The sequence below is a fragment of the Melanostigma gelatinosum genome (genome assembly GCF_949748355.1).
Source record: "Melanostigma gelatinosum genome assembly, chromosome: 4".
In the NCBI taxonomy this organism is placed as follows: Eukaryota; Metazoa; Chordata; class Actinopteri; order Perciformes; family Zoarcidae; genus Melanostigma; species Melanostigma gelatinosum.
In genome coordinates, this window is record NC_136637.1 from 15,810,589 (window position 1) to 15,882,677 (window position 72,089).

General features: G+C 42.0%; 2 protein-coding genes across 2 annotated transcripts; both read left to right on the forward strand.

Annotated features, from left to right (window-relative positions):
• Positions 1 to 26,540: 26,540 nt before the first annotated feature.
• LOC306776075 (transmembrane 4 L6 family member 1-like) lies at positions 26,541 to 29,413 on the forward strand (the record flags this gene model as incomplete). The annotated part of the gene is made up of 4 exons (XM_079266660.1): positions 26,541 to 26,582; positions 26,857 to 26,925; positions 27,525 to 27,667; positions 28,094 to 29,413. The coding sequence occupies 4 exons, from the start codon at positions 26,541 to 26,543 to the stop codon at positions 28,284 to 28,286; spliced, it is 447 nt and encodes a 148-aa protein (XP_079122786.1). The 3' UTR covers positions 28,287 to 29,413.
• A 1,238-nt stretch (positions 29,414 to 30,651) lies between these two features.
• Positions 30,652 to 42,127, forward strand: LOC306776076 (ceruloplasmin-like; the record flags this gene model as incomplete). Its single annotated transcript, XM_079266661.1, has 24 exons — positions 30,652 to 30,812; positions 31,645 to 31,871; positions 31,946 to 32,158; positions 32,628 to 32,801; positions 32,881 to 32,972; positions 34,571 to 34,733; positions 34,853 to 34,991; positions 35,150 to 35,289; positions 35,875 to 36,015; positions 36,133 to 36,177; positions 36,268 to 36,482; positions 36,746 to 36,902; positions 37,031 to 37,243; positions 37,717 to 37,921; positions 39,079 to 39,218; positions 39,357 to 39,485; positions 39,700 to 39,806; positions 39,986 to 40,041; positions 40,203 to 40,274; positions 40,732 to 40,823; positions 40,960 to 41,099; positions 41,200 to 41,256; positions 41,810 to 41,915; positions 42,017 to 42,127. The coding sequence occupies 24 exons, from the start codon at positions 30,652 to 30,654 to the stop codon at positions 42,040 to 42,042; spliced, it is 3,210 nt and encodes a 1,069-aa protein (XP_079122787.1). The 3' UTR covers positions 42,043 to 42,127.
• Between the last annotated feature and the right edge of the window lie 29,962 nt (positions 42,128 to 72,089).

Consider the following 72,089-nt stretch of genomic DNA (forward strand, 5'->3'; position numbering starts at 1 on the left):
GCAGTTGTGATGAGACGGCTAACCTAAGAACGAATACAGGGTATTATACAACATCCACATGACACCAGTATTGCAATGAACACTCCCGCTGACACTGCTATTGACAAGATCAGGTGCTTCCATTTTCCAAACATGTTTTCCATCCAATCTCCAACTGGATTGTTTACACCTGATGCTTCCTGCATTTCTTTTGACAGTGCCCTCAGACTATTCAGTGCTTTTATGACTGAACCGTCCGGCGCAGTGTTGTTGGGGATGACAGTGCAACACAGATCTCCAAACATTGAGCAAACACCCCCTTTTTCAGCAAGCAACATGTCTACAGCATTCTGTTCTGCATAGAAATCAAAGAAGTTGGGGCCAGCTGCTCAGCCAGGCCCTCTATTGCATCCCTAGTATGATTAGCCAAGCGAAGAACATTGTAATGCACATTATTAATACGATCAACATTTTTATTTACTGTTATCCATGGAATGATACATACGATACTCTCAAAACCTGCTGGTCTACCAATTTGTATTCATTAGGCACTCCTCTGGGCACTCCGATTTCATCTATGTAGGTTGGACCTTTGTCCAGACTGAACTCAGTTCCAGCTGCTCTTTTTGCTAAGATATGTCTGCGTCTGCATTGGGTCAGGCTTTGTAAGCTTTGAAATATCCTACTGCAGTTGCGTTATCAATTGGTGGAAATATGGATGCCAGAGTCATGCAATTTGATGGAGTAGCCATTTTAGTCATATTTGTCATGCATGCGTATCCTGTTGGGTCAGATTCAGGATATAGTGGTGCTGGTTCGGTGAACCTAGCTGGTCTAGCTGCAGCACAAGCTATACAGCCACTCATTTTGTTTTTTATAGCATTTTGAACAATTCAATTTAACCAAACATTGTCGTTTCCATGTCCTGTAGCTAATTGGATCACCTGTTGGTGGTTGCTGAAAAGTCAAATTACAAATTACAAAACAAATTATGCATTTTGCGTCAGATTACCTCGGACCTCTGCTAGGGGTCTGGACGGCTCAGGTGCTGGGGCACAATGTGACAGGTGGTGCCAAGGTGCTCCTGATTTACCTATGACCTGGACCGAGTGTGAAGTAACCTCCTTCACTTCGTACGGCCCTATCCACCTGGGGTCAGTCCACTTTCTCTTATGAACTTTGACCCTGACCCAGTCACCCACTCGGATGAGATTTTTACCTCTTCCTGGTCAGCTGCACTGGTTCGCTGGACCTGTTTGGAGAGAGCCTCCGTGAGAATGATTAATGCAGTCATATACACCTTCATGTCTACCTGCTGCACCTCTAGGGCAGGAATATGACTATTAACTCATGTGGTGAAAGACGCGTCTCATTTCCTTGTGCCACTGAAAATTGCCATTAGAGCTAGTGGTAAAGCTTCAACCCCTGTCAGCTTTGATGCTGCACATGTTTTTGCTATTTTTCGATTTTAGCGTCTGATTTGCCCTCTCTACCAGTCCTTGTGACTGTGGATGATACACTGATCCATACCTATGTCTGATTCCTAGTCTGGCTTCCACTTCCTGCAAATCATGATATCATTCAACATATTGTAAAAAAGGCTGAACCACTTGGTAAGTGTAAATCAACCAGATTGTTTCACAAGGCTTTGTGAAATACACCAGGGCTTTTGGGTGGCAAAAGTCTGTCCTCTCTGGGGATTAATAAAGTTGTCCTAATCTAATCTAATCTAAATAACCCTAAGGACACCTGGGTCCATTATTATATAGCCTTCAATAAAAACTCAAAAACAGGTGTAATACTTTCAATAGCCTCTCATTTGAGACAGCTCAGCCATGTTGACGGATGTGTGTGTGTGTTTTATCAAACATAAGTTGAATGACTCTTTTTACTGATAAAATTGATTTGTGTAAGTCACCTTTGTTTCTGTACATTACCAGGATCCTCTATATTGCTGAAGTCAGTGAATTGAGTCTGACTTGCTGCCAGTCAGACATGTCCTTCACACCAGTCCTGGTGTACCATGTGGAAACATGTGGAAACATGTGGAATCCTCCCCCTTTACAAACTCAGATTGTGTGGGACACAGAGAAACAGACAGCAGCAGTACTTTTTTGTCCAACAAACTGTTATTATACCATTATATAATTTCCACCTCTCTAAATCATACTTCCTCTAACCTTGCATCTCGTTCACGTAACCCATGTGCTGTGCAGTGAAGTGAATCAGCCTGCATGTGACAGTCTAAACATTTTCTCTTTTTAGTTAACGTGACTTGCTGTGACTTTCTAAATCCTTCAATCTCATTCGAATACATATGTGGGTGTGAGTGGTGTTTGTCTAGTTCCTAATGTGTGTATTAAATATACAAGTTTGTCATCTAAAGAATCTGAAGTTAACTCACCCTCGGTGTTGTATTTGTGTGCGCGTCGTTGGTCCAGCTCTGGTCTCACTCCGGTCCCTGCTGCACCCCCCCCTTTGATGGCTGATTGTCGAGCCCTCCCACCACTCCTTGTTCATGGAGCGTGAGCATCTGTTCCTCAATGTTCAAGCTGCCACATTTATGGCACACAAAGTCTTCAGTTGGTGTGTGTCAAAGTCTCAAAGTGTCTTTCAGCTTCCTCTCATGCCCTGATACATTATCAGCTGGGCATGCTTGCATCTGTGCTGACGAAACTTCTCTGTTGTCCGTTGTTGAACTGATCCTCATGTTCAGCATGCTGCATGTCACACAACTCTCTTGTGTGATGTTCTCCAGGCTTATGGATGGCGGAAAGCTTTCTTACAAAGTTCAGTCAGAGCTGTCACCGCATGTTTATACGGCCAGTTTTCACCATCCTCGTATGCAACTCACTGCAGGTTTGAATGCCGCAGATATTTTCTGTAGCATTGACATGGTACCTGTAGATTTTGACGAGTCTCATTCGTCTTCTTCATCCTCAACGTGTTGAGTGGTGGGTGTCGTTGTTTGTGGCTGGGGAGCATACAGCAGGAAGCGGAATCCCCAGATCAGGACCAAGGACTAAAAATCAACAAAACAAACAAAACAAAACAGCTGCCAAAAGTTCAGCAGCAAATGTTAGACATGTAGAGATACAATTCTTAGATCCCTGTGTTTCTGTGTGTGCGTGCCTCTGTGTGTGTGTGTGTGTGTGTCTCACCCCTGCATTCCTCTCTCTCTCTCTGCTCACATGCCTCTCTGTCTATTTTAAACAGTTACACCTATTTTCGTTTCCTCTTGGACATCAACTTATTTGTATCTGCTTCACCCTTTTCTCTGCTCCCAGCACGTTCTGAGTTAATCAAATTTTAATCATAGGCTAAAACTGCCTCTTTCAGGGAATCCCAATTTTGTTTACTTTTTACTTTTACTTCACTACATTTTGCAAAGAAAACTGATACTTTTACTCCGATACATTTCCCCTGAAACCTTCGTTACTCGCTACAAAATCAAATCTATCTTTAGAAACAAAATGAATCATGAGACCAGCGTCGGGGACTGTGGTGGAACACAGACTGCCAGCTTATCTCCAACCTTGGCCTTGCTATGTTTTCGCTCCTAACTTTGTTTAGTCTCCCAGTAAACTGAAGTATTAACCCTTAGCACACATACCAAATTAAAACCATTAAAACCATTAAAACCAACCCCTCTGAAATATGCACAAATCACGTATCGATCTATTCTAATGTTTTATGTTTGTGTTTGATAGCAACGGGTGTGTCTCATATGCGTTTCCACTGTCCCTCAAACTTTGAAAGTCACACACACACATTTGCAGCTCAGCTCAGCAGCTCAGCAGCTCTCTTTCTGTCATATGCACGCTCAAAATAATCACATTCATTTAACCAAAATTAAAACCAAGCATACTGCCGTCTTTGGAATGCGCACAAATCACAAATACGGTCACAAATACGGCCGAAAGAAATGGATACTTTTACAAATACATTCAAATAATAAACACAAAATTAAAATCATCCACTCGGTCTGTTCTTTTAACCACTCAACAGTCAATTCACTTCCTCACCCTCAGCAAACAGACTGGCGCATCGATGACCTCTTGATCACGATACAAATGACAAACTGCTTTTTCAGCAAACAAAATACAGTCAAATCATAAAAATTCTTTCCCTAACCAACACACAAAACAAACAACGTTACTTTGCATCACAGCGGCCGCTGCGTATCATAAAACACAAGTACAATATCTGCTTCGGCTGGGGTTCGAACACGGCCCTACCGCGTGGAAGGCCGCAATGCTAACCCCTATGCTACTGGCCCTGTGTATCCACAACACAATTTAGCACACTTAAATAGCGACGGCCTCTGCTCCGGCCTGTCTCCTGTCGACTTTTCTTTTACACTTCGTCCGTTATCAACAATACATCGGTTATCTTGAATTTTGTGCTCTCACCCAGAAACTCCGTCGAGGATACTCTAAGATATCATGGTTTTCCACTAAGCGCCACACACAAATTCAGTGTCCTGAGACTCGATGCCTCGATAAGGTAATTTTCTCTTCGCCCGCTATCAACGACTCATCGGTTATCTTAAAACCTGTGCTCCCGTGCAGAAACTATTTAAAGGTTACTCTACGCAGAGTTAACTTGGTTTTACACCACACGCAACACACGTCCGGAGACGGACACTAAATGTCTTGATACGGTAATACTTCACGGTCTATTTTCTCAATGACTTTTTACATATATCCCCGTCATGTTATGCCGTTTCTTCGTAGTCCAAAACGTTTTATAAATTACGTTAAAGATTACGCTATTTGTGGCATGAATTCGAGCGCTTCATGTGGCGCGCGTGACCGCGACAGAAGAGGCGCGCGACCGCGTCTCACACTACTTCACTCTACGCTGCCACAAAAACGTCATTTTTCGCCTTTTATTCTACGTTTTCTGATGGACTCATTCACTCATGTGTACAATGACTGTATAACAACTCTGTTGCTCGGTCGATTATTCTTTACAAGTACTCTATAACTATGCAATACTTACAGCTCGGTCAGTCTGATAAAATCTGGATCAGCCTATAAATACAATATTGCAGAATTCAGTTAAATAGGTTTCTGCGCTCACCTTCGTTTGTACCGGTACAATCAGACTGTCGAGCTGCTCGCACGGCACTGGTGGCAATTACCAGCAATCCCAGCCTCAGAGGGAAAAAACAACGCCTTTTTGGTTCTGAACAGATAAAGAGAGGTCCATTATTTCTCTAATCCGAAGCTCTGTATCGTATCTATCACGTCGGGGTCACCATCTGTTGTGAAAAATAAAGTTATCTCCCACACTCAGAGCGGATTTAAGAGGATAATGAAAGCTCTCACGAGGCGTTATAGTTATATTAAAAGCAATAGGTTTATTTATCAACAGAGTTATTCAGCCCTGCAGTAATACGTGCACGGGTCACTAATAGCTTCGCTCGCAGAGCTCCACCATTTAGACACGCTTCAACATAGCAGCGTAATCATTTATATAGGGTCCCTCCTCTAGAGGCCCATTGGTTCAAGTCAAAGTTGCAGGCTGAGCATGTTTTTACATGTATTCAACCTGGTTGGGACCTGAGCATATCCGCCCACACTGGCCCGTCCCAGAAGGTGTAGTCATCTGTCAGTGCGTATGAGATGTTGTCGGCTGTGGGGGCAAGGAGAATGGGCACTGCTAGGGCGCTGTCTCTTTCCTGTCTCACTCCTCTATTATTCTACCTTATCTAAAAATGGCAGCCTATCCCTTTGTGACGCAGTTAAAGTTATCAATCTCCCACTGGCTTCTCCCTTGCCCTAGCGTGTACTGTGTGTATTGCGTGAGTGATTATTAAATCTGCATAAACTAATGATTATTAAATCTGCATAAACTAATGATTATTAAATCTGCATAACCTAGTGGCTATCAAAACTGCAAATAAGCTAATTTTCTCAACATGATCCTTGGTTTTTTTAGGGACAGGGATGATGGTGGAGACCTTGAAGCAGGCTGGTACGTGGCATGTCTCCAGGGAGGTGTTGAAAATGTCTGTAAACACCGGAGACAGCTGATCAGCACAATGCTTTAGGGTGGAGGGGGAGACAGAGTCCGGGCCGGCTGCTTTGCGGGGGTTCTGTTTTTTAAAAAGCCTGTTTACCAGGCTTGATGAGGAGCATCTTCCTCTCGCTCTGTACCGGTCTTAAAGATATAAAGTACAATCATTTGTCTTGACAAGCATCCTCCTAGAATTGCCCTTGAGTCAAACATTGATTCCCTTCCAGTCATGGGATGTTAATGTGTATCTTATGACTTGGACTGGCTATATGTAAGAAAAACATCTACTCAGGATAAGAAGCATAATGCTGGGATGAATAAGTATTAAAGATCAATATTGTAATCACACACACTTTGTCTCAGCCAGGTTTTCTATTGAGCTTTTTAAAATCTTAGTGGGACGAAGATTAATTAAATAAAGGATTAAATGTGCTATGTGTAAGATCTTGCCACATGCTCCAAACAAATATGGGTCAGTTTCACCTTTACCACTGTCTGTTAGTGCTGCCCACGGGGAGTTGGGGCAGTCGGCCGGGATCAGACCCCAAAAGCCAGGTGACTTTGCCTGGAAGAGAGTGGAGACAGCTCTGGCGGGGCAGCTCTACTTTTTCGTCCTCTCATGTTGGACTGAGGGCAGACCGGATGCTCAAGAGACTGAATGCTCATTTTAGTCGATTTCTGCAACGTAATACATAGACGTCTTCACTGTTACTTCTTCACATAGTTGATAATGTTTGTCAATAACAATAACAATGATCCATAGAAACTTGTGAGCAACATTTTACACAGTTTGTGAATTATTTTACAACTGTATGATTATAAATACTATATTTCAAAATATCCCTCCTCTATGCAAAGCTCTCTAAGTTTTACTGTACTTGACCCTCAGTAAATAATCAATGCTAACAATTTGATATTCAAGGAGGGATTTGGTAATCCTTAAATTATTATAGTGGCATCAAACATACTAAGCCAAATTCCGAAAAGTGCTAACGGACAAAATCTATTCTGAATCCAAAGTTACAGGTCAGATATGCTGCTGGTTCACACAACAGGAGTTTGGTGAGAGTATATTACCACAGCAGCCGACATCGGACACACCGGAAGCCTGAAGTGAGCTCTGAGGCAGACTGGCACACAGGCTTCCTGCCCCCTGGTAGCATTGAAGACTGGCCGACCATCTTTACACTCTGCTGACGGCAGCCACTCAAGCTCCAGAGGAACAAGTCCTCCGGGCCGCGCTGGCTTGCCCCACAAAGAGACACCTATCACCATGCAGGGCTTAAGAGCACGACTGAGTCTTCCCCATAGTCCAAACGCCCACCGTCAGCATTGGCTCCGAGAAGCCAGGGCTACTACCTGGGTAACTCCGTAGTCTTCCCAGAATGCAGTTCTTAAGACAGGGGTGTCAAACTCAAAGCCCACGGGCCGGAGCCCGCGGGCCTCGAGTACCCCTGTCTTATCATCAGCGCCATGCTTTGTCGTCGGACGCAGCATGCTGACTGTGCAGATGCTATGACCAGTGGTTTTTCCGCGGCCTGCCTCAGAGCTTTCCAGGTGTCTTCTGTGGAGTTGTTGAAGACAGTAGGGGCAGGCTGAAGATCGAGATGATGGCATGTGGAGTGGGACTGCCCTCAGTGGAAGAAACCTTGAGCACCGATGTGATGATGAATGGGGAGGAGGGTCACATCGGTTTCTACTGAAATGACAGCTGACTGCACAGAAGAGAACAGGTCTTTAAAGTTTGACAGGAAATATATGATTGGCTGAGGGAGGCCGTGGCGAAATCGCCCACTGTCAGCTGATAGAGTAGGAGCCAGAGAGCGAGAGCCAGAGAGATGAGTGAGTGAATGAGAGCATAACAAGACTGTCCTAATGTAGGAAGTTAGAGTAAATCCTCAAACTTTACATACCGGTAGTGATAGTATTTATAATCATACAGTTGTAAATTAATTCTTTCAAAATATCACTCCTCTGAGCAAAGCTCTAAGTTTTACTGTACTTGACCCTCAGTAAAAAATCAATGCTAACAATTTGATATTCAAGGAGGGATTTGGTAATCCTTAAATGATTATAGTGGCACCAAACATACTAAGCCAAATTAAGAAAAGTGCGAATGGACAAAATCTATTCTGAATCCAAAGTTACAGGTCAGATATGCTGCTGGTTCACACGACAGGAGTTTGGTGAGAGTATATTACCCCATCATCGTACATCGGACACCGGAAGTACCCAAACGCATGTTGGCACATGATTTGAAGACTGGCCATCCCCTTGTTTGATACTACTGAAACAGCAGCCCAACACAGTGACATGTCACCGTTCAGGACTCTCACTCAGGAGATACGTGACTGCCTCTCCCCGACAGTACACGCTCACTGTCACGATCAGGGCAACCAGGGAAGTTACTCTTGCATGTGTCACAACTACGTTAGAGGCAAGACCAGTGTCCAGATATAACAATGATCCATAGAAACTTGTGAGCAACATTTTACACAGTTTGTGAATTATTTTACAACTGTATGATTATAAATACTATATTTCAAAATATCCCTCCTCTATGCAAAGCTCTCTAAGTTTTACTGTACTTGACCCTCAGTAAATAATCAATGCTAACAATTTGATATTCAAGGAGGGATTTGGTAATCCTTAAATTATTATAGTGGCATCAAACATACTAAGCCAAATTCCGAAAAGTGCTAACGGACAAAATCTATTCTGAATCCAAAGTTACAGGTCAGATATGCTGCTGGTTCACACAACAGGAGTTTGGTGAGAGTATATTACCACAGCAGCCGACATCGGACACACCGGAAGCCTGAAGTGAGCTCTGAGGCAGACTGGCACACAGGCTTCCTGCCCCCTGGTAGCATTGAAGACTGGCCGACCATCTTTACACTCTGCTGACGCCAGCCACTCAAGCTCCAGAGGAACAAGTCCTCCGGGCCGCGCTGGCTTGCCCCACAAAGAGACACCTATCACCATGCAGGGCTTAAGAGCACGACTGAGTCTTCCCCATAGTCCAAACGCCCACCGTCAGCATTGGCTCCGAGAAGCCAGGGCTACTACCTGGGTAACTCCGTAGTCTTCCCAGAATGCAGTTCTTAAGACAGGGGTGTCAAACTCAAAGCCCACGGGCCGGAGCCCGCGGGCCTCGAGTACCCCTGTCTTATCATCAGCGCCATGCTTTGTCGTCGGACGCAGCATGCTGACTGTGCAGATGCTATGACCAGTGGTTTTTCCGCGGCCTGCCTCAGAGCTTTCCAGGTGTCTTCTGTGGAGTTGTTGAAGACAGTAGGGGCAGGCTGAAGATCGAGATGATGGCATGTGGAGTGGGACTGCCCTCAGTGGAAGAAACCTTGAGCACCGATGTGATGATGAATGGGGAGGAGGGTCACATCGGTTTCTACTGAAATGACAGCTGACTGCACAGAAGAGAACAGGTCTTTAAAGTTTGACAGGAAATATATGATTGGCTGAGGGAGGCCGTGGCGAAATCGCCCACTGTCAGCTGATAGAGTAGGAGCCAGAGAGCGAGAGCCAGAGAGATGAGTGAGTGAATGAGAGCATAACAAGACTGTCCTAATGTAGGAAGTTAGAGTAAATCCTCAAACTTTACATACCGGTAGTGATAGTATTTATAATCATACAGTTGTAAATTAATTCTTTCAAAATATCACTCCTCTGAGCAAAGCTCTAAGTTTTACTGTACTTGACCCTCAGTAAAAAATCAATGCTAACAATTTGATATTCAAGGAGGGATTTGGTAATCCTTAAATGATTATAGTGGCACCAAACATACTAAGCCAAATTAAGAAAAGTGCGAATGGACAAAATCTATTCTGAATCCAAAGTTACAGGTCAGATATTCTGCTGGTTCACACGACAGGAGTTTGGTGAGAGTATATTACCCCATCATCGTACATCGGACACCGGAAGTACCCAAACGCATGTTGGCACATGATTTGAAGACTGGCCATCCCCTTGTTTGATACTACTGAAACAGCAGCCCAACACAGTGACATGTCACCGTTCAGGACTCTCACTCAGGAGATACGTGACTGCCTCTCCCCGACAGTACACGCTCACTGTCACGATCAGGGCAACCAGGGAAGTTACTCTTGCATGTGTCACAACTACGTTAGAGGCAAGACCAGTGTCCAGATATAACAATGATCCATAGAAACTTGTGAGCAACATTTTACACAGTTTGTGAATTATTTTACAACTGTATGATTATAAATACTATATTTCAAAATATCCCTCCTCTATGCAAAGCTCTCTAAGTTTTACTGTACTTGACCCTCAGTAAATAATCAATGCTAACAATTTGATATTCAAGGAGGGATTTGGTAATCCTTAAATTATTATAGTGGCATCAAACATACTAAGCCAAATTCCGAAAAGTGCTAACGGACAAAATCTATTCTGAATCCAAAGTTACAGGTCAGATATGCTGCTGGTTCACACAACAGGAGTTTGGTGAGAGTATATTACCACAGCAGCCGACATCGGACACACCGGAAGCCTGAAGTGAGCTCTGAGGCAGACTGGCACACAGGCTTCCTGCCCCCTGGTAGCATTGAAGACTGGCCGACCATCTTTACACTCTGCTGACGGCAGCCACTCAAGCTCCAGAGGAACAAGTCCTCCGGGCCGCGCTGGCTTGCCCCACAAAGAGACACCTATCACCATGCAGGGCTTAAGAGCACGACTGAGTCTTCCCCATAGTCCAAACGCCCACCGTCAGCATTGGCTCCGAGAAGCCAGGGCTACTACCTGGGTAACTCCGTAGTCTTCCCAGAATGCAGTTCTTAAGACAGGGGTGTCAAACTCAAAGCCCACGGGCCGGAGCCCGCGGGCCTCGAGTACCCCTGTCTTATCATCAGCGCCATGCTTTGTCGTCGGACGCAGCATGCTGACTGTGCAGATGCTATGACCAGTGGTTTTTCCGCGGCCTGCCTCAGAGCTTTCCAGGTGTCTTCTGTGGAGTTGTTGAAGACAGTAGGGGCAGGCTGAAGATCGAGATGATGGCATGTGGAGTGGGACTGCCCTCAGTGGAAGAAACCTTGAGCACCGATGTGATGATGAATGGGGAGGAGGGTCACATCGGTTTCTACTGAAATGACAGCTGACTGCACAGAAGAGAACAGGTCTTTAAAGTTTGACAGGAAATATATGATTGGCTGAGGGAGGCCGTGGCGAAATCGCCCACTGTCAGCTGATAGAGTAGGAGCCAGAGAGCGAGAGCCAGAGAGATGAGTGAGTGAATGAGAGCATAACAAGACTGTCCTAATGTAGGAAGTTAGAGTAAATCCTCAAACTTTACATACCGGTAGTGATAGTATTTATAATCATACAGTTGTAAATTAATTCTTTCAAAATATCACTCCTCTGAGCAAAGCTCTAAGTTTTACTGTACTTGACCCTCAGTAAAAAATCAATGCTAACAATTTGATATTCAAGGAGGGATTTGGTAATCCTTAAATGATTATAGTGGCACCAAACATACTAAGCCAAATTAAGAAAAGTGCGAATGGACAAAATCTATTCTGAATCCAAAGTTACAGGTCAGATATGCTGCTGGTTCACACGACAGGAGTTTGGTGAGAGTATATTACCCCATCATCGTACATCGGACACCGGAAGTACCCAAACGCATGTTGGCACATGATTTGAAGACTGGCCATCCCCTTGTTTGATACTACTGAAACAGCAGCCCAACACAGTGACATGTCACCGTTCAGGACTCTCACTCAGGAGATACGTGACTGCCTCTCCCCGACAGTACACGCTCACTGTCACGATCAGGGCAACCAGGGAAGTTACTCTTGCATGTGTCACAACTACGTTAGAGGCAAGACCAGTGTCCAGATATAACAATGATCCATAGAAACTTGTGAGCAACATTTTACACAGTTTGTGAATTATTTTACAACTGTATGATTATAAATACTATATTTCAAAATATCCCTCCTCTATGCAAAGCTCTCTAAGTTTTACTGTACTTGACCCTCAGTAAATAATCAATGCTAACAATTTGATATTCAAGGAGGGATTTGGTAATCCTTAAATTATTATAGTGGCATCAAACATACTAAGCCAAATTCCGAAAAGTGCTAACGGACAAAATCTATTCTGAATCCAAAGTTACAGGTCAGATATGCTGCTGGTTCACACAACAGGAGTTTGGTGAGAGTATATTACCACAGCAGCCGACATCGGACACACCGGAAGCCTGAAGTGAGCTCTGAGGCAGACTGGCACACAGGCTTCCTGCCCCCTGGTAGCATTGAAGACTGGCCGACCATCTTTACACTCTGCTGACGGCAGCCACTCAAGCTCCAGAGGAACAAGTCCTCCGGGCCGCGCTGGCTTGCCCCACAAAGAGACACCTATCACCATGCAGGGCTTAAGAGCACGACTGAGTCTTCCCCATAGTCCAAACGCCCACCGTCAGCATTGGCTCCGAGAAGCCAGGGCTACTACCTGGGTAACTCCGTAGTCTTCCCAGAATGCAGTTCTTAAGACAGGGGTGTCAAACTCAAAGCCCACGGGCCGGAGCCCGCGGGCCTCGAGTACCCCTGTCTTATCATCAGCGCCATGCTTTGTCGTCGGACGCAGCATGCTGACTGTGCAGATGCTATGACCAGTGGTTTTTCCGCGGCCTGCCTCAGAGCTTTCCAGGTGTCTTCTGTGGAGTTGTTGAAGACAGTAGGGGCAGGCTGAAGATCGAGATGATGGCATGTGGAGTGGGACTGCCCTCAGTGGAAGAAACCTTGAGCACCGATGTGATGATGAATGGGGAGGAGGGTCACATCGGTTTCTACTGAAATGACAGCTGACTGCACAGAAGAGAACAGGTCTTTAAAGTTTGACAGGAAATATATGATTGGCTGAGGGAGGCCGTGGCGAAATCGCCCACTGTCAGCTGATAGAGTAGGAGCCAGAGAGCGAGAGCCAGAGAGATGAGTGAGTGAATGAGAGCATAACAAGACTGTCCTAATGTAGGAAGTTAGAGTAAATCCTCAAACTTTACATACCGGTAGTGATAGTATTTATAATCATACAGTTGTAAATTAATTCTTTCAAAATATCACTCCTCTGAGCAAAGCTCTAAGTTTTACTGTACTTGACCCTCAGTAAAAAATCAATGCTAACAATTTGATATTCAAGGAGGGATTTGGTAATCCTTAAATGATTATAGTGGCACCAAACATACTAAGCCAAATTAAGAAAAGTGCGAATGGACAAAATCTATTCTGAATCCAAAGTTACAGGTCAGATATGCTGCTGGTTCACACGACAGGAGTTTGGTGAGAGTATATTACCCCATCATCGTACATCGGACACCGGAAGTACCCAAACGCATGTTGGCACATGATTTGAAGACTGGCCATCCCCTTGTTTGATACTACTGAAACAGCAGCCCAACACAGTGACATGTCACCGTTCAGGACTCTCACTCAGGAGATACGTGACTGCCTCTCCCCGACAGTACACGCTCACTGTCACGATCAGGGCAACCAGGGAAGTTACTCTTGCATGTGTCACAACTACGTTAGAGGCAAGACCAGTGTCCAGATATAACAATGATCCATATAAACTTGTGAGCAACATTTTACACAGTTTGTGAATTATTTTACAACTGTATGATTATAAATACTATATTTCAAAATATCCCTCCTCTATGCAAAGCTCTCTAAGTTTTACTGTACTTGACCCTCAGTAAATAATCAATGCTAACAATTTGATATTCAAGGAGGGATTTGGTAATCCTTAAATTATTATAGTGGCATCAAACATACTAAGCCAAATTCCGAAAAGTGCTAACGGACAAAATCTATTCTGAATCCAAAGTTACAGGTCAGATATGCTGCTGGTTCACACAACAGGAGTTTGGTGAGAGTATATTACCACAGCAGCCGACATCGGACACACCGGAAGCCTGAAGTGAGCTCTGAGGCAGACTGGCACACAGGCTTCCTGCCCCCTGGTAGCATTGAAGACTGGCCGACCATCTTTACACTCTGCTGACGCCAGCCACTCAAGCTCCAGAGGAACAAGTCCTCCGGGCCGCGCTGGCTTGCCCCACAAAGAGACACCTATCACCATGCAGGGCTTAAGAGCACGACTGAGTCTTCCCCATAGTCCAAACGCCCACCGTCAGCATTGGCTCCGAGAAGCCAGGGCTACTACCTGGGTAACTCCGTAGTCTTCCCAGAATGCAGTTCTTAAGACAGGGGTGTCAAACTCAAAGCCCACGGGCCGGAGCCCGCGGGCCTCGAGTACCCCTGTCTTATCATCAGCGCCATGCTTTGTCGTCGGACGCAGCATGCTGACTGTGCAGATGCTATGACCAGTGGTTTTTCCGCGGCCTGCCTCAGAGCTTTCCAGGTGTCTTCTGTGGAGTTGTTGAAGACAGTAGGGGCAGGCTGAAGATCGAGATGATGGCATGTGGAGTGGGACTGCCCTCAGTGGAAGAAACCTTGAGCACCGATGTGATGATGAATGGGGAGGAGGGTCACATCGGTTTCTACTGAAATGACAGCTGACTGCACAGAAGAGAACAGGTCTTTAAAGTTTGACAGGAAATATATGATTGGCTGAGGGAGGCCGTGGCGAAATCGCCCACTGTCAGCTGATAGAGTAGGAGCCAGAGAGCGAGAGCCAGAGAGATGAGTGAGTGAATGAGAGCATAACAAGACTGTCCTAATGTAGGAAGTTAGAGTAAATCCTCAAACTTTACATACCGGTAGTGATAGTATTTATAATCATACAGTTGTAAATTAATTCTTTCAAAATATCACTCCTCTGAGCAAAGCTCTAAGTTTTACTGTACTTGACCCTCAGTAAAAAATCAATGCTAACAATTTGATATTCAAGGAGGGATTTGGTAATCCTTAAATGATTATAGTGGCACCAAACATACTAAGCCAAATTAAGAAAAGTGCGAATGGACAAAATCTATTCTGAATCCAAAGTTACAGGTCAGATATGCTGCTGGTTCACACGACAGGAGTTTGGTGAGAGTATATTACCCCATCATCGTACATCGGACACCGGAAGTACCCAAACGCATGTTGGCACATGATTTGAAGACTGGCCATCCCCTTGTTTGATACTACTGAAACAGCAGCCCAACACAGTGACATGTCACCGTTCAGGACTCTCACTCAGGAGATACGTGACTGCCTCTCCCCGACAGTACACGCTCACTGTCACGATCAGGGCAACCAGGGAAGTTACTCTTGCATGTGTCACAACTACGTTAGAGGCAAGACCAGTGTCCAGATATAACAATGATCCATAGAAACTTGTGAGCAACATTTTACACAGTTTGTGAATTATTTTACAACTGTATGATTATAAATACTATATTTCAAAATATCCCTCCTCTATGCAAAGCTCTCTAAGTTTTACTGTACTTGACCCTCAGTAAATAATCAATGCTAACAATTTGATATTCAAGGAGGGATTTGGTAATCCTTAAATTATTATAGTGGCATCAAACATACTAAGCCAAATTCCGAAAAGTGCTAACGGACAAAATCTATTCTGAATCCAAAGTTACAGGTCAGATATGCTGCTGGTTCACACAACAGGAGTTTGGTGAGAGTATATTACCACAGCAGCCGACATCGGACACACCGGAAGCCTGAAGTGAGCTCTGAGGCAGACTGGCACACAGGCTTCCTGCCCCCTGGTAGCATTGAAGACTGGCCGACCATCTTTACACTCTGCTGACGGCAGCCACTCAAGCTCCAGAGGAACAAGTCCTCCGGGCCGCGCTGGCTTGCCCCACAAAGAGACACCTATCACCATGCAGGGCTTAAGAGCACGACTGAGTCTTCCCCATAGTCCAAACGCCCACCGTCAGCATTGGCTCCGAGAAGCCAGGGCTACTACCTGGGTAACTCCGTAGTCTTCCCAGAATGCAGTTCTTAAGACAGGGGTGTCAAACTCAAAGCCCACGGGCCGGAGCCCGCGGGCCTCGAGTACCCCTGTCTTATCATCAGCGCCATGCTTTGTCGTCGGACGCAGCATGCTGACTGTGCAGATGCTATGACCAGTGGTTTTTCCGCGGCCTGCCTCAGAGCTTTCCAGGTGTCTTCTGTGGAGTTGTTGAAGACAGTAGGGGCAGGCTGAAGATCGAGATGATGGCATGTGGAGTGGGACTGCCCTCAGTGGAAGAAACCTTGAGCACCGATGTGATGATGAATGGGGAGGAGGGTCACATCGGTTTCTACTGAAATGACAGCTGACTGCACAGAAGAGAACAGGTCTTTAAAGTTTGACAGGAAATATATGATTGGCTGAGGGAGGCCGTGGCGAAATCGCCCACTGTCAGCTGATAGAGTAGGAGCCAGAGAGCGAGAGCCAGAGAGATGAGTGAGTGAATGAGAGCATAACAAGACTGTCCTAATGTAGGAAGTTAGAGTAAATCCTCAAACTTTACATACCGGTAGTGATAGTATTTATAATCATACAGTTGTAAATTAATTCTTTCAAAATATCACTCCTCTGAGCAAAGCTCTAAGTTTTACTGTACTTGACCCTCAGTAAATAATCAATGCTAACAATTTGATATTCAAGGAGGGATTTGGTAATCCTTAAATTATTATAGTGGCACCAAACATACTAAGCCAAATTAAGAAAAGTGCGAATGGACAAAATCTATTCTGAATCCAAAGTTACAGGTCAGATATGCTGCTGGTTCACACGACAGGAGTTTGGTGAGAGTATATTACCCCATCATCGTACATCGGACACCGGAAGTACCCAAACGCATGTTGGCACATGATTTGAAGACTGGCCATCCCCTTGTTTGATACTACTGAAACAGCAGCCCAACACAGTGACATGTCACCGTTCAGGACTCTCACTCAGGAGATACGTGACTGCCTCTCCCCGACAGTACACGCTCACTGTCACGATCAGGGCAACCAGGGAAGTTACTCTTGCATGTGTCACAACTACGTTAGAGGCAAGACCAGTGTCCAGATATAACAATGATCCATAGAAACGTGTGAGGAGAGAAAGCACAGAGAGTGAGTGAATGACAGCATGAAAACACTGTCCTAATGTAGGAGGTTAGAGTAAATCCCAACATTTTACACAGTTAGTTCATTATTTTACAACTGTATGATTATAAATACTATATTTCAAAATATCACTCCTCTAAGCAAAGCTCTCTAAGTTTTACTGTACTTTACGCTCAGTAAATAATCAATGCTATCAATTTGATATTCAAGGAGGGATTTGGTAATCCTTAAATTATTATGGTGGCACCAAACATACCAAGCTAAATTACGAAAAGTGCAAACGGACAAAATCTATTCTGAATCCAAAGTGACAGGTCAGACATGCTACTGGTTCACACGACAGGAGTTTGGTGAGGGTATATTACCCCATCACACTACATCGGACACGGGGAGAACACTCACGCTGACTAGCACATGTGCCACAACAGCGGCAGGTCCAGCAATCCGGTGCCAGATAATAGATATGATCCAAACAAACCTGCGCGTGAATGATAGCATAAAGACTCTGTCCTAATGTAGGAGGTGAGAGGAAATCCCAACATTTTACACAGTTAGTTCATTATTTTACAACTGTATGATTGTAAATACTATATTTCAATATATCCCTCCTATAAGCAAAGCTCTCTACGTTGTACTGTACTTAACTCTCAGTGAAGAATCAATGCTAACAATTTGATATTCAAGGAGGGATTTGGTAATCCATAAATTATTATGGTGGCACCAAACATACCAAGCTAAATTACGAAAAGTGCAAACGGACAAAATCTATTCTGAATCCAAAGTGACAGGTCAGACATGCTACTGGTTCACACGACAGGAGTTTGGTGAGGGTATATTACCCCATCACACTACATCGGACACGGGGAGAACACTCACGCTGACTAGCACATGTGCCACAACAGCGGCAGGTCCAGCAATCCGGTGCCAGATAATAGATATGATCCAAACAAACCTGCGCGTGAATGATAGCATAAAGACTCTGTCCTAATGTAGGAGGTGAGAGGAAATCCCAACATTTTACACAGTTAGTTCATTATTTTACAACTGTATGATTGTAAATACTATATTTCAATATATCCCTCCTATAAGCAAAGCTCTCTACGTTGTACTGTACTTAACTCTCAGTGAAGAATCAATGCTAACAATTTGATATTCAAGGAGGGATTTGGTAATCCATAAATTATTATGGTGGCACCAAACATACCAAGCTAAATTACGAAAAGTGCAAACGGACAAAATCTATTCTGAATCCAAAGTGACAGGTCAGACATGCTACTGGTTCACACGACAGGAGTTTGGTGAGGGTATATTACCCCATCACACTACATCGGACACGGGGAGAACACTCACGCTGACTAGCACATGTGCCACAACAGCGGCAGGTCCAGCAATCCGGTGCCAGATAATAGATATGATCCAAACAAACCTGCGCGTGAATGATAGCATAAAGACTCTGTCCTAATGTAGGAGGTGAGAGGAAATCCCAACATTTTACACAGTTAGTTCATTATTTTACAACTGTATGATTGTAAATACTATATTTCAATATATCCCTCCTATAAGCAAAGCTCTCTACGTTGTACTGTACTTAACTCTCAGTGAAGAATCAATGCTAAAAATTTGATATTCAAGGAGGGATTTGGTAATCCATAAATTATTATGGTGGCACCAAACATACCAAGCTAAATTACGAAAAGTGCAAACGGACAAAATCTATTCTGAATCCAAAGTGACAGGTCAGACATGCTACTGGTTCACACGACAGGAGTTTGGTGAGGGTATATTACCCCATCACACTACATCGGACACGGGGAGAACACTCACGCTGACTAGCACATGTGCCACAACAGCGGCAGGTCCAGCAATCCGGTGCCAGATAATAGATATGATCCAAACAAACCTGCGCGTGAATGATAGCATAAAGACTCTGTCCTAATGTAGGAGGTTAGAGGAAATCCCAACATTTTACACAGTTAGTTCATTATTTTACAACTGTATGATTGTAAATACTATATTTCAATATATCCCTCCTATAAGCAAAGCTCTCTACGTTGTACTGTACTTAACTCTCAGTGAAGAATCAATGCTAACAATTTGATATTCAAGGAGGGATTTGGTAATCCTTAAATTATTATGGTGGCACCAAACATACCAAGCTAAATTACGAAAAGTGCAAACGGACAAAATCTATTCTGAATCCAAAGTGACAGGTCAGACATGCTACTGGTTCACACGACAGGAGTTTGGTGAGGGTATATTACCCCATCACACTACATCGGACACGGGGAGAACACTCACGCTGACTAGCACATGTGCCACAACAGCGGCAGGTCCAGCAATCCGGTGCCAGATAATAGATATGATCCAAACAAACCTGCGCGTGAATGATAGCATAAAGACTCTGTCCTAATGTAGGAGGTTAGAGGAAATCCCAACATTTTACACAGTTAGTTCATTATTTTACAACTGTATGATTGTAAATACTATATTTCAATATATCCCTCCTAGTGGCACCAAACATCGTGAGCCAAATTTTGAAAAGTGGTAGCAGTCAAAGTCTATTCTGAATCCAAAGTTACAGGTCAGATATGCTGCTGGTTCACACAACAGGAGTTTGGTGAGAGTATATTACCACAGCAGCCGACATCGGACACCGGAAGCCTGAAGTGAGGTTGAAAAGCTTGCAAGTTCATCTGCCAATTTGTCAGATGACAGACCTTCACAAGATGACACCTCAACATTCTCTGCTGTGTTCCAGTTTCATCCAGCATTCTCTCACCGACGTCACGATCTCCTTAGTTACGACTCCCGCCAGTCCGCCCCTGCCCCGCCCCTTAGTTACGACTCGTAACTAAGGGGCGGGCCCCGCCCCTTAGTTTGGGTCGGTCTCTGACATCGCCGGCCCCGACTATATTATATGCTTCACAGAACACGTTCAATTGACTCTAATACCGAAAGTCAATAATCAGTGAAAACTGTATCAACAGTATAGACTGACATTATACTACTCCTCGCGATCTGAGACGCCATAGCACGGCTGGACACTACGGTGCTTTTAAAAACTTTTCTCCATAACCGCGGTCTGCGCCGTGCGCTCGTGCCGGGCGACGGTCGGGGCGGGGCCGCGGAGGTGCGAATGGCCGCTGTAGACCGGCGAAATACAGGGGCGGCTCGACTGTCACGGCGTCCATGAATCGAGAAGGACTTCTTACTGGAACTGAAACGATGTACTGGGATTAAATTCTTTGTCAACAAAGAATTTGGTAAGTGACAAACTGCGTTTGTTTTTTTACATCTGCAGTAACGTTTTTATGAATAATATTTGATGGCTCGTGCTCTTGTGTGTGGTGGAATGCGTGGATCCGCTGCAGGTCTGCTGGATTGATGTGCTTTGTTGTCATATGAATATATGTGACTGGTTCTTATGACTTTGTGGCTGTCATTGTGTTAATTACGTTGATTTGACCATGCGTTGTCAGTTATTGACGTAGCGTCCCGTCACGGATTCATGTATCTGCAGCTTGCGTCACTCGCTCAGAGACAAGCCGTTTTGAGTGCGAGCTAGCAGCATGGCACCGGTACCAAAACGTAAATCCTTTAAAGGTGGAGCTGAAAAGCTCAGGGAGAAAAAGAAGAGATATCTGGAGGAAGGTGCATCAAAATATTTAAAAATCTCTGACTTATTTGGGAAACCACCGACTGGTGACAGTGTTATGATGGTAAGTTGTGGCATTGACTTGGCCAATGTTAGCTTGCTTTTCACAGATGAGGTGTTCGGCTACAAGCTAGCCTAGCTAACGTTAGCTAGATAAATGATAAATGTCCAAAATTGAGACCGTTATGATCTGGTCAAATAAGCAAGCTGGCGCTGTTCGCATCATCGAGATTATTTAATTTAACATGTTAGCCGTAGTTACTTGCTTACAATCGATGAGCAAGCTATCCATGGTGGTAGTTGTAAAGAGGGCAATCTTATCATTTCTAATAATTTATGTCAAATAATGTTTAAGTTAACCAGCTCTCAACAGCACCTGGAGGCTTTTATGTTGATGGCTACTCAGACAGATGTTTTGCAGATGCTGGACAGTGAGAAAATCATAGACGGTGTTGCAGAAAAGAGTGAGCTGCTACTCGTGTAGTGAGGTAATAATAACACATGAGTATACTGATATTGTTTTTTATTACTATGTGACTATAATGCACCTGGGCTGGCAGAGTTAGTTTAGGTTCTGTTACTTGACTTATTGTTTTGTTATGCACCTTCAACACCCCTACACACACACACACACACACAATCACACACCCAGCATGCAACACTACTGATACCACTGATGTTCACACCCCATCGTATGTTCTGTTCATTTCAATATAGTTCAAACTAATTCTACCCTCTGATTCCAGTTTCTTTATTGTGTGGTCTTTCTCTGCTGACATTCATTCCTTAAGGCTCTGTAGTTATACGTATAACCATCTGATACTAGCCCAAAGTTCAGCATATTCATCGAGCAAACTACTACCTTGGAGTATTATTATAAAAAAAACATATATGATGTAATTTCTTTGTAATCATCGAAAATAATGTTAAGTGTATGGGTATTTTTCCAAGTAGGCCACTGACATCGATACGTGCGATGCATTGAGTGGGCCGGTCTGACAGAAAACTCCCGGGCCACTTTTTTCCCCCAGTCCGCCCCTGGTTACGAGGTCGGTCGGCCATGTTGGAGTACATACAGATCCTACATGGCGGCGCGTAAACAAGGAAGTGCGGCGAAAATACCATACTTTGAATCACTGGATAGTGCATCAAAGGTTCGCTACCTGGCCAAATTGAAGGTTATTGGTAACTTGGATCCCTATACGATGAGTGCAGATCATTTCAGTGCCGATCCTACTTATCTCCATCGGTAAACTACGCCAACATCTACGCATATCTCGTGAACACCCCCAGTCCTTACACAAAAGATGAGCTGGAGTGCTACAAAGGGCTCGACGCTTATAATCAGTTTGTCAGTGGACGGGTCCGAGACGTCAAAGCAACGGTCATCGACAATTCTCATCTCGTCATTGGAAGAATAAATATATACAGATCTGGTCAGATATTTAGCAATATTCAATGTTTACTCAGCGCAAACAGACACGTGTGTTTGTTTACATTGTACGTGCATGTCATTGTGTGCGTGTGTGTAGGAATTCACTTTCAACTAACTCCTAACTTCATCCCCCCCCCCCACACATATATATATATATATATATGATCTGACGTTAAACTCATATCAAGCAATGCTGAGGCTGCATCTCTGTGTTTCGCCTGTTGTACACGCTCGACACGTCTCTGGCACCGACTGCTGTCACGGGCCGATGAAGCTTCGGTAACCTTCTCATGTCCAAGTTTAATTTATATTTCCTTTATTAAATACTGTTCACAAACGAATTTGTAAATAAAATCACTGACCACTTATAAAGTGATCCGCACATACTCTAGTGTACGCCAAATTCCATTCCTTTATATCTCGAGAGATGCGTGACAGCCATTTCTCGCGACGTCGCTTGGATAGCTCCTTCGTGTCATTTCCTTGATGTGTAATGACCGCTGGCAAACGAAAGAATGATTTCTTGTCTATCAGCTCTGCTGCCACAACCAAAGACAGCACAAAAGTTCACCATGATCGATAGGTTATGCGACTCAGCCGTGCATGCCAGTGGCTTTGTGTGTACTCCAACATGGCCGACAGCTAAACTGTGACGTCACACGAGACCACTCCATTCTGTTCTATTCTATGAATTCACTATTTGCTGGTCCAGTGTTCAGCATGTTTTCACAAAACTCCACACATTATGACCCATTAGCAGTAATGATACAACACTGTATATTAAAAAAAATAATTTAGTCTATTGCTTTGCAGATATTTTAAATCATACATGCAACCAGTGGTGTATAGTAACGAAGTAGAAATACTTAGTTACTGTACTTAAGTAGTTTTTTTGGGTATCTGTACTTTACTTTACTACTTATATTTATGTTGACTTTTACTTTTACTTCACTACATTTTGCAAAGAAAACTGATACTTTTACTCCGATACATTTCCCCTGAAACCTTCGTTACTCGCTACAAAATCAAATCTATCTTTAGAAACAAAATGAATGATGAGAGCAGCGTCGGGGACTGTGGTGGAACACAGACTGCAAGCAAGCAGGTTTGGTGAATCAGTGGTCCTAGCAGCAAGTTAAATCATTGGTTAATCACGTTAATGCACAATTGCAAACAAGTGCTCTCAAAGCTGCGGCGTTTTGATTCCCAGTGATGCCAGGATGCTACATGCTATAAGCTAGCGGGCGACTACATGAGTATAATTCCACTCTACGATGACTGATTTCATGATGGAAGCAGAAATGGAAGCACCTGCTACTCCCGCAACAAACTACGGTGGTGACGAAGACCAACATCAGTGGATCGCTAGCGAGTTAGTGAGCTGAGGAAGTGTTGACAGTTGTGACGGGAGCCGAGAGAGCGCAGCGTTAGCATTAGCGTTAGCATTAGCATTAGCGTTAGCATTAGGGAAATCCTTCGCAGCTGTGCGCAAGCTGTCTGTGACGCTGAACACACCTCTACCTGCCTCAGCGGCCTGTGAAAGACTATTTAGCATAGCAGGACTAGTCTTCAGCCCAAGAAGAGCGAGACTGAATTCTCGCAATTTTAAAAACCAACTTCTTTTGAAGATGAACAGGACATTTTTCAGTTTCAAGTAATGACTGTGTTGCTGCTTTAGTATTGATCATGTTTTGATATTTGAGTCATGTTGTGGATGATCAGATGGAGTTATGATGGTAGCAGTCGCCCAATTGCAGATTCAGCTTGAGCAAAACCTTTGTATTCAAATCAGACCCATAGGAGTTTACAAGGCAGGTGTCCTTTCTCTAAACACTGACCTGATGCATCAAGTGGATATGTTTTGCTGAACATAATATTATGCATTTGTCCTCTACATCCTCTAGTCTAATGAGCAGACTTATAAACGCACTGTTACAACTCCTTCATAGTGTCATATTGCTTTTCAGAGAATTATGATGATAAGTTCATAGTAGATGCAAAAGTATACTTATGTACAATATATTATGTTGAACATTGTTGCTCCTGAATGGATCACAGCCAACCCAATTATGTTCAACACAGCTCCATGTCCTTGGTCATGGTGCCACAGCGCTTAAAAGAATAAACTTGATAATTCTCAAAATTCTGACCCTTTGCTTTTTTATTAACAGCATTTACTTGTACTTTTACTTTCAATGAACAGGTTATGATGTTCATTTAATGTTCAGGTTATGATGTACATTTAATATCAGAAAATTACTTTTGTACTTAAGTACTTTTGTACTTAAGTACAATAAATATCAGATACTTTAAGACTTTTACTCAAGTAGTATTCTAATAGGTGACTTTTTACTTTTACTGGAGTCGTTTTCCAGTAAGGTATCTTTACTTTTACTCAAGTATGGCTTTTGGGTACTTTATACACCACTGCATGCAACAAGTCACAACAAAAGTTTAAGCTGTTGCAAGTAACTCCACAAATGATCCTTTTAACATTGTTAAGCTGTCTCTGTTTGCAAATTCATATTCAAACGCTAATATGTTGCATCCTGTGTTCTGACAATGACACCCGAAGTCTGTTCCTGATGTCCACTCGACTCCGCCATTTTGTTTTGATTGCTGTCACTGCAGAACATCCCGCTTCACAAAGAGGAGGTTGGAAATGAAAGCAGGGTTTTCAGTGCTCTAGTGGCGATCTCAGGATATTCAGCCTCGAGTTTAATCCAAAACACCAGCAGAGTTGTGACCGAGACAAAGCGTCTTGACATGTCAAGAGGCACAGGTGGATGAAATTGCGAGAGAATTCGGTCATCTTTCAAAATAAAACTTCCTTCAGACTCTGATAATCAATAAAACGGAAATAATATAATATTTATTCTTCCTGTGCGGCCGGTACCGGTGGTTGGGGACCACTGCTCTAAACTAAAGCTAACCTCAGTTACTATAAACAATGATTCAATTATCAGTGAGGTTATGTCGGCCATATGATTAACATGCAGTAGATTCAGACTAAATCATCATGATGGGCCTTAATGTTGCCACCTGTCCTGTAAAATGCATCTATCAGCTGTTTTTGATTTTTATTACGTTCTGCTGTCCCATTGGCCAGAACCATATACTTTTTCCTTTCTATAAGTTCACTTGAGACTGTTGTATTCATTTTGCTTTTAAGTTCTGAACAAAAAAAGAGAAAACACTCAGTACTTTTCATTTATTGAAGTCACAGGAGTATACAAAAATATACTTGACCATGTGGTCATTTCATAATAAGGTTATTTATGTCTCAAAATGACGTAAAAAATACAGATGAAAATACAGAAATTTAAAAAAATACAGAAATACACTGCATTATAACTTTACAGTAATATGCTGTTAAGTCATTTCACGGTATGAATACTGTAGAATTACAGGACATTGCTGGCAGCACTTTACTGTTATTTAACAGAGAAATTGTAGTGTAGGAATGTTTCTTTTATATTTATATTGAATGAGAGGACTACAGATGTTTGTTCCTCATAGTGAGAATTAAGCCTCCAGAGAGGCAGATACAAAGATTCATCACTTTACTTTGCAGCTCTGCAGAACGTTTAAGCCTCTTTAAGCTCATTGTTTTGGTTTAGGACACATTCACGGTTTGGTTCGGTGTCCCCACTCTCGTCAACAAGCAGCTGTTTTGAGCTGACACACCAATACAAATCCACTGAGCGCTGCCTGCTCGGCACCAAATAACGGACAGAAAGTGGAGCGGTCAGTGTCTAAAGCAGGATTCTCAAACTCGCCCGCAAAGGGCCGGTTGTAAATGTAACTACTCGTAACATATTGTTAAATAACTGTCTGCATTCACAGTTTAAAGTAGTCTTCAATGTGCTCACAATACATATCCATGTCAAATGTACAGTAACCAGTCAAAGAGCTGATTCTAACTGTTTAAGTGTCTCATAATTTTGACTTTCTATTTCATCATTTTGACTGTCAATCTCATAATTTTGACTTTCTATCTCAGAATTATGACTTTCTATCATAGTTATGACTTTCTATCTAATAACTTCGACTTTATATCTCATAATTTCGACTATGGGGATATTTTTATTATTATTAGTCTAACTTAAAAATTAAAAAATTAAAAGAAATAAAAAATGATTTTTTTTTTAAACTTTTTTTTTGCTGGCGGATTCGCGGGCCACATAAAATGATTAGGGCCGGGAGTTTGAGACCCCTGTCTTAAGACCGTTGAGAGTTGAGCCAAATTCTGACAAGTTGAACCCGACTGAGTCTTAAATGGCCTGCAAACATTCGATTAGTGTGAAATAAGCAACACAGCCTCATGTTGCACATTTGTTTACGTCCCAGGCGATTTGTCTTTTAGGTGACGTCCATATGTACAATACTGCTTTCAACAAGGATGGTGATTGACAGGTGGGACAAAACATGTGTCGAGGCCAAGGTGCTGTATGTTTACTGTATGTATGTGCTGTATAAAACAATAATACAGTATGGGTGGTGATAATGATATGCTAGCTGCTAGCAAAGAGAAGCAGGATCAATAATCTTTTCTTGTAGTAGAATATGATTATTAGCCTAGCTTACGTAGCTTTAGCATCTATATATACTGTATATATAGGCCTACTACTATAACGATTTAATGTGTATCACTTCCTGCCATTTCAAATGATGAAAAAAAAATGCTGCTGTTCAGAAATGTAACTCTGTGTTTCCAGATGCTGGTTCCAGCTGTGGTCTTCATCACTCTGGGGAAATGTAACTGTTGTTGGAATGAGAGCTTAATGGTAAGGGACTTATTAAACCATCACACTCAAAATCCACAGGAGGTATATGCTAAGCTAAGTCTGCATCAAACACTCCAGGAGTAATGACACTGATGCTCAGCTGATGCTTAGCAGCATCCTCATTTCCCATGCTGCTCTCTAAACATATAAAAATACTTATACATTTCTGTTTGCTGCACACAGATCAAAATCACATCTTTCACGAATTGTAACTCTTAGTGTCCCCATTTTACTGCCATTTTGTTGTTTCTTTCTCACCACTTGGAGAATAATACTGAACAGTTGTCATTAAGCCAGACAACACTGTGTCCTTATGAGGTGGAATGTTAATGCTAATCAACTATAATAATTCTACAAGGGTCCCATTGTTACTCAAATCTCAACAAAGTAAGCTTGGCTCACACCATTCAAGCCACATGCACAGCTGCTGTTATGTGTGTGTGTGTGTCTATAGCAGTCTCTGTATCTGATCTATTAAACACATAAATGAAACCGTTAACATTTATACAGACAGGCATTCACACATACAGTCACAAAGGCATGCCAACACGTTCATGTTCTTCTATATAATCACTTTGTGTGTCTGTGTTGCTCTCCAGAAGTGCGGGTCAGTGTTGGCAGCTGTGGTCGGCCTGGTGGGGTCTGGTTACTGTTTCGTCATATCAGGACTTGCCTTGGTGCAGGGTCCCCAGTGCTTCACTCCTTATGGATGGACGTACCCATTTGCAGACCAGGGGGGCAGGTAGAGAGATGCTGTGTGTGTGCGTGGGTGTTGGGGCATGGGGGGTTTATAAACAGAGAAGAATGTGTGTATACATGTCCTTAACTTTATATTTCACTGGTAAACAGAATGAACTGACTACAAACAACTGTAAAAATGTACAGTTTTACCCGTTGCCTTTTGTGGTAAATGTGACTAGGTGCCCTAATCTGGAAAACAATGGACTTTGCCTCCACTTTTTTTGTTAATTTCGTAAATGAGGACACCTTGTCATGTGTCGACTTATGTCATCAATGTATACTTAGAGACAACTCTCCCCCTTAGTATTTCAGTATTTTAAGAATGTGGTGCAGCACTCACAATGAGTTGTAACCAATGCAAAAAATATATAAAATATAAATGTAGTAAATGCTGTCCGTGATTGATCTTTCTCTCTCTGTGTCCCAGGTATCTCTTACAACCAGAGACGTGGTCACTGTGTCTTCAGCCGGTTCACATCGTGGAGTGGAACGTGACTCTGCTGTGTGTGGGCCTGGCTGTGCTTGAGTTCATCATCTGTCTGTTACAGCTGGGAAATGGTTTAGTCAACGCCATCTGCCGGCCCTGTTGCTACAAGCAGGAGTATAGTCTGAACGCGTAGATCAACACACACGTGTATGTAGACTCACCTGCTGAGACACAAGTGCCTGTGCACCCATAAACAAATCACACACGCAATATGTATGCACAGATACAGGACGTTAATGGACACACATGGAAGCGGAAGTCTGCACACACTGCACCATGTGTGCGAGTACAATTCAACCTTACTTAGACACACCTACAGTATCATGGACTTCTGACGGCCACGTCAGTGTAATCACTATATTTTCAAGCTTTTGATTTGCCCTTTTAGAGTGGCAAAAATCACGAGGCAGTCATTGATTATGATTATGATGATGAGCTTTTCTGGTGCAGAAGTCTCAACATTTCAAAGGCAACAGGTTATTAGTACATAATAATGTAGATATGTGTGTGAGCGTGTGTCCTGAATACTCCATAGAAAATACAGTAAACTTAAATAATAAAGACAAAGTAGACAATGATAACGACAATAATATCAATAATATTATTTAGTATGTTGTCCTATCCTACATGGGATAGGTTTCACTGAAGTAAGTAGCAGTGTGTGAAACTTTCATTTGCTTTTTTAAAGAAGAAGATACAAAAACAACTGTTCTCAAACTTGAGTGACAACTGTTCACTTCATGAAATTTACATTCTTAATTTCAAGGTTGCTCACTTTCTTTGTTATCATTATTGGCGGTATACTTTCTGTACCTTCAGAAACCCAATAACTACATTAACGTTTTTATTGCTTAAACAGATGATATTACACTTCAAACCAATGATATTAAACTAGTGTACTTAAGATGGCAGCCACATATGAGATAAGCTCTTGTGTCATTGGTGTTGCAAGGAGAGAAGCACATTTCCATTATTTGGTTGTTTATCCGCATCTTGGCTGACATGATTATCTGGATGCACCAGGAAGTGGTTGTTGTTGTTCCAACATTTATACACTGTTGGATCACTTAAGGATTACGAGCAGATTTTTATGTTTGTACATTTGTTTTAATTTTCAGAGCATTTTGTTGTAAATTGTTTTCTTTACGTCTTTCAGAAGCTAGATCAGTGTAAACAGACATTTTATATATGTTTTAGTGACATATTTTTTATAATGTTTGTTTGTTTGTGCCGCCTTTAATAAAAAAATGTCTATTTCCATTTTAAGTATCCAGTGAGTCATTAAGTTGAGGCTGATCTTTGTCCACAAAAACAGGTTCTCTTTTCATAATTGGCATATATATATATATATATCCTGTGTGTGTATATGTGTATGCATGCTTGACTCCCCTGCTGCACCTCCTCCAAACTGTTACTGGAAACAAAATGTTTCCATTAACTTATCTGGAGAAGGGGCCTTGCACAAATGCAATATTAGCTTACATTTAACAGTGTGTGTGTGTGTGTGTGTGTGTGTGTGTTTAAAGTGTCCTGGAGTTTCCAGAGTTGCCCGTTATTGATCGATGTCAGGACACAGACTGAGTAACTGTGGCCTCAGACCCTGCAGTCAAGTCCATCACAAGACATTTTTCAATTCTTTATCACACGGTGGCTGTGGGGAGAGTATTTTTTACTTTTTATGTCCATGTCACATTGTGAAAAAACTACTGCGCTTTAAACCTTAAAACAATGACAAACCAGTTTTGGTAGCAGAATTCATTGACCTTAATTGTCTTTAGGGGTAGGTGAAAGTACTTCAAATTAGTTTTAATTCAATTACTTAGCTTGGTTAGACTGATTTTGTGGATTAGGACAAACGCAAATCGAAACAACGGAATCAGATTTTTCTGTATCATTTTCAACCTTGCAGTTAATATTGGACAGCAGTAGTGACTGGATCAAAAGTCTGTGTTTTCATCACTGGCAAAAATCTTGCTTAGTCATGTGTACATGACTAAGCAAGATTTTTGGCTGCATTTCCACAAGCACGGAAAATATAACTGACTGTGGTACAGATCTGGCTTTCTATATTCTGACAAATATGAGATATTCTGCATAATGTCTGATGTAAATGTAAGTTAAATCTGATCTCTTCGTGGTTGTGCCATCAAATGTGGACATTGCAAAGAATAGCATGTTCTGTTCTTATGCAAATGTAACCTTTTGATCAAAAAGTCTGTCAGGGAACGCCCTCCCTTATCTCTGTGATGGGTTGGCTCAAACCCTGTCTGTTGGTCAGTGACCCCTCTGCCCTGCTTGGCTGTTCCCACCAGTCAGCTTAGGTAGTATAAAGACACACAGAGGGTCTAAAGCCTCTCAGACAGACTGACTTACAGCTGTCAGGTGTCTGCACTGCTTGTCTTCATCATTATCATCCTCTGGATCGCTCAACAGAATTAAAGAGTCATCGTCCTCCTTGGGCAGGTTATCAGTGGTAGTGCCAGCGCTATATCTTCAAAATGCAGCGACTGGGGTTAAGGGGAGTGTTGTTGCTGTGTTGTGCAGCAGTATGTGCGTCTGGGATGAGGAGAGAGTACTTCCTCAAGATAGAGGAAGTGTCTTGGAACTATGCCCCAAGTGGGATGAACATCATTCAAAACCGCACACTGCAAGAGGATGAGTGAGTACAAACTTAGTACATTGTCTTGATTACGTTGGAAAGATTATGTTGTCTTTCCAATAGCCACTTCACCCCCATACCATGATCTCAATTAAGATGCATGGATGTTTGAGCATTGTCATTTTTTGACCCACACTGCTCAACAATTTAACCTTCAATGTCAAGTATTGCAATATTATTACGACAATCTTCACTGTTGTGTGAAAACCTTGTATCTCGAAAGAAGGCAACTTTTAAAGACATGACAAATAGCCTTACTTTAACACTTATTCCATCTCTTCATCAAAGAAAAATTCAGTGTCACCACGTGTAGTGCAGAGTTTCCTTTGGAGAGTGATTCTTTATATTTGATGTGCTTTCTGTGCAAAATGCATTTTACATGTTTACTTTTACCCATTTAACCAATTACTTATGTTTCATGTGAACTATTTATTTTGTAATTTTTAACCTCTCTGCTCAGCATGCTTTAAAAAAAAGAAGAAGAAGAAGAAGAAACCGCAGTAATGAATTGTGTTCCACAATTAATACATTTATCGAAATAATCTAAATAATAAGACCGTTTGTGGTTAAAATCATGTCCGATCATGAGCAGTGTTTGTGGGTAAAAAAGGTATATTGTACATGCTCACTCACTGTCATACTGTCACGACTTACTGGGAAACTTGATTAGATCAGAGCCATCGTTAATGTTATGAGTTACACCTCTGCTTTCCCTAAAATCACAAATCAAAATGTCTGATGTGAAAAGGCCCTAAAATTTTTAGCCAATCACAGGTTTTTGTAATATTTTAACTGCAACCCATAATAATCCTCGTTCTCTGTCTCTGTAGAGAAAGAAAGGCCCCCAGCGCATTGGCTCCGTCTACAAGAAGGCTGTGTATAAGCAGTACAGCGACGCCACCTACAGGACAGAGGTGGTGAAGGCGGAGTGGCTGGGCTACCTGGGACCCCTGTTGATGGCCGAGGAGGGAGACACAGTGACCGTCCACCTGAATAACACGGCAAACAGACCTTACAGCATCCACTCACATGGACTGAACTACAGCAAGGGCAATGAGGGTGAGGCATTAATGAATCGATGGGCAGCCTTAACAGGCTGATATATGTGTGACTCTGTGTGCTTGTATCTTCAGGAGCCCTTTACCCAGACGGTACTGGTCCAGAGCTGAAGCGTGATGACTCAGTGGCTCCTGGTACAACAGTGACATATGAGTGGAACCTCCCAGAGAGCCACAGCCCAACATTAGAGGACAGCAACTGCCTGACCAGATTCTACCACTCCCACGTTAACCCACCAAAAGACATCAACTCAGGACTGATGGGACCCCTCATTGTCTGTAAGAGAGGTACTGGAACCTTTTTTAACTTATCTGGTGACGGAACTTAAGTACATTTATTTAACTGATGTAATATTTTCAGGTACTTCTGCTTTAGTTTTAATTTTCTGCTTCTATATCGGCTACTTCCACTCCATTCCATTTCAGAGGGAAATGTTGTACTTTCTGTACTTTCTGTGGTTTATTATGAAGGGGAAACCTACTTTAAGGCCCAAACAACGTTTCCCTCATTTAACTTCTTACTATCAACTTATCAATTTTTGAGCCAATCGTTTCACCACAAATTAAACTATCAAAAATATTGCTGGATTCTTGTCAAATCTGTGAGATCAGCTGTGGCAATACCAAAAAGCAGCATCCAAAATAGTAAGAAGTTAATTGAGAAAATAGTTGTGTAGGGGCACTACTTACTGTAGGTTTCCCCTTCAGTACATTAATGCATGTTATCCTAAAATGTCCTCTCTCCACTCCTCTGTAGGAACCCTGGACCTGCATGGAGACAGCTCAGGAGACTATCTTTACGCTCTGCTCTTCATGGTGTCAGATGAGAACTTCAGCTGGTACCTGGACGACAACATCAGGACGCACATTACAAATCCTGCCAGTGGCCTGAAGGAGGATGAAGATTTCATTGAGAGCAACAAAATGCACGGTGAGTGGTAGTATCCAGGTACACATACGCATACTCATATGCACACATACAAATACCTTTAACTCTGATTTAATTGCAGGTATAAATGGTTTTCTGTATGGTAACCTGCCTGGACTGAGCATGTGCCAAGGCAAGAAGATCCACTGGCATATGATTGGCTTAGGCAATGAGGTAAATATTGTATTTTTAATATCATCATCATCATCATCATTATTATTACTGTTGTTAATAGTTGTATTATTATTGTATAGTATTATTGTACTATTACTATTATTAATGGTATTGTTATTATTATTATTATTATTATTACTCCCACGAATCAGAATATTGTTCTAGTTGCATGTGTCATATTTAAAAAAAAAGTCTTAATTGAGGCACATAACCAACCAAAGTTCAAAATATGCAACTAGCCCTTTAATCCTTTAATTTTTCATTTTCATATTTTCCACGAAGATCATGCGATCGGTCGCGTGTGTGTGCGCATGTGTGTACACCCTTAAGTGAGTGAGTGAGTGAGTGAGAGAGTGAGTGTGTGAGTGAGTGTGTGAGAGAGTGAGTGTGTGAGTGAGTGAGTGTGTGAGTGAGTGTGTGAGTGAGTGAGTGAGTGAGTGTGTGAGTGAGTGAGTGAGTGAGTGAGTGTGTGTGTGTGAGTGAGTGAGTGAGTGAGTGTGTGAGTGAGTGAGTGAGTGAGTGTGTGAGTGAGTGAGTGAGTGAGTGTGTGAGTGAGTGAGTGAGTGAGTGTGTGAGTGAGTGAGTGAGTGAGTGAGTGAGTCTGTGAGTGAGTGTGTGAGTGAGTGAGTGAGTGAGTGAGTGTGTGAGTGAGTGAGTGAGTGAGTGTGTGAGTGAGTGTGTGAGTGAGTGAGTGAGTCTGTGAGTGTGTGAGTGAGTGAGTGAGTGTGTGAGTGAGTGAGTCTGTGAGTGAGTGAGTGAGTGAGTCTGTGAGTGAGTGAGTGAGTGAGTCTGTGAGTGAGTGAGTCTGTGAGTGTGTGAGTGAGTGAGTGAGTCTGTGAGTGAGTGAGTGAGTGAGTCTGTGAGTGAGTGAGTCTGTGAGTGTGTGAGTGAGTGAGTGAGTCTGTGAGTGAGTGAGTGAGTGAGTGAGTGTGTGAGTGAGTGAGTGTGCGCCTCTGTGTCTCCCCTCGGCTAATCTTGCATTCTGCTGCAGCAAACAATGATATTTTTGGGTGCCCATGGCTGCATGCTTAAGAGCCTCTCGTGGTTGTGATGACTCACACTGTCTACAAACAACTTTCACAACTATTTTATACGGCCATTGGCTGCCTGCTGGCTCGTCACTCACTGCTCTCAACCATTTTGGGGTGTTTTCATTCAATCACACAATACAGCAGTGGTCGTAGCAGACCCGTCTTGCCGAGATCTGCTTTCTACTGAGTGAACCTTTTGTAGTTATTGTCTGATTTGTCTTTTTGAGCACATTTAGAAGAAGCTCAAGCTTTGTCTGACTGGGCCTATATTGACAATATGTTAACGTATACTAACAATACCAAGTACCTGTAATAGGACTCACATTTATTGTCTGAGTGCATGCAGTTCTAGTTCTCATTTTGTTGGTGAAAGTCTGAACAGTAACCGTCACATTTACAATTGCATCTGGCCTCTGTTGACAGTTTGTTGAAAAAACTAAATTTGTGAACATGTGTTACTTTTTTGCAGGGCTGCTAAACTGGACTCACAATAGCCCACATCATGTCTTGGTGTTAGCAGCAAGCACCTGGTCTTAACCCAGTTTAAATCTATTTTATCTGCAACAGGTGGACATGCATTCAGTTCATTTCCATGGCCAGATCCTGACCACTCAGAACCACCACACAGACATAATCAGTCTTTTCCCCGGCTCCAGCACTACAGCTGAAATGGTAGCTGACAACCCTGGACACTGGCTGCTGACGTGCACTGTCAATGACCATTTGATGGGTGAGCCGACTTCCTTAATTCTTAATTTGATTCAAGCAAGTCCTTGTGTCACCCAGTTGGATAATGAACAAATTAGTTTAGTATTTCTTTGTGAGTTTTTGTTTTGTGGTTTTGTCCAGCTGGAATGCAGGCTCTGTTTGAGATCAAGAAGTGTTTCCCCAACGTCCACAAGGCCCGGCCACACGGTGAGCTCAGACCGTTCTTCATTGCTGCTGAAGAGGAAGTCTGGGACTACGCTCCTACGCCGCCTACTGATGGGTTGGTTACTGCACACACACACGCACGCACGCACGCACGCACACACACACACACACACACACACTCTCACAGAAATTGTCCAGGCTAATCTTCATGATTCTGTAAGAGACCTGCTAATAATTTGTATTGTGTGTTTGTGTGTGTGTGTGTTTGTGTAGTGAAGCAGATATGTTTGTAACTAGAAGTCAAAACCGTATTGGAAGCCGCTATAAGAAGGTTCGCTATGTGGAATACACGGACATTACCTTCACAACAAAGATGCTACGCAGCCCAGCGGAGCTACACCTTGGAATTCTGGGTAATCCAGGCTGGGCAGGGGTTGGTTGCACTTTTTTTTCCAGAGTCAGCGATGCTCTGGAGGCACAAATAAACTCAAATTAGTACAGCCAAACATGCTTATTACTCAATGAAAAATGCTATATATCGATAGTATGGTATGTAACGAAATATATTATATGTCTTGCTCCCCTTTCTGGTTAAAACTTTCCATACAACATTGGACTGTTTCATCATTGACTAATCTGCAGATTACTTTTTCATTTTTTATTCATCACAACTTCCCAAACATTTTCAAATTGCTTGTTTAGTCCAACCAACTGTCCCAAACAAACAAAGATATTTGGGTTACAACTAAAAACAGCTTTAAAAAAAATTCTTCTGACCTTCTTAGCTTTGTTATTGTTGAAGGAGGTCTTTGTTCATATTTTGGACAGACTTCGTCAGATCACTTCAACAACAGTTTGCCAGTTCCAACACTAATGTTTGAAATATGTCGGCAGGATTTTGTTAACATGATGAGATATCTCCCAACATAGTGTCATCTAATGGTCCTTTGTCCTAAATGTGTGCTTGTGTGTCCATTTGTGTCCATCCATGTCTCCAGGTCCTGTGCTGCGAGCTGAAGAGAAGGACACTATCAAGGTGGTGTTTAAGAACAAAGCCAGCCGGCCTTACAGTATACAGCCTCATGGTGTTCAGTACAGTATAGAACAGGATGGGACGCTCTATCACAATGAACTGGAAGGTTAATACAAGCACATGCACTCACACTGTTATCAATGTACTAGATTATACTTTAGACACTTTCTTATCTTGTTTTATGTCTCCGTCTTTCCTGCCCTACACTTCTTCTCCTCCTCAGAGTCCCATACAGCAAAGAAACTGCGGGAGTTGAAGAGGGAACCAAGTGAGCTAAAAGCTGGAATATTACAGTGCCAGTCTAAGTTAGCATGCATTAACATCATTATAATATTCCTCTTTCTTTTAATACATTTAGGAGTGGTGACCCCTCCCCCAGCTGCTCTAGTCAGACCTGGAACGTTGCACAGCTATGAATGGACGGTGCCATTGGGTGCTGGTCCAGTCCAAGGGGAGGCTGACTGTCTGACCTATCTGTACTACTCTGGAGTGGACCCTGTTAAAGACACCCACTCTGGACTGGTTGGACCGCTCCTTATCTGTCGTCCTGGATCACTGAAAAAAGGAATACAAGTAAGAAGAGGGCATCACTAAACTTATGTTTGATCAGGTCACATCCCATTAAATCTGGTGTTTCCAGTTATGATTTGGGGGATATTTGCAGTATATGTGGACCTAAATCTGATACATATCTGGCTTGTGGCAAGAAGGCTGGAGAACAGCTTCAATAGAGGTCTGCCATAGAGGGACACAGAAAACTGAAATGACTGAAATGTATTGATGAAATCACAATTAGACACCTTTCCTCCTGATCCTTCTCTCTTCTCCTCATGTAGAAAAACTATAAAAAAGAGTTCCACCTCATGGCCACTGTGTTTGACGAGAACCTGAGCTGGTATCTGGATGAGAACATTATGTCCCTAACCCCTGCTCCCATAGAGCCTCCTTTTAACAAGGAGGACGATGGCTTTATCGAAAGCAACAAGATGCACGGTGTGTAGGCGACGCACACTCACACACTGATCACTGGCAGCTCAGCTCAGCTTAGCTTTTTCCCTTCATGATTTTATCATTTTTGAGCTAATCACTGTATGTTTTGTTTCTGTGTCTTTCTCTTTTAGCAATCAATGGCTTTGTGTATAGGAACCTCCCAGGCCTGACCATGTGTAAGGGGGATACGGTAACATGGCACGTGTCAGGACTGGGTTCAGAGACGGACATCATCAGCCTTTACTTCCAGGGAAACCGCTTCATCTACCGCCAGAACAGACGAGACACCATCAGCGTCTTCCCTCACATCTCACACACTGTCACTATGGAGCCAGACAGCATGGGTATACATCTCTCTGTCTCTCTCTGTCTCTCTCTCTCTCTCTGTCTCTCTCTCTCTCTCTGTCTCTCTCTCTCTCGCTCTCTGTCTCTCTCTCTCTCTCTCTGTCTCTCTCTCTCTCGCTCTCTGTCTCTCTCTCTCTCTCTGTCTCTCTCTCTCTCGCTCTCTGTCTCTCTCTCTCTCTCTCTCTCTCTGTCTCTCTCTCTCTCGCTCTCTGTCTCTCTCTCACGCACACATGATTGTACTTCTTACTTGTGAGAACCTTCAGTGACATTGTTACAACTTTGTTTTGATCTCACAATTCAAACAGAATGAGAATATAACGTGTGTGTGTGTGTGTGTGTGTGTGTGTGTGTGTGTGTGTGTGTGTGTGTGTGAGAGACCGAATGATTTCAAACATTGGGTGTCTGGGATAATTATTGAACCGAACGTGTACATTGTGTATTTCTGTACATATGATGATTGTGTTTGTTTCAGGTCAGTTTGAAGTGGTGTCAGCCACAGTGAACCATTACCGTGGTGGGATGAGAGCCAACTACACGGTAGCGAAGTGCAGCATATTTCAGCGTCAGGGTGAGACTATGTTGCGCTCAAAAACCTACTACATCGCTGCCATGGAGATGGACTGGGACTACTCTCCAAACCGTACCTGGGAGGCTGAGATGTTCCGCGGTCATGAGAAGTACAGTACCACCTGCACACACCAATTTTCTTTTTTCCCCTAAGATGTCAAAGTCATGACCCGACCTACTCTGCCTGTGTATGAGGAGATAGCTTGGTTGGGGTTAGGGTAATATCAGGGTAAGCCAATCAGAGGCAGAGTAGGGCGGGTCATGCCTTCGCCATCGTCGGAAAAAAATATCGTCCCCTGCACATGTACAGCATGAAAACAGTTGCTTACAAATATCTGGACTTCTGCGGACAGTTGGCGGCAAAATTGGCCTCCAAAGATTGATGACAGCGGAAACCATGCACTACCTTAACATGCATGCAGTTTATTTTATTATACAAACATTGTATAAAACTTGAAGGATAAGATAAATGTTGATTCCCTGAATATTTCTTACTGTCCACAAATGTCAGAAAAAGACCAAAACCAGCAATGCAATTGATCTGACTAAGAGGTATTGCCTTTTAAGCTTGATGCATCTTAGACCTCAAGTTTTGCCCCAAAACTATTAAAAAACCCATCAATGAGCCATATTGTTGCTGTTGGTGAGATGTTACTTCAGTACAAACACACATTATTTTTGAGTCAATCCCACACACCGGCATGCAGCTGAGCACCAGACATGGAGTAATCCGTATAAAAATGGTGCCCAACAAGTTCTCTGTGTACTCCTGTTTGAGTAAAGTTTTCTTAAAATTCCCAGCTGTTTTAGAAAATGGAGCCTTTTGAAAATGAGATTATTTATTGGAGACGTGTTTATTAAAGGTCTTGCGAAGGAACCAGAGGGGCTGAGAGATGGACTAACACATTGTTGGTTTTGGTGTTTTCATGGGATTTTTTAACAATAAGAAAAATGTACAGTAGAATACCACCAGTCTTATCCTTTAAATCTAACTTTGCACTTTTATAAAACTTCTCTCCTTACTATTTCATTTAACTCTGCTCAGTTATTTATGTCAAGATGAAATAATATTGTACCTAATGTTTTTTGTTGTCTTTAGTGTTTTGTATCTTTTGATAACCAAACAGCAAAACACAGATTCATGCACAAAGACATTTACATGCAAATGGAAGTGAATGCTTAAACACATCCGCATGAGGTGATTGTACCATAAACACACACAACATTTAATCCTCTGCAAAATAAGCCCGTCTCTCTCCCTCCGCAGCCCTGCTTCTGTCTTCCTGGACCAGCAGGGTGGGTTTATCGGCTCCCGTTACAAGAAGGTGGTCTACCGCCAGTTCACCAATAACAAATTCACCAAGCAAGTGGAAAGAGCAGCTGATATAGAACACCTCGGCATCATGGGTAGGCTCTCAGCCAGGGCAGCAGGAATGCACAAACTGTGATTGTAATATAAAAGCCACAAAAACTATGTATGAAACATCTTGGATTTATGTTCCAGCTGGATTGGTCTTGTAATCACAACACTTTCCCGTCTTCCAGGTCCAATGATTCACGCTGATGTGGGAGACAAGGTGACGGTGGTTTTTAAAAACATGGCGTCCAGGCCTTATTCCATCCACGCCCATGGAGTCAAGACAGAAATCCCGGCAGTTCATCTCACCCAACCAGGTAGTGTGTCTACCTGCTTGCAGACCATCAAGAAATATTGGAATTAATCCCAGAATGCAACATTTTAATTGTAGATTTACTTCATTATTATTGTGTAACAAAGTTACAATTTTCTGAGAATACCAAAAGGACTCTGCAAAGGTCCTTCACTTAGCTCTAATATACTTTTTTCACATAGTATAGGATTCAATACCTAGAAACATGTCTTTCCTAGGTGAGACTTACTCCTACCAGTGGTACGTTACAAAGAATACAGGACCAACCACAGAGCAGGAGGAGTGCTTTGTGTCAGCATACTACTCCACTGCTGATGTTACCAAGGTACGCCACACACACACGCACACGCACGCACACGCACGCACACGCACGCACACGCACGCACACACACGCACACACACACACACACACACACACACACACACACACACACACACACACACACACACACACACACACACACACACACACACACACACTTACCTCGCCTCCCTGCCTAACAGGACCTGTACAGCGGTCTGATTGGTCCGTTGGTGATCTGTCGCCGTAGCTGGGGCAGGTGAGTGTCTCTGCATCATTTCATGCAGCATGTACTGTGTGCGTGTGTGTTTTCAAGGTATGATGAGGCAGGAATGAATTTTTGTTCTGCATCACAAAACAATATTATAAAGTATTTTATAGAGTGCTAATTTACAGCTTTATAAACTGTGTTTCTTTCAGGAGTCTTGGTATGAAAAAGCAAGTGGAAGAGTTCGCGCTGCTTTTCCTGGTTTTTGATGAGAATGAAAGTTGGTAAGTGGAGTCTAACCTTAAAACTAACTATGAACTGTTTAGACCTTTAGTAGTTAAGGTGTCTAATTTAAATGCAAAACTGATTTTGTCCCTTTACTTCATGGTATCTAAAAAAATGTTCTTTTGGTTTTATATTCTGAGGTTTTGAAATTGTCTGAAATGTATGCCGCCACCACCATACAATGGAATTGATTGGAATTTCAATTATGGTAATTACCACTGTCAATTTGAAATACTTACTTTCTGTAAACCCTCTCACAGATAATCAGGATAATCCACACACTTTAATAATGTCAACATTTTCCGTTTAGAGAATTTCATCAGTAGATGGTTCAACAGTGAAGTTTATATGCAATTTTATCGGGTCCCACCTCATATCCTTTTATTATTATTATTATTATTATTATTATTATTATTATTATTATTAATATTATTATTATTATTATTATTATTCCAGGTATCTGGATGAAAATATCAGGACCTACATCAGGAACCCTCGCACAAACTTGAAGGATGATGAAACCTTTATAGAGAGCAACAAGATGCATGGTTAGATAAAGATAATCTTTATCAAAATAAACGGCATCATTTTGACCGATGGTATTTGTTTTTACTTTCGATGTCGATCGAAATATTCTTCATGTCTTTCCAATATGTTTGTTTGTGTGCTTTTCTGTATATGCAGCCATCAATGGTTATATGTATGGAAATCTGAATGGTCTAAACATGGAGGTGGGTGATAAGGTGTACTGGTACCTGATGGGAATGGGCAATGATGTGGACATACACACCGCACACTGGCATGGGCACAGTGTGGAATATAAGGTATACAAGACAAACAAACTTGCAAGACATGCCTACACAATCACACATTACGCAAACTAATACACACAAATTCCAACTATTTTTTGCTCTTTCTCTCCAGCTGGGTGGAGGTCCTCATCGTACGGATGTGTATGAGCTGTTTCCAGCAACCTTTCAGGTAAAACCTCAAAACATCCTGACGTGGCATCAACTGATTTAATTTGTCTTATTATATTCACAACTTCAAGGGATCAGTGTCGTAAAAGGTTATTGTTCATCATCCATTGGATTGTAAAATATATTAAAATATTATCTTCTCTTAAAACAGGTTACAAAATTCATATAGACACACCAAATAAGGAATACAGATTAACTTAAAATATTTTTTGCTCACTTTTAAAAAAGGAAATCAGGTAAAAGTATTGTTTTAATTGTGCTGCTGCATATATGATATAAGTGTTCCTTTGCCAATCCTACCATCTTTAACAGCAAATATATATATATATATATATATATATATATATATATATATATATATATATATATATATATATATATATATATATATATATATATATATATATATATATATATATATAGAACTTAAAATGTTAGAACATTTTGCATCAGTCAGTTGCAGGAAAACTGGATTCTGTCGGTTCAGTGTTGTCAAACATGAATAAAAATGAAACTTGTGACTCACTTGACGTTTCCATCCTCTCCCTGTTCAGACTGTAAAGATGCGTCCTGAGTATCCTGGTTCCTGGCTGCTCCACTGTCACGTCATTGACCACATTAAAGGTGGCATGGAGGCGATGTATACTGTTACTGAGAAAGGTAAGAACACTAATTGGGCAGGGACATGAATTCAGGCTTGGAGAAATGCGAGATAATGAGTATGCTGTGCAAAGAGTGACATGTTTGTTTCTCGTCAACAGCAAAGAAGAAGGGAATCTTTGGCTGAACAGTTGAGAAAAAAGGATAGAAGACAGCCGAGATGAGCTGACATTTTATTTCAGGACCCAATTCATTAAACGCTCTTCATAAACTCATCTTAATGTGAACGGTTACTTGTGCAGATAATTACATCTCAGAATAGACATCACAATTCATAAATAATAAAATGTGCATTTTTAAAATTGTCTATCTGCTTTGATATTTTCCCAAATGACACTGAAGCCTGTAAGAATACTGAAAAAAATAAAGAAAAATGTAAAATGAATGAACAGTTCTATATAACTGTTATGTGTGGCATGTAATGACAGCAGTCGGGCAGCAGGGGGCACTGTAGCCGTAGAGTTGCACTGTGTGCGGAAACTAAAATCATTTGTAACACAAGTGAACATTGTTGTCTTCAGCGATGTAACTCACATAACACATCAGCAGGGGAAACATGTATCCTTTGGAATAACCTTTTGAGTGATTACTGTGAGGTAGGGATGTAGTGTTGCCTTGCGCATGATTTTAGCTGGTGCCCATTGCATCGCAACCAATCATTGTGTTCATACACTCACACACAAACTGCTCAGCTTTATGTCTTTCAGAGCAACACTTAAAAAAACATTTTTATGTTTTAATATTATGTTGTAGGTTATTCCCTAAATACCTGAATAGTCTTTCCAACTTTCCCTAATGAATTTAAGATGGGAGTAACTGACGCTGTTCATTATTAGGGTGATTGGCAACCCAGCAAATACGGCCTATTTAATAGGCTAGTTATGTTGTCGTGGGATTCTTTGTAATAATAGCATCAAAATAGTATTTGTAAAAATAAAAAATTTAGATTTTCTTTCATTCCAACATTATAACTCAAAACCCCTAGTAGGCTGAACAACATTTACTGAAAAAGCATGCAGTACATGTTCTCTAGAGGTCTCATGCTTGGAGGGGTAAAAGAGAAAACTTAGGACTGAAACAAATGTTAGCCTAATGATGTACGGTTAGGTTTCACAAGCATGTACATGAAAGCCACCGGAAACCTGCAATCAGGATATCAAGTTGTTCATACTTTGACACAAGCAAGGGTTCAGTCTGATCCACCAGTGGATTGCAGTAATATCACTTTAATGCATATTTAGCAACATTAGCAGTCTACGACCTGCAAGGCTGCATCTCTACAGCTACAGACCAGTGTGAAGCAGCTCAGATGTCGCTGATGCATGTGTCTGTCTGTAACTGCTGGGCTATGTCTTTTTGATGCAGTGTGATCATCTGACTTTCTACAAACATTATACACAATAACACTTTAAGTGCACCGGAGGGATGCAGGAGTAACACATGCTCGGCTTGACTTGACCAATATGTTTAGATGAAACTAAGGAAGCAATTTAGAAAAGCAACTGACAGTTCCTCTTTTCATCCAGCTGATGTCACTGCGAACTAGGAAATTTGGATCCACCTCTGACTTTTCAAGATGATGCAACTATAAGCCTTTGACCTTGTCAGTGTCCCACAGAGGAACCTTTGAGAGGGGATCCATTAGGAGCAGTTAGTCCGCAAGTACTGATGAGAAATTGAATGGCTCCAATCTCTCATACACATCTGTGTGCCACGTGTCCTGCAAATCCTGTGAGCGGTGTCTATGATTCCTGGAGTCTAGTGTCACAATGAAAGTGCTCGACAAGGCAGTCTAGAATCCTGGAAGTTAATCCCAAAATAGAAGATGCTATGAATCATTTTAGCATGTCCCAGACTCAGATAAAAGCCTCAAATATATTCAAATAAATATGCAGTTTGACAGGCTTGTGAGGAGTCACTTTATTCTGACTTTGCCCCTTTTTCATTGTTCAAAGGGATCTGATATTGTGAGGATCAGCTATCATCACCAAACACACACACATACCAAACACGTAGACGCTCACACACTCACTGAACTGAGAGCAGATCAGTGTCTTAGCAGCCACCTGCAGTGCTCCATTAGCTGACTAGGAAATGGAATTTAAAAGATTCAGACCATGAAATGTGGCCAATAATGCCAGCTCTGATCTAAACCTGTACTGCATCTCAATGATGTGCCAAACTGTTCTGTCATATTCAGCTGGTAAAACTTTGCCTGATACTCGCTCTCACTCGGCTATGGTGACTTTACCCGAGCCATAATATGTTGCTGTTTAAGCCTGCTGAAGGAGACAATTTAAAGCTGCAATTCAGATTTGAAAAGAACAAAATAATAAGTATGAAAGTAATGCTATAGCAACATGCGAGGCTGTGACTTTCAGACAAATGTTACCCAAATAAAACAGGTTTAACCTCTTTACGGTAGCAATGGTAACATATGTTCACAAACACACAGACTGCACTGTCCTACAGGCAAAACAGGTGCATGAATCTAAAGGCAGCTTTAAATACCTGATGCAAACTAACTTTAGGCGGGTGAGAAAAGACAAACAATTTAAGCAGTCAAGTTACATAAAGATCCGATTTTCATTTAACTGTACAATAACTCAGGAACACCATATTCAAGCCAGAGTTGGTCTTGCTCAGGCTCACAGGAAAAATAAATAACAAATCACAAAATAGGAAAAATCCATGGCTTCCTTCACCCCTCTAATCGCATGTCAAGGTTGTCAACACTGCTGGTAGAGACAGGGAGTTCATGTGCAAGTGTTCATGAAAGGAAGTGGACCTTGAAATGTCAAAAAACATTTAGAAAGCAAAGTAAACAAGATGTTACAGTTATCCTGTATCTGGGGCCGGATGTGTAAAGACATGTGTAGACATTTGTGAATTTGTGTTCCGAACGTAGTTTCTTAAAAGTAACTGCTTAGTATTGGCTGTGTAATGTATTTGTTTCACTCATCTAGTCAGTGTTTATTTTTTGGGACTGACCCACTTCAGGACATGTTGAACTTGCATGTCTATAACTCATGTAACCTCAGGCCGGGCATATCTGACGACCCTTGTATGAACTGTAGTTTCATGCCACTGTCAGTAAAAATGGCAAGACTTGCAGAGATAGGTGAGGATTTTGGGCTGCTGCCTGCTCGTGTGTCTGCAGACCCAACAACATCAAAGAGGCTCAAGGCGGTCTCACATGGTCCACCAAAAAAAGTAAGAAAGGTTGAAGCTTTGGCTCTCAATGTTGGTAATCTTTCATCAGAGTTTGCTCAGATTAAAGAGCTCCTCCTCAATCTCCAGCCTTATAATAGGGAGGCCAGCTCCTCTTAGTGACTCCGCCACAAGGGACTCACCTTGTTTAGAGGATGATGTACTGTCAACAGTTTGTGTGATGATGGGCAGAGCGATAATTGAGATACAGGGCATCTGATGCTTTTTCTCAGGGGTCTGATGGTGGGTCTTTATATGGATCAGAGGCTGGCCATGCCACAAGGAAGCCAGCTATTAGGATGGCTTTAGCATGGCTGGGGCTGGATAAAGCTCCTGTAGGAGCGGCTCCTTTGAGTGCTTCTTTCAGGCAGACGCCACAGCCTTATGCCTTCTCAGTCCCTCCTTCTAAGCCCTGTATTGAAGAGCTCCAGAAGTGCTGGTTAAACCCTAAATTGTTCTCCCATCACACTAGTGGTATCAGTCATCCAGTGCATTTGTTTTAGGAAGAATTAAATAGAACAAGAGTTCTGAATGTAACTATGGGTCCATGAATTCTGGTTGACCGCCAGAGTTGTCTGTCACTCAGAATCTGGGCAAGAAGATTCTGAAGGAACAGAATGCGTGACGACTCGAGGGTCATCCAGAATTCATTGAACCATAGTTACATTTGTAACTCCCATTTTACTTCAACAATATACAAACATTTAGTCAGTTCTGGATTGTACCTTTAGCAGCGGTTCCCAAATTGACCTTTTAAGGTTTCTGTATTCTCATTGTTGTTGTTTTCTTCATTTACCATACTTTGTTATGTGATCTATGTTTTCTTTCTTAATTTACTTGTGTTTGGTTTATTTGGATATTTTTTTCTTGGAGGCAGCTGTGCACTGAGCTCTCAGGGCCACCTAATATACAAAACATATATCCATGTGATCAATTCATCAGTGATCCGTTTGATTGGCAAAATATAGGTACTGCTCCAATCTTCACACATGACCCCCAGATGGCCGGTGGTGCCTGCAGTCGTATCTCTCTCCCACACCAGGCTCTCTGGGCAGATTCGACATCAGCTTAATTAATGATTTGATAACTGCAGAGGTGTTAAAAGGAGCATGGAGACCAGCGTGAATTCCAAATTTCTGTGCACCAATCAGAGTTCAGTCAGGATCACTTTATTTCCATGTTCAGTACATCTGGCAGTATGGCTCTGTTCTGCTGTTCTGGGAGCACCCGTCTTTTGCTGATATAGTGTTGAATATGTGTGTTATAGAGAAATATATAAAATTGTAAACCTCTTAAATTTTAAGAATCTTTGAAGTTAAAATAGTTAAAAACATAAACAAGTTAAAATCAGAAGATGGAGAAGATACATCACCAACATATTACAGTATGCGCAGTATAGGTGCACTAGTAAACTTCAAAACTTCAAACAAAACACCCCCAAATTTTACAGTTTCAGTGTCAGAGACCAAGTGAGAAACCCATCGTGATGCTGGTGACAATCATGACGATGATTCACTTCTGAATAGCCTTCCTGCTTCAAACAAAACCTACCCAAAAAACAAAATTGTTCTTGCCATTTTGCACCACGGAAGAATAAAAGATGCTGTTTCCTCCGGCCAGGCTGGAGGAAACATATTCATGCACTTGTTTCTGTGGAAACAGAGCAGGTCGGGTGTCAGGGGACAGCGTGTGTGATCCCCGTGGCTCTCACGCTGAATATATAAACCCTGTGAAACACACCACATTACTGCCTTGCTTTGTTGAAAAACACCAAACAGCCACCTGTCAGCAAAATAAATAGTATCGGCCAGGTATAAGTTTGGGAAGTCCACGAGTCAATCCATACACCATAGCAGCAGCAGCAGGAGGATGAGCTCTGCACAGTTGTTGTCGGAGGTATTTGTTGAGAGTTAAAAAAGCACAGAACACATGGCCTAACTATAAGCAACTTTGAGTTTGTTCAATACCCATTTCCATTAGGAAATCAGACACCGATGGTGGTGGTGAAGCGGTAAGGAGAGTTAACTGAACATCTGGATGATGGGACGTGGAGCAGGACTTCTGATGAGCTCAGTGGAAGGAACTTTGGCTACTGACGTGATGAAGACTGTTGGTGAACGAGGTGGAGGAGGGTTGCGTCCGTTCGCACTTCAATGGCAACTGACAGCAGAGAAGAGAACAGTCTTTTATCTAAAGTTTTACGGCAATGATATGATTGGCTTCAGGAACATCTGGTTGATTTAACTAGAGCCGATATTCAGCAGACAGAAAAGAAACCGGAGAGTGAGAGACAGAGAGATTTGTGAATGACTCAGAGTCTCCCTGACTGAACTCCTGCTAAGCTTCATTCAAACATGAATCATGCCTTAGTTGCCAAAATGTAATAAAATAGGCATTATGTTTCTTTCAAGATGTATTTCCTGGTTCAAATTAGTTGTTCAGTTATTATTTTTAGGATCCTAATCACCTATTGATGTAATGTTTGGGACTTACCTTGCTCAAATGTCCACATACTTTCTACATTTCTGTTCACACAGAGTGCTTTGATAACTGAAAGATGATTACAGGTCATATATGAGAGTAATTCCTCTCTCTGTTAGCCACACACCAATATCTGCACATACAGTGGAGAGATGAGTTTTACTTTTACAATAGTTAGTGCCATGTCATTACCATGAGACGACATCTTAAAAGTGCTCCAAATATTGATTGAAGCGGTCTCCCTGTTAGAATTCAATCGTGTTGTTACCCAAAACACTCAAGGAAAAGTGACAGTCGGGGGAATTTTAAATCCAGCTGGAATTCTAAAGCTTGTTTTTTCCCTTTCTTCTTTTTTAAGTGCCAGCTGGTCATCTTGTCTAAAATAAGACCGTTCGAGTGGAGTTTAGCACAAGGACATCTATAAGCTCTGAAGCTTCTATTGTCTGTAGTCAACTCTCCTGGTAACAGAAAAACTGAGAAAAACACCTGTGTGATTGAGTGACCTTGGGTTTGTTTGTCGCTGTCAAACTCTGAAACAATATACTGGGGAATCTGGGGACTTTGCTTCTTAAGACTCAAGTTGTTCAGCAACATTCAGCAGCAGCAGATTAAAACTCCCCGGAGGACATCAACATCTACTGCTGTCAGATGTTCCGTCTGTCTTTCGTCTTTCCTCTAAAAGGCTACATGTTGTATATTGTTCAGCCAATTTGAAATGCACCGGCTTCATTAGCAGCCATCAATTTTGACTAAGTGCATGTTTAATAGGCCATTTTTAATATAGGCTGTGCTTGGCATAAGCATCACCTTATATCCACTCTACTCCCCATCAGAATCGGACAGTTTCTCAAGGAACGGCCCCTTTGTTTCAGATAACCTTTCAGCCCACCTTAAAAGTATAAACTCATTGTTGTGAGCTGCTTAGTCACAAAGTCATAAATCATTTCTGTCCTCCGCACTAAGCCTGATCAAACTGAATGGAAACTATTTAATCCAGTGATTAAAAAGGATTGAAAGAACATTGAACTGAGGAAATGTCTATAGAGCTGATTTGGTCAGACTCGAGGTACAGACTGTGTGGGTGGGAGAGCGGCCCGTCGGATAGAAAAACTGCCTCATAACTGATTTCACCCATAGATTGCATGTCCATCAACATCCGTGTGTCTGCGAGTAACACACTGACCCTCAACCACCTAATTTAACCACCTAATGAAGACATTATATCAGCCTCAATTTGTCAGAGAGTCCCTGCAGTGTTAGTTCTCAAGCTAAAACGTGGCTCAGTGGCAGAGCAGGGACGTCCTTCAATCAGAGGATCGGTGGTTCGATCCCCGGCTCCGCTAGTCCATGTCAATGTGTCCTTGGGCAAGACACTTATCCCCAAATTGCTCTGTGTGGGTATTAATGTTAGTTACTTCTGATGGGCAGGTGGCATCTTGCAGGGTATCCCCTGTCATCAGTGTATGAATGGCTGCAAATGGGTGAATGGTGACATGTAATGCAACTTTCCCACACATGCCCCTCTTTGAATATCATTTAGATTCTGTTACTATTGGACCTCCCCATCACCACCATGAGCTAGATACTCCGAGAGGTTTCCATTAACCACATGTTGACTGTACTCCACCACCAAAGATGTAAATAAAGTCTACAAATATTATAACTGATGAAAATATGATTGCAATTTATATCTTATTTAAGTGCAGAATTATAGAAAGTGCAACATTTTGCACAAACGTGTCAGCACTCAAATGTACGCAAGTGTGCGCTGATTCTGTTGTCACCGAAGATCAAATCCCAAATAAGAAACGTTGGTGAATGTCAGTCTTTGTGGGTTTTAAGAAGATATTTCGTCTCTACATCAGGTTGGTGAATCTGTTTTAAAATAGTTTTTTAGCCCAAATAGAGCAGCCAAGCAGAGATATTTGATACTAAATGGTTGTTTTCATTTATCACCTTGTCTTTTTTATTAATTAATTAATTTGACATTTAAATCATTTTGCAGCTGAGGTGGTGGTGAGACACAACACAGAAAAATACTTACCGTACTACGGTTGCTTCACTCTGCTGAAGCTTTCAAGCCTTCTGAAGGTAAATTCAAAGGTTTATCAGAAGCAAAAAACAACTAAATCTTGTGATTGAATTGACCTACTTTTATTTCGGATTAAATAGTCCTCACCGAACTCCAACGAAGACACAGACCATTTATGCTGAAACCATCGCTTGTCACGTTTGAACTACAGTGTTGAACCCTGTAAACATTACATATGACAACAGGCTTGTATTTCCCGAAAACAACTTGAAACTCTGTAACTTTCCGCGATGATTTGTGGTTTAAAAGCCTGAAAGAAAACACTCCTTTGGAAATCACAGCCTTCTCCTTGTGTCCTTGGTTCATCCCTCAAGGCTCTTCTTTGATTAAATGCTATTGTCGTTTTTTTGGGTTGTCCTTGACTCAAGAAAATCTATACTAGAGGATTGTAGTGATTAATAGAGAAGTTCATTTAATCTACAAATCTCTGTATATGCTTTTCATCTTTTTTTGTCTTAGAGAACAAAAATGGGACCTGCCAAAATGACTAATGACTCTCGTGAGTCACGTGACAAATTAGTTGCGTGACTAACGACAAAGTGACAAAATGTCAATGTTTACTTTTAGTTTCATACAGGACACAAACATGGGTCTCCTAGATGAAAGTCCTGTGTTTGTGGACTCTCTTGCTCTTCATACTAAGTGAGTTGCTCTGCCCATCTAATCATGACGGGGGTGGGTTTACATTGGAGTTAGTTGAAAGCACGGTGTGTCTGTTTCAGACGGCAATGGGCACTGACCAACTGCTATTTGACGAGTTGGGAGTGTGAATTGGTTGCACACGCACATGCACACGAAGCATAGCTCGTGAAGAAATTGTGGTAACATATCAAGTGCTGACGTTAATGCCAGCGTCTCACTGTTTTTAGCTGTCAATGTTCGAGCCGAATGTGAAAACATGTCAGTAGTTTCATTGTCGATCAGTAAAATGGACTTTCTGGATCGCTCTCATTAACTCAGTGAGACACCCATTCGCTGTCACTCACCATGCCGGAATATCAGAGAAAATTGGCACCTTTGCCCCGTCCCGATGCAGAGAGAATTTAAATGGTGTGATCAAACATTCATAGACCAGACACAAAGGTGGAGCAGGAGTTTAACATTCACTCCTTGTTCCCGTCGCCGTGCATGCTCAATCCCCGAGGCTGAACACTTTCTTCATTTAAAAAACACAGCATAAGTGGTGATTGTTTTTTAAGCAGATCATCTTCTTTAATTGGAGGCAGTTCTAGCATTTTCAGGATCAAAAGATCCCTGTCAAATTGATGGTGATATCCAGGCATAATTACTCAAAAAAAAAAAAAACGTTGTGAAGATAGTGTCACACCAGTCTCACACCACATCAGATCACATCACATCACTCCTCTGTCTCACACCAGTGGTGATATAATGCTAGTGTGTCTGAAAAATGTAAAAAAATATGAATTGTATTTTATTTGATGTGTATTATACCCACATTATTCACACTTCATGTATGAGGCAGTTTCAAAGTGCATGAAAAACATTCGCTACTTCAACACATTCTTTATATCCAAAGAAAGGGTTTAAAAATGAGAGGAACATAAAGCAGAAAAGTTAGAAAGCGTCAAGTTTCTCCACTTCATCCATCTTGATTGTATAAAGCAGTTTGCTTCAGCATTGGTTACATTAAAGCAAACAGTTTTTTCCACAGAACAGTGGCCCAGCAAGTTGAAAACATACAGATTTGTGTGGCCACTCCGCAGTGACAATTTGTATCGATCTTGCTGAATTCGGTAAACAGCGAGCAGAGTTTATGTTTTAAAATCCAGACTACCTCAGAGTCTGATCCTTCTGCAGTTTATTCAGTTTGATTTGATTCACATCTACAAATTGAGTCAATCAAACGATGGTTAGAACAAACAGATCCTGTCACATATTATGTAAAATGCAGTTTTTACATAATGGTGCAGCTGATTTTAACATGTTTACAACATTCATGTTTGGATTTAGAGTTAAACGCCCTGTGCAGTAGCATAGATCAGATGCAGCACAGCAATACTCAACAGATATTTAGAGCTGCATTTAGGGTAATGAAAATCACAGTTGGAAGCAGAGTACATGAACAAGTCAAACTCGTGTTTAATCCAGTTGTCTGATTGTACAAATTCTTTAGATCACAAAACAGCACTCTGAGCATTTTTTTAAATTTCCTTTGGAGGTTTATTAATATGCGGTGCTCATCGTTGTTTCTGGCTGTTTTAAATGGTTCCCATAATCATCAGAGATCGGTAGCTCAGCATTATGAGCTGCAGTGACTCCAAACTGCAGTATCTTAATAGAGATCTCCGCTTGTGCTTGAATACACTCTCAATTCTGTGATTCAACTTTTAATGCAAAGCAAATAGCAACATTCTGAACACTTAATATAATAAAACACAAAACATACAGGTATTCAGAGTAATCCGTAGAATAATTCGTTATAAATGTTACCTTGTATTATTCTGAGCCTACGAAAAATCCATGAGTGGTTTCTAGTAATGTGATGTCATGTACTGTAAGAGACCCAGTTCCCATAATCGGTCTGAGAGAGTAGACAAACCAGATTTATAGTTTTCTCTTCAGACTGAAAATGTTTGGCAAGATGAAAGCAAAGTTTTCATGTATGCTCAGTTGTGTTTTATTTATTTTAATTCGAAGTCCGAACACAACTGAAAAACCTCAAAAATACCTCTAGATGTCTAAATAAGTCAGTTTATAAGTAGTTTATACATTTTCACTGTTGGTCAAATTAAGACACTCAAAAATACAACCTGTGCATACAGCAGTGCCTTGTCATCCAATTTCCTGCATAATCTGTTTCTTTTGAGCATGTAAGCATACCTAATGGTTCAATCTGGATTGAGACTAACTTTATTGTAACTTGTTTAGCCTTCAATATGCACCTTTTCATTACCATACACACCCAGACTCGGCTTGTTGGCCTGACTTACAGTAGACAGTAGCTAACAACAACAACAACAACAACAACAAAAAGCCCTCTCCAACATCTACGCTGCACTGTACATCTAAAAGCAGCCCTGTTGACATGAGGAGGAAGCGCTGTGATGTTTGAAGGTAAGCCACAGCTGGCAATAACTTAACGCCTGTCTGTTCCGTGCTTGTCTCCATAATGAACCCACCTGGTGGACTTACCTGCATGTCAACACATTCAACACATCTGGCTATTGGCATTTCCCACTGGGTTAAGAGCAGGACACGATGGTGAGCGGCACGTAAATCACTGTAGAGGATGTAATCATCATGCAAAGCTGATCGCAAGAACCAGGTTTGCCTGGGGTGGCTAGAGACCACACACACACACACACACACACACACACACACACACACACACACACACACACACACACACACACACACACATGTATCTGACAATCAATGTCTGCTCGTTTATTATTGATGCTCTTCATATCCCCCCATCCATCATTGGCCTGCACTGTATATTATGAAGCTGTCTCATGAAACATAAATGGATGTGGTGGGATTACAATAACATGCCTCTCTGACTTTGTCTCCTACAGTGAATCCTCATTGGTTGAGGGCTGAGCTGCTGCACCTGAATGGGTGGAAATAACTGAATACTAATACAGCATAATATCTGTCAGAGATCTCCAAAAGCCTCTTTAGCACTGAAGATATTAAGATGTGAATCATTCATTTCCCCCAATATAAAAACATAATTGAGACTTCTTTAGGACTTCCATTATTCATGTTCCTGCAAGCTGCGGTCTGATTCCAGATCGGCTGGGAATCCAAAGATCTGTGTAATTACAGTATGAGGAATGGCCGAACGATGCATCAGACAGAAGTGAGTTTCCTTCCAAGGTTCTGTGTATTATTTTGCTCTTTCATTCTGCAGCTTTCCCTCCATGTCAGATACCTATAGATCACACAGCTACAGTATTGCTCTGCTATTACACAGCCTTACCTTCAATGGGTTTTCTTTTCAGAATAACAATGGACTCGTGGCTAGATTCCATTTTCCATTGCACCAAGTAAAGGTAAGAATAAAGGGAGTTTATTGTTTCCCACGCAGGCAGTGGGTTTAGCAGGTATTAGTCTAGTCTTATCAGTTGGAGGCACAAAGAGCTGGGGCTCTGGGGTGAGGAGGGGAGCAAACCTTAAGGGCAGCAACATGTGATCCTTCCCATCCTGACATCGTCGTGGGCCTCTGCAAGGAGGGCTGACATAGCAACAGTGGGATCTTTTGCCGTGACTGTGTGGTAAATGAAACGCCTTTAACGTGCTCTGCATCCAAAACTACCCATATGACAGAACTAAAAACAACTCCTTGTTTTTCATGCATTTTCTTACGAAAGTCCAGCAACACGAGGCAATTTCCATTCGTAACAACCATACAGTCTTTTTAAAAGAAACTCCACTCTTCATAGGAAACGAATGAGTCAGGTTTAGTCAACAAAAGTACTTCGTTGGGTTTAGGAAAAGTCAACATTGACTTCTTGTTTCCCACAGGGCACGAACGAGAGGCCGGTTTTTGTTGGACCTATCTGCCTCGCGTCCCACCCGCCCTGAGGGAGTTTTGCGGTGTATATTATGAATTGATTTCGTTAGATATCTACAAATTACAGCATCTTTATTCACGTAGGTTTAGCTGTGAACGCCGTGTGAGAAAAGCCTGAGGAAAACAACTATGAGTGTTGGAAGGACATGGAGTGTGAACTTTTGTCTCCTTCGCACCTGCTGAAGATGATCCACTGCCACCACAGCTGGTGAAGCAAGGGCCTCAATCAGGGCTTACATGTACATCGTGGTCTATTTTCGCTGGAGCAGCTTGCATCTCTAAAGCATTACACTCACCTGAATATGAATTTGCTATTTAATGAGTAATTATTGACTTTATCTATATGTACTTACATAAAACTAGTTTTCTTGTTTGATTTTATTAATCTTCTCTGAAGTCAGTGATCCAGGATAAGGAACGACTTGGTTTTCCTCCTGCTGATATTCAGGAAAGATAAGACAGGATGTGTACACTAATTAAAACAAGTAAAGCAAAGCAAAGTGTTTTTTTTTTCAAAACTTGTTTTACTTGTTAAACACAAAATAGAACTAAAACACTTTTAGTGGACTTTGGAACAGTGCCGGAGTCGTGCTACATCATGTCACACCCAGATAGGACTTGCATGGCAGTAAAACAACATGCTAATTCAAACACACATCCAATGCTGCTGTTTCCTTTGGAGAGGACAATCATTAAACATGTTCAAATTGATTAGACACTGCATTAAAACAATAGAAAGTACGGACCTATGTTTCTGGATTTTTTATATTAGAGACTTCTCTTTCCTCAAAGTAATGGTCCATTCATCATAATCTGTTACCTCCTGCACAAAGGCACAGGTAGAGGGAAATATTGTCAACGTCATCCAAAAAGCTGTCCAGAGTTTCACTGTCTTTTTGATGAATGAGCCAATTTGATGGTCTGCTTGCGTATCAGTTTCTCTCTTGCTGCTGTCTGTCTTTGTTTTTACACGTATGTCTCTATTTTGTTGGTCTGTCTTTCCATCATCCTGCATACTGTCTTGGTGGTTTCCTGCCTGTCTTGTGCTCTGTTTGCATGTCTGCCCATAAGTCTGTCTTTGGTTCCCAAAAGAACAAGATCCCATGTCAAAGGAAATCACTTTGACAGGCTTTGAAAAGCTTTGAAATCCTCCGATCGACCCTCCTCTGCGTCTCCTTACTGCTGACCTTTCACATCTACAGTATCAGCACTTATTCTGTCACAACAGCATTTTTACCCTGCATCCTGTTTGGTTTTGTGTCAGAAAGATAAGAAAGAGGGAAAGAGACAAAAGCTACAAAGACACTACTTCAGCCCTTAACCAGAATTCATGGCTGCGGTTGGATAAGTAGACCTGAGACAGACGAGCCTCCAAATGGAGGGGAGATGGGGGCAGGTTCCTGCTGAACAGCCCTTTTCTGGATGAATACATTTGATCTGAGGGCTTATTTCATTCATGTCCTGAATCCTGGACACTCTAATAGGAAGTGTCACAACTGTCCTACACCTGAATGGACCAGTCGTTTTGGGTGCTGCAGCTAACGCAGCTCCTCAGAACTACTGTCATTCAACAGTTTTTGAAAAAAATGAAGATAGAAAAGATATCTAGAAAAAGAAACCCTCCACAATCTTTCTACTGGAAATTGTAATAACTTTGTCCTGAACCTACTTTTTAACAGAAGGCAATTCATGACGCTTTGGAGGTTTACTGTTTTAATATCCAGTCAGTTGTCTGTGGTTATTACTGGCCACCCACCTTGTTATATTTTTTTAAAATTTCAAGTGCTGTGAGAGTTAAAAACTTTACAAGAACTAAAAGGAATAATACTTTTCAACATCTTAGCTAGCTAGCACGAAGTGTACACCCTTGCACCATTCAAATCAACCGATGGGATGCTTATAGGGGCCCTAGCCATCAGGCCCACCTCACGACCGGAAAGTTCAGGTTAAACGCGTGCACACAATACACACATGGTTTGTCGGTCCAGAGCCAAAAGTGCGGTAAGGCCAGTTCTGCCGTGCCCCACGAAGCAGAAACGGGCGAGCAGCTTCAGGCAGAAAGACAAAGTTACACACATTACAAAGCAATATGTAGTGATGATGAAAGATTGCAAAAAATGTCATGAAGTAGACGAAGTTTGCCATTATTGTATCTGAAATAGAGAAAAGCTTATAACTTCCTACAGCAGAGCCCGTGGGGCTCTGCTGTAGGAAGTTTTAAGGAAGTATTAGGAAGTTTTTTTTTAAGGAAGTTTTAGGAAGTATTAACTCTGTAACAAAACAATCTGATGAAAACCTGTCAATCTTTCTGCCTGATTCATGCTAAATACATATTTTAGTCATGTTCATGTTGAGAGGCATTAACAGTATTGTTCACCACAGTCAGGGGCTGCAACTCAGGGAGAAGTGTTCACAGAATGGTCATGCTGTTTCGGTGATTCTGTCGGTGACACCTCGAGGCATCCTAATCGCTCAGCGTGCCTGTGCATGGGCTTTCCTGGCTTCTGGCTAAAAATATGATGAAATAGCCGGTGGATGCAATTACAAGGAAGTCAAAAGGCTTGTGCTGAAAAAAGCAATATCAAGTATGTGGAGTAAAAGAGGTTGAGCGAATGTGAGAGGCTGCCGGTTTGACTGCAAGGCAAGTCTTTGCAATTTCATATGGATAGATTCCCAGGAACTTTAACACAACTGATGAATATTTTACTTTTCAATTTCTTGAAATGTCTTGTCTCAAATGTCATGGCCCTGTTGAGCTTTCTGTAGGGAGATGTCTACCAATGATCGTGCACTCTAATTATAAGCAAGTCAAGTCTATTTTACTGAACCACTTAAAAGTCACATGTTAAATTCAAGCAGGTGAACCAAGTTTTGACGCCATATTTATTTATTTGATGACTCATTCATTTCAGTGTTAAACATACAGTACGGAAATGTGTTTTATGTTTTATGTATTTATCATGAACTGTTTAAAATGGTCTAGTTAAATGTATGGATGCTTTTACTTCCAAATTTGCAAAGGAAGTAACGTACTTTATCAGAATCCTTAGTTTTTTGTCATTAGGTTTAATTATATGTCGATGCGAGGTGTCATGTGGCATTTGCTTTAAAAAAAAGGTTTTTCTTACATTTGCGAGTCAATTGTTTGTTTCAAGTATTGGAACTATTAATTAACACAGTAGCTACAACATTTAACTATCAAAATAACATAAACTATCAAATAACATTTAACTATCAAAAACAGTCAGCACAGTGCAGGAAATAGAAACATATTTGAAATGTACAATAAGATATGGAATATAGGATATGGAATAAAGTGCACACAAAAACAGATAACAGGACCGTAAACCAAGTGAAGTGTATGAATGTTAAAAGTGACGAGTGTGTTTAAATAAAGAGACAGTGACGAGTGTGTTTAAATAGAGAGACAGGGATGTGCGGGGGAGAGACCAGAAGGAAAGAGACCAGAAGGAAATTGTCCTGGGGATGCCAGAGTCAGTGGGGGACCCGGGCTCTGTTAATGAGCCCGACTGCCGACGGGAAGAAACTGTTTGTGTGGCGTGAGGTCTTAGTTCTGATGGACCGCAGCCTCCTGCCAGATGGAAGGGGCACAAATAGATCATGTCCAGGGTGGGAGGGGTCGGCAACAATCTTTCGTGCTCGCTTCATGGTTCTTAATGTGAACAAGTCTTGGAGGGAATGCAGATTGCAGCCAATCACCTTCTCAGCAGAGCGGATGATGCGCTGCAGTCTGCTCTTGTCCTTTGCAGTGGCTGCAGCGTACCAGACCGTGATGGAGGAGCAGAGGATGGACTCGACGATGGCCCTGTAGAAATGCACCATCATTGTCTTTGGCAGGTTGAATTTCTTCAGCTGCCTCAGGAAGTACATCCTCTGCTGAGCCTTCTTGGTGATGGAGCTGATGTTGAGCTCCCACTTGAGGTCCTGGGATATGATGGAGCCCAGGAAGCGGAAGGACTCCACCACGTCGATGGGGGAGCCACACAGGGTGATCGGGGCTGGTGGGCTCTGTTTTTTAAAAAGCCTGTTTACCAGGCTTGATGAGGAGCATCTTCCTCTCGCTCTGTACTGTACCGGTCTTAAAGATATAAAGTACAATCATTTGTCTTGACAAGCATCCTCCTAAAATTGCCCTTGAGTCAAACATTGATTCCCTTCCAGTCATGGGATGTTAATGTGTATCTTATGACTTGGACTGGCTATATGTAAGAACAACATCTACTCAGGATAAGAAGCATAATGCTGGGATGAATAAGTATTAAAGATCAATATTGTAATCACACACACTTAATCTGTCTCAGCCAGGTTTTCTATTGAGCTTTTTAAAATCTTAGTGGGACGAAGATTAATTAAATAAAGGATTAAATGTGCTATGTGTAAGATCTTGCCACATGCTCCAAACAAATAGGGGTCAGTTTCACCTTTACCACTGTCTGTTAGTGCTGCCCACGGGGAGTTGGAGCAGTCGGCCGGGATCAGACCCCAAAAGCCAGGTGACTTTGCCTGGAAGAGAGTGGAGACAGCTCTGGCGGGGCAGCTCTACTTTTTCGTCCTCTCATGTTGGACTGAGGGCAGACCGGATGATCAAGAGACTGAATGCTCATTTTAGTCGATTTCTGCAACGTAATACATAGACGTCTTCACTGTTACTTCTTCACATAGTTGATAATGTTTGTCAATTTTCTGAATGTTTTTAACCAAAATGTTGGCCATATTTTACAAATTCTACATTCAATCAATTCTGAAAAACAGTTGGAAAGTCAAAGGATCTGTTGGTCCAATTATGCTTATATGTGAGCTCCGAATTGTTCATGGGTGCTCAGACCACTGTTTTGTAAACCCCTCTGTTTTCATGCTTATCAGAACCTCCTGGGGTAGGCAATGATTAATCTGCCAGCCCACGGTGAGAACTTATCTGTTTTTCTTCGGGGGTCATTTCTTATCTTGTATGATGGTGGTGTTCTGATTCACAAGGGCCTGCCGAGGACAAGTATAACACGAGAATAAGTCCAGTTTGATCAAACGTTTAGCGGTCTCTTTAACACAAACATTCTTTTAAGTTCTTCTGTTTGGATCATATATCGACAACATTTATGTCTGAAGCACTTTCATTCTATGAATAGATTTAAAAAATTGAGAACATGCTGTGAAAATCAACCCAATATTGTGGATGATCTGTCGTTATGCATGTTTAATTTGAAGTAATTGTGTACATCTACTAAGCTCTTGGAGATTATATATGTAATTACGTTCTATCAAGTCCATATTGGGAAAAATATTTAAGCCCCATTTGAATATAAATTAATACAATGGTCAACCAATCAACCAATCAACCAATGGAAAGAGTATCGGTATATTGAATGTATGAACCTTATAAGTAATTTCAGGAATACTCTATCTATCTGTCTATCTATCTATTTCAAATATGATTTCTTTCTTATTTTCTCCTTCAATTTATTCATTAGAATTACTGAATAATTAGAATCCTGATCCAGGCTCCATATCAGCTGATGTCGTAACACACTGTATATCTGTGTATATATCCTGCACTAACGTTACACCACCGCTTTGATGACAAGCTTAACAATCCCTAAAACTACTGCAGTGCACAGGGAATTGCATGTTCCAAATTGGAGAAATTAATAAAATATCTACAAAATTCTATATCCTACGATTACCATAGATTACATTGAATCAATCTTGAAACACTATTGCACAAAGTAAGCTAAATCTACAGCTAATGTAGGCATATAGCTACATGTTGCAAAATGCTACCTTATGCTACCAAGAAAGATTCACTTGACATGAAGCGTCTGTCTGTGTCTCAATCCACTCGACCATCAAATACGCAGGCTGTGCAACAAACTTGTCAAGTAATCAGCTGTTGTCCTCGGTTCATCTCATTAGCTAAGTAGCTGTTGTGACATTGTTGTCAATTTCATCAATAGCACCTTTGAAAATTCTCAAAATAACAATTCTGCTTATTCAAAGGTTTAACTGCAGGACACAATATGTGTATGATGTCGTAAACATCCATATAATTTTACACAGTGAAGGTCAAACGTCCAAGTTAAGTAACAATCAGCAGACAAATAATTTGGAGTCGAGGGTGATCTTGATGTCGATGAAAAATAGTAAAATATACATTTTAAATATGCATGGATTCAGTTTTTATCACTAATTAAAACAGATAATAGACAGAGGATCTATACACCATTTACAGATTACATTTATATGCACACCCTGAGCCATTTTAAAATGGTTGATCTATTTAGCGCATCCACACAGTAGCTCAGTCAGTGGTCTATCACAGCAAAACAAAAACAACTGAACTGTACAAACTGAGTAATTAAAGTTCATTTCACGCATCTGCAGTTTGTGATCCAGCAGACACCGAGGCATTAATCATAATTAGTTGCGATGCTCAGATGCCCTCCAGACCGATCAATCAACAGGCCACCTCTGGCCCTGACGCCAAGCTGCAGAGTGCTGTCTGCACAGGTCATGAGCTGTCGGCCGCCACTTTGATGAGTCTAAAGCCACCAGCAGAAAGAAAAGGGCAGCAAGGACTGCCACCAACCTTTTCCACCCAGGCAACCACCTGTTCAAAAACCTTCCTCTGGGAGACAGGACCCGTCCGTAAAGACCAAGACCACCTGTTGTCTCAGAAGCTTCATGCCAAGAGCTGCCACCTATAACTGCCACCTAGTGCTCCAAGATTTCACTCAGTGCAAGCCAACACATCTCTGCCAGTTAGCCATGTTACAGTCAAGGCCTATCACATGCCATGAATTATTATCCCTTTTGAGAAGAGCCTCGTATAACTTACTGTACAGCATCTTCACTAATATGTGTATCATTCGTCTCCATGTGAAATGGCTGCTAATGTAACAGCCCCAGGTGTGAGGCTTATAGTCAAAATATATGTTCGTGCTGGAAAGAACACACCAATGGTGTGACAGATTCTCTTGTTTCTGCCTGTCACACATGTATATCTTAGATGTACTCTATACTTCTCCATGAATTTCTACTGCCATGTGGGTTCTCTCATTTCCCACACCTGCAAATAGAAAAAGAAAAAATGTACATTCCCTTGGTCTGCTGCTTACAGCTTTAAAATACAAATAACGAAATGCACTGATTGCAAACTAGCCAGTTTGTCTGGTTAACAAGACAGTACCCTCCTCATTATGTATTTTTGTACTCTTCAAAAAAACAATTGTCGAACATAAATAGTCTTATTAGACACCTCCAAACAATTATGCAGCATCAGTATCAACCAGTGGAAGTCACTGGTCTAGTTGACACTCTGGACTGGAGCCCCAGGTTCAATTCTGGATGGAAACTTTCAACTGCCCGACAACTACAGCAATTTTCTTTTGTAGGAAAAAGCCCACTGGGCTCTGTGCATATCATTTTTCTTTGTGATCTGCTATCATTATGGATGTGATGCTCCTTGCTGAGAGATGACGAAACATACATCTTAACAGAATGTTTACTTTCCCATGTCCATGGTGGAATCGAGCCTGGGAAAGTGAAGTGAGAATAATGGGGGGGAAACAAATAAATATATATAAAACACTTTACCTCTGTAACACAAATGCATTTCGCTTTCATCATATTCAAAATAGTAATTTTAGAGGATTTTGGACATTAACACAGAACCACAGTGTCTGGAAAACGTTGGTGTGCTATTAAAGGAATGATTGATTGTATACATTTAGGCATGATTCGGACAAAACATGTCTTTATCTTCCAAAAAATGAAATTGTTTTCTAAACTGTTTCCTGCTCTGCTCCATCATTTTCAATATCCTTTGAATTCCTGGATTAGAAAAGTAATCATGTTTTTCTAATCTTACAAATCTACTTCTATTCATACAATGGATTCAACGGCAGATACCTGCTGATGCCAATCAATAGTGTGTTATTTCGTTACCTTGATGGAGTTTCTTGCTGAGATTCTGGTGTGTGCCGTGTATCATACGCCCTTAAACTGTCGCGCTTCGGTTTAGTTTTCCCTTTTATCTCTGTCTCTCCTTGCTGCCATGCATCAGTCTTTCAACAGTCACACTTGTACTGTATGTCACACTGCAGACGCAATCTGGAGCAAACATTTCTCTACAACTTTAACAAAATAGATCTCTAAAATCTCAGCATGACGCAACGATTGGGAAAAAACTCCTCCAAAGTCTAATATTTATTTTCTAATGTTTGCCAGTACACTGTAATATGGACCTTATGTTTTGCTTTTATATGTGTGTGGATTGAAATACTTTATACGACTACCACCATTCACAATCTTAAAAGAACAGTGTGAAAGATTTAGTTGCATTTAGTGGTGAGTTGCAAATTGCAACCAACAACATACCACTCCGCTCACCCCTCCATTCCCAAGTGTGTCGGAAAACAATGTTGGACTTCAGGTCGGGAAATTTAGGACTTTAATAATACTAGGAGCTACTCTTATCGGTACAATATTCGTTTTCATGAAAAGCAATTGCTTTAAAAAACATTTTCTTTGTTGTCTAGAATGTCAGTAAAATAAACAAGTTGAGTGAGTGAAGTTAATAAAGAATGAAGAACAAAACATCAGATATTATCATTCCTTCATTATGTCATTCCTCCTGTCCTCTGTCCTCCTCCCTCTGCTGATTTACTCTGCCTGCAGGTACTGCTGGTAGAGAGAGGAGGGCACGTTTTGGGTGATTCTACACAAATAAAAACATAGTTATGAATATTATATTCCATTTCTGCCAATAAATCCACCCTACATGTTACACTGTTCCTTTAAGTACAGGTCTGAAGAAATTATAATGTCATTGTTGGTGAGCAAAAGTGGCTTACAATATACTTTTTTCTTCGTAAATCTATGAAAGATAAGATTCTATTGCACACAGTACAGACTGAAAGGGGGACAGAGAATAATCCCAAATGTTCAATCCACAATGACAATAAAGTACTGATTGCAATCAGCCTGCTATTGTTAAATTCCCACATTTTACATCAGATTATGTTCAATGCACTTGTTTCCTAGTAACCAAGACCAGACCAGACCCCTTACTGTATCTGGATGTGTCGGATGTCTCAGGTCTGTTGTCAATATATTTAATACCTAAGCTATAAGCTCGAATCATTTTGTGCTTCAAACATTGCAGGAGAAAACTTTGTAGGTCAAGTGTACAATACGGCAAAGCGCAGGTATTTTTGTTTGTTTGTCTTGTATTATCCTAAGGTACCTTTTGTATTGTGTGTCCGACTGATTGATTAACATCAGGCTTTCTGTAGGTTTTCAATGGTCTGCTTTGGATCAAGCCATCTTTTTAGGATCTGTGGAGATCAACACAAGTATGACATCATACTTTGATCATCATGATAGACACAGCATGCTTGCGTCTGTGTTGCAGAGGCCGATAAATCAGTTTTTTACAACAATCAAAATACAGTCAGTTATTTACAATGTTAACGTTCTACAGACAGTATATTACCCCATCATCGTACATCGGACACCGGAAGTACCCAAACGCATGTTGGCACATGATTTGAAGACTGGCCATCCCCTTGTTTGATACTACTGAAACAGCAGCCCAACACAGTGACATGTCACCATTCAGGACTCTCACTCAGGAGATACGTGACTGCCTCTCCCCGACAGTACACGCTCACTGTCACGATCAGGGCAACCAGGGAAGTTAATCTTGCATGTGTCACAACTACCTTAGAGGCAAGACCAGTGTCCAGATATAACAATGATCCATAGAAACTTGTGAGCAACATTTTACACAGTTTGTGAATTATTTTACAACTGTATGATTATAAATACTATATTTCAAAATATCCCTCCTCTATGCAAAGCTCTCTAAGTTTTACTGTACTTGACCCTCAGTAAATAATCAATGCTAACAATTTGATATTCAAGGAGGGATTTGGTAATCCTTAAATTATTATAGTGGCATCAAACATACTAAGCCAAATTCCGAAAAGTGCTAACGGACAAAATCTATTCTGAATCCAAAGTTACAGGTCAGATATGCTGCTGGTTCACACAACAGGAGTTTGGTGAGAGTATATTACCACAGCAGCCGACATCGGACACACCGGAAGCCTGAAGTGAGCTCTGAGGCAGACTGGCACACAGGCTTCCTGCCCCCTGGTAGCATTGAAGACTGGCCGACCATCTTTACACTCTGCTGACGGCAGCCACTCAAGCTCCAGAGGAACAAGTCCTCCGGCCCGCGCTGGCTTGCCCCACAAAGAGACACCTATCACCATGCAGGGCTTAAGAGCACGACTGAGTCTTCCCCATAGTCCAAACGCCCACCGTCAGCATTGGCTCCGAGAAGCCAGGGCTACTACCTGGGTAACTCCGTAGTCTTCCCAGAATGCAGTTCTTAAGACAGGAGTGTCAAACTCAAAGCCCACGGGCCGGAGCCCGCGGGCCTCGAGTACCCCTGTCTTATCATCAGCGCCATGCTTTGTCGTCGGACTCAGCATGCTGACTGTGCAGATGCTATGACCAGTGGTTTTTCCGCGGCCTGCCTCAGAGCTTTCCAGGTGTCTTCTGTGGAGTTGTTGAAGACAGTAGGGGCAGGCTGAAGATCTAGATGATGGCATGTGGAGTGGGACTGCCCTCAGTGGAAGAAACCTTGAGCACCGATGTGATGATGAATGGGGAGGAGGGTCACATCGGTTTCTACTGAAATGACAGCTGACTGCACAGAAGAGAACAGGTCTTTAAAGTTTGACAGGAAATATATGATTGGCTGAGGGAGGCCGTGGCGAAATCGCCCACTGTCAGCTGATAGAGTAGGAGCCAGAGAGCGAGAGCCAGAGAGATGAGTGAGTGAATGAGAGCATAACAAGACTGTCCTAATGTAGGAAGTTAGAGTAAATCCTCAAACTTTACATACCGGTAGTGATAGTATTTATAATCATACAGTTGTAAATTAATTCTTTCAAAATATCACTCCTCTGAGCAAAGCTCTAAGTTTTACTGTACTTTACCCTCAATAAAAAAGCAATGCTAACAATTTGATATTCAAGGAGGGATTTGGTAATCCTTAAATGATTATAGTGGCACCAAACATACTAAGCCAAATTAAGAAAAGTGCGAATGGACAAAATATATTCTGAATCCAAAGTTACAGGTCAGATATGCTGCTGGTTCACACGACAGGAGTTTGGTGAGAGTATATTACCCCATCATCGTACATCGGACACCGGAAGTACCCAAACGCATGTTGGCACATGATTTGAAGACTGGCCATCCCCTTGTTTGATACTACTGAAACAGCAGCCCAACACAGTGACATGTCACCGTTCAGGACTCTCACTCAGGAGATACGTGACTGCCTCTCCCCGACAGTACACGCTCACTGTCACGATCAGGGCAACCAGGGAAGTTACTCTTGCATGTGTCACAACTACGTTAGAGGCAAGACCAGTGTCCAGATATAACAATGATCCATAGAAACTTGTGAGCAACATTTTACACAGTTTGTGAATTATTTTACAACTGTATGATTATAAATACTATATTTCAAAATATCCCTCCTCTATGCAAAGCTCTCTAAGTTTTACTGTACTTGACCCTCAGTAAATAATCAATGCTAACAATTTGATATTCAAGGAGGGATTTGGTAATCCTTAAATTATTATAGTGGCATCAAACATACTAAGCCAAATTCCGAAAAGTGCTAACGGACAAAATCTATTCTGAATCCAAAGTTACAGGTCAGATATGCTGCTGGTTCACACAACAGGAGTTTGGTGAGAGTATATTACCACAGCAGCCGACATCGGACACACCGGAAGCCTGAAGTGAGCTCTGAGGCAGACTGGCACACAGGCTTCCTGCCCCCTGGTAGCATTGAAGACTGGCCGACCATCTTTACACTCTGCTGACGGCAGCCACTCAAGCTCCAGAGGAACAAGTCCTCCGGGCCGCGCTGGCTTGCCCCACAAAGAGACACCTATCACCATGCAGGGCTTAAGAGCACGACTGAGTCTTCCCCATAGTCCAAACGCCCACCGTCAGCATTGGCTCCGAGAAGCCAGGGCTACTACCTGGGTAACTCCGTAGTCTTCCCAGAATGCAGTTCTTAAGACAGGGGTGTCAAACTCAAAGCCCACGGGCCGGAGCCCGCGGGCCTCGAGTACCCCTGTCTTATCATCAGCGCCATGCTTTGTCGTCGGACTCAGCATGCTGACTGTGCAGATGCTATGACCAGTGGTTTTTCCGCGGCCTGCCTCAGAGCTTTCCAGGTGTCTTCTGTGGAGTTGTTGAAGACAGTAGGGGCAGGCTGAAGATCTAGATGATGGCATGTGGAGTGGGACTGCCCTCAGTGGAAGAAACCTTGAGCACCGATGTGATGATGAATGGGGAGGAGGGTCACATCGGTTTCTACTGAAATGACAGCTGACTGCACAGAAGAGAACAGGTCTTTAAAGTTTGACAGGAAATATATGATTGGCTGAGGGAGGCCGTGGCGAAATCGCCCACTGTCAGCTGATAGAGTAGGAGCCAGAGAGCGAGAGCCAGAGAGATGAGTGAGTGAATGAGAGCATAACAAGACTGTCCTAATGTAGGAAGTTAGAGTAAATCCTCAAACTTTACATACCGGTAGTGATAGTATTTATAATCATACAGTTGTAAATTAATTCTTTCAAAATATCACTCCTCTGAGCAAAGCTCTAAGTTTTACTGTACTTGACCCTCAGTAAAAAATCAATGCTAACAATTTGATATTCAAGGAGGGATTTGGTAATCCTTAAATGATTATAGTGGCACCAAACATACTAAGCCAAATTAAGAAAAGTGCGAATGGACAAAATCTATTCTGAATCCAAAGTTACAGGTCAGATATGCTGCTGGTTCACACGACAGGAGTTTGGTGAGAGTATATTACCCCATCATCGTACATCGGACACCGGAAGTACCCAAACGCATGTTGGCACATGATTTGAAGACTGGCCATCCCCTTGTTTGATACTACTGAAACAGCAGCCCAACACAGTGACATGTCACCGTTCAGGACTCTCACTCAGGAGATACGTGACTGCCTCTCCCCGACAGTACACGCTCACTGTCACGATCAGGGCAACCAGGGAAGTTACTCTTGCATGTGTCACAACTACGTTAGAGGCAAGACCAGTGTCCAGATATAACAATGATCCATAGAAACGTGTGAGGAGAGAAAGCACAGAGAGTGAGTGAATGACAGCATGAAAACACTGTCCTAATGTAGGAGGTTAGAGTAAATCCCAACATTTTACACAGTTAGTTCATTATTTTACAACTGTATGATTATAAATACTATATTTCAAAATATCACTCCTCTAAGCAAAGCTCTCTAAGTTTTACTGTACTTTACGCTCAGTAAATAATCAATGCTATCAATTTGATATTCAAGGAGGGATTTTGTAATCCTTCAATTATAATAGTGGCACCAAACATCGTGAGCCAAATTTTGAAAAGTGGTAGCAGTCAAAGTCTATTCTGAATCCAAAGTTACAGGTCAGATATGCTGCTGGTTCACACAACAGGAGTTTGGTGAGAGTATATTACCACAGCAGCCGACATCGGACACCGGAAGCCTGAAGTGAGGTTGAAAAGCTTGCAAGTTCATCTGCCAATTTGTCAGATGACAGACCTTCACAAGATGACACCTCAACATTCTCTGCTGTGTTCCAGTTTCATCCAGCATTCTCTCACCGACGTCACGATCTCCTTAGTTACGACTCGTAACTAAGGGGCGGGGCGGACTGGCCATCTGGGATACCGGGGGAATCCCCGGTAGGCCGACGGGGTTTGGGCCGGTCTCTGACATCGCCGGCCCCGACTATATTATATGCTTCACAGAACACGTTCAATTGACTCTAATACCGAAAGTCAATAATCAGTGAAAACTGTATCAACAGTATAGACTGACATTATACTACTCCTCGCGATCTGAGACGCCATAGCACGGCTGGACACTACGGTGCTTTTAAAAACTTTTCTCCATAACCGCGGTCTGCGCCGTGCGCTCGTGCCGGGCGACGGTCGGGGCGGGGCCGCGGAGGTGCGAATGGCCGCTGTAGACCGGCGAAATACAGGGGCGGCTCGACTGTCACGGCGTCCATGAATCGAGAAGGACTTCTTACTGGAACTGAAACGATGTACTGGGATTAAATTCTTTGTCAACAAAGAATTTGGTAAGTGACAAACTGCGTTTGTTTTTTTACATCTGCAGTAACGTTTTTATGAATAATATTTGATGGCTCGTGCTCTTGTGTGTGGTGGAATGCGTGGATCCGCTGCAGGTCTGCTGGATTGATGTGCTTTGTTGTCATATGAATATATGTGACTGGTTCTTATGACTTTGTGGCTGTCATTGTGTTAATTACGTTGATTTGACCATGCGTTGTCAGTTATTGACGTAGCGTCCCGTCACGGATTCATGTATCTGCAGCTTGCGTCACTCGCTCAGAGACAAGCCGTTTTGAGTGCGAGCTAGCAGCATGGCACCGGTACCAAAACGTAAATCCTTTAAAGGTGGAGCTGAAAAGCTCAGGGAGAAAAAGAAGAGATATCTGGAGGAAGGTGCATCAAAATATTTAAAAATCTCTGACTTATTTGGGAAACCACCGACTGGTGACAGTGTTATGATGGTAAGTTGTGGCATTGACTTGGCCAATGTTAGCTTGCTTTTCACAGATGAGGTGTTCGGCTACAAGCTAGCCTAGCTAACGTTAGCTAGATAAATGATAAATGTCCAAAATTGAGACCGTTATGATCTGGTCAAATAAGCAAGCTGGCGCTGTTCGCATCATCGAGATTATTTAATTTAACATGTTAGCCGTAGTTACTTGCTTACAATCGATGAGCAAGCTATCCATGGTGGTAGTTGTAAAGAGGGCAATCTTATCATTTCTAATAATTTATGTCAAATAATGTTTAAGTTAACCAGCTCTCAACAGCACCTGGAGGCTTTTATGTTGATGGCTACTCAGACAGATGTTTTGCAGATGCTGGACAGTGAGAAAATCATAGACGGTGTTGCAGAAAAGAGTGAGCTGCTACTCGTGTAGTGAGGTAATAATAACACATGAGTATACTGATATTGTTTTTTATTACTATGTGACTATAATGCACCTGGGCTGGCAGAGTTAGTTTAGGTTCTGTTACTTAACTTATTGTTTTGTTATGCACCTTCAACACCCCTACACACACACACACACACACAATCACACACCCAGCATGCAACACTACTGATACCACTGATGTTCACACCCCATCGTATGTTCTGTTCATTTCAATATAGTTCAAACTAATTCTACCCTCTGATTCCAGTTTCTTTATTGTGTGGTCTTTCTCTGCTGACATTCATTCCTTAAGGCTCTGTAGTTATACGTATAACCATCTGATACTAGCCCAAAGTTCAGCATATTCATCGAGCAAACTACTACCTTGGAGTATTATTATAAAAAAAACATATATGATGTAATTTCTTTGTAATCATCGAAAATAATGTTAAGTGTATGGGTATTTTTCCAAGTAGGCCACTGACATCGATACGTGCGATGCATTGAGTGGGCCGGTCTGACAGTAAACTCCCGGGCCACTTTTTTCCCCCAGTCCGCCCCTGGTTACGAGGTCGGTCGGCCATGTTGGAGTACATACAGATCCTACATGGCGGCGCGTAAACAAGGAAGTGCGGCGAAAATACCATACTTTGAATCACTGGATAGTGCATCAAAGGTTCGCTACCTGGCCAAATTGAAGGTTATTGGTAACTTGGATCCCTATACGATGAGTGCAGCTCATTTCAGTGCCGATCCTACTTATCTCCATCGGTAAACTACGCCAACATCTACGCATATCTCGTGAACACCCCCAGTCCTTACACAAAAGACGAGCTGGAGTGCTACAAAGGGCTCGACGCTTATAATCAGTTTGTCAGTGGACGGGTCCGAGACGTCAAAGCAACGGTCATCGACAATTCTCATCTCGTCATTGGAAGAATAAATATATACAGATCTGGTCAGATATTTAGCAATATTCAATGTTTACTCAGCGCAAACAGACACGTGTGTTTGTTTACATTGTACGTGCATGTCATTGTGTGCGTGTGTGTAGGAATTCACTTTCAACTAACTCCTAACTTCATCCCCCCCCCCCCCCCACACATATATATATATATATATATGATCTGACGTTAAACTCATATCAAGCAATGCTGAGGCTGCATCTCTGTGTTTCGCCTGTTGTACACGCTCGACACGTCTCTGGCACCGACTGCTGTCACGGGCCGATGAAGCTTCGGTAACCTTCTCATGTCCAAGTTTAATTTATATTTCCTTTATTAAATACTGTTCACAAACGAATTTGTAAATAAAATCACTGACCACTTATAAAGTGATCCGCACATACTCTAGTGTACGCCAAATTCCATTCCTTTATATCTCGAGAGATGCGTGACAGCCATTTCTCGCGACGTCGCTTGGATAGCTCCTTCGTGTCATTTCCTTGATGTGTAATGACCGCTGGCAAACGAAAGAATGATTTCTTGTCTATCAGCTCTGCTGCCACAACCAAAGACAGCACAAAAGTTCACCATGATCGATAGGTTATGCGACTCAGCCGTGCATGCCAGTGGCTTTGTGTGTACTCCAACATGGCCGACAGCTAAACTGTGACGTCACACGAGACCACTCCATTCTGTTCTATTCTATGAATTCACTATTTGCTGGTCCAGTGTTCAGCATGTTTTCACAAAACTCCACACATTATGACCCATTAGCAGTAATGATACAACACTGTATATTAAAAAAAATAATTTAGTCTATTGCTTTGCAGATATTTTAAATCATACATGCAACCAGTGGTGTATAGTAACGAAGTAGAAATACTTAGTTACTGTACTTAAGTAGTTTTTTTGGGTATCTGTACTTTACTTTACTACTTATATTTATGTTGACTTTTACTTTTACTTCACTACATTTTGCAAAGAAAACTGATACTTTTACTCCGATACATTTCCCCTGAAACCTTCGTTACTCGCTACAAAATCAAATCTATCTTTAGAAACAAAATGAATGATGAGAGCAGCGTCGGGGACTGTGGTGGAACACAGACTGCAAGCAAGCAGGTTTGGTGAATCAGTGGTCCTAGCAGCAAGTTAAATCATTGGTTAATCACGTTAATGCACAATTGCAAACAAGTGCTCTCAAAGCTGCGGCGTTTTGATTCCCAGTGATGCCAGGATGCTACATGCTATAAGCTAGCGGGCGACTACATGAGTATAATTCCACTCTACGATGACTGATTTCATGATGGAAGCAGAAATGGAAGCACCTGCTACTCCCGCAACAAACTACGGTGGTGACGAAGACCAACATCAGTGGATCGCTAGCGAGTTAGTGAGCTGAGGAAGTGTTGACAGTTGTGACGGGAGCCGAGAGAGCGCAGCGTTAGCATTAGCGTTAGCATTAGCATTAGCGTTAGCATTAGGGAAATCCTTCGCAGCTGTGCGCAAGCTGTCTGTGACGCTGAACACACCTCTACCTGCCTCAGCGGCCTGTGAAAGACTATTTAGCATAGCAGGACTAGTCTTCAGCCCAAGAAGAGCGAGACTGAATTCTCGCAATTTTAAAAACCAACTTCTTTTGAAGATGAACAGGACATTTTTCAGTTTCAAGTAATGACTGTGTTGCTGCTTTAGTATTGATCATGTTTTGATATTTGAGTCATGTTGTGGATGATCAGATGGAGTTATGATGGTAGCAGTCGCCCAATTGCAGATTCAGCTTGAGCAAAACCTTTGTATTCAAATCAGACCCATAGGAGT